Source organism: Aethalodelphis obliquidens, unplaced genomic scaffold, assembly GCF_003676395.1.
Source record: "Aethalodelphis obliquidens isolate GAN/ISIS:26980383/991018 unplaced genomic scaffold, ASM367639v1 scaffold40, whole genome shotgun sequence".
Lineage (NCBI taxonomy): Eukaryota > Metazoa > Chordata > Mammalia > Artiodactyla > Delphinidae > Aethalodelphis > Aethalodelphis obliquidens.
In genome coordinates, this window is record NW_020837984.1 from 11,616,276 (window position 1) to 11,688,364 (window position 72,089).

Consider the following 72,089-nt stretch of genomic DNA (forward strand, 5'->3'; position numbering starts at 1 on the left):
TTAAATATTGTGGCACTTTCGTTCTTTGAAAATGCTCAAACTGAAATGGATATGCAGCCACGCATATATTTACTATAAATGGTGTCTTGTCGTTAACATAAAATATTAAAGGGAAAATAAAACTTTGGGCTTTGTCAGTTGAGATAGAATTTTTTAGCATACTACTCTGATTTTCCAAAACACACAAGTGAAACGCCTTGATTTTAACCAATCAACACAAATCTTTCTCTTATTTGGTTGGGGATGTGGCATCCTGTACGTTTTCTATTTTTAATATTTACTGTTATAGCCCACGGTTAAAATAATGAAAAATTAGTTTCGTTTCAGATATTATTTATTTATGGAACGAACATGATTAAAACATAAACACACACAAACTGCAGCTGCAACAGAAAAAAAAAAACTTGACTTACGGTTATTAAATCTTTGATCGTCATGTTAATGTTTCTTTTTCTACCTTTCATTTGCATTTTAATCTATCGAATCTTTACAATTTTGCTGCTTCCTATTTCAATGATTGATTACAGGTCTGAAATAAGAAAAACCAAGTCTAGCTGTTCTTTTTCCTTTCTTCTATTCGCTTTCTTTTTTCTTCCCCCCCCCCTCCCCCTTGTTAGATTTCTGAAACTTTCTCTCAATGCTAATGTAGACGGGACAAATTAATTCTGCTCTTTTAAATGTCAAAGATATAAATAAAAAATGTTTTCTGTCCCAAATGTGAATATTTTCCCAGCCGTTTGTTTTCCAGTCGTAAAAGATCATCCCAGCAAAACGCAATTAACAGTGAAACACACACCCACGGCGGCGTGGATTTTTTAAAAAGGACGTGTTTTTTGTGAGTTAAAGAAAGGTGAGAAGTTCATCGTCCCTTCATCATCAGTAGCCTGGCGCGCGGCTTCTTTTCTCTCTTAACACACACTCAGAGATTTGGTCTCGAGTTCTATCTGTGATCTAAGTCACACAAACAAAAACAAGCCTGGTGGGGGCTTGCGGTGATTAAGTTGATTTCTTGAGACAAGCAGTATAAAGACAAAAGGGGAAGCGACGCAGGACTGTTTGTTTTCTTTCCCCAGCTTACCACTGCCCCTTTGCCCCTTTCTCCCCCCCCCCCCCCCCCCCCCCCCCTCCCCCGATTTCCCCCGCTTCGCGGATAAGATGGTCATTTGCTGACCGCTTTGCCGGTACGCGTCAGTTTTCGCGCTGGCGTGAAAGCGAGTGTGGCGGTGGTTTTGGAAGGCGCCGGCCGGGCGTAGGCTGGGCGCATCCTCCCGGCAGGGCTGCGGGGGGCGGGGGCGCGGGGGCCCTGGGACTCTGGAAGGCTCTGGCCGGGAACAGATTGCGCCTCGGGCCCGGCTGGGGTTCGGGCTCGGGGTGAGAGACGCGCACCTCGCCGTAGCAGAGGAGGCGAGCCTCAGGTGCGAGAGCCCAGGCCGGATGGGAGCGCGTGCAGCCTCTCCCGCCAGCCGCAAGTCTGGGCACCTGAGAGAAGCGCCCGCACCCCCAGCCCAACTCCGCGTCCGCGCCTCCGGGCCGAGCCCTCTCGGTGAGGTTTTAATGCCTGCGGGCGCAGAGGAGCCGGCAGAAGAGTGAGGACCGACTTCTCCGGCGGGTCCAGGCTGCTCCCGCTCTTGTCCGCGTGTGGCGCGCTGTGCCCGGGCGGAGGGCGAGCCGGGGGAAGTCGGAGGGACGGGACGCCCCCACCCCGAAATCTCTGTGTGGGCAGGCACACCAGCAAGAATCGGGGTGAGGGCCGTGAGAGGGAGAAATGGCCCAGGCAGAGTCTTTCCAGATCAGCCTCTGGGCTCCGTGCGCACCCAAGGGCGTGCCCACGGACGGGGGCGCCGACCATCTTCCCCCGGCTGGGTCCCCCGGGCTCTGCGTAGCTCCCTTTCTCCTAGAGACCCCAAGGGTGGCTGCCGCGAGGGGGTCGATCTTCATTAAAGTGGACGCACCAGGCGGTTAAAGGGGGGGGGGGAGATATTTGATCCGGGTCGACCCTTTGTCTTGAAGCAGATTAGGCAGCCTAGAAATAGGAGGAAAAACAGAAAGTCTAGACAGGAAAACTTACGGTGTTCACAAAATATAAAAATGAACTGAGCGGTCTGGTACCTCAAGGGGTGAAGATAGATCCTTGTAGACAAGAGGGAAGACGAGACTGGGAAGATTTAAAGTGAAAGAAACCGCAGATTATTGAGAAAGTAATAGTAACGTGTCCCATACACTACGGTTTTATTGTTGGGTAGTAACTACCCGATTTATTTATTGCCAGGTCTATATAATAGAGATAATGACCACAAACTCAAGATAAATTCTTAGGCGCCCAGCCGGACAATTCTTTTTTTATTTAAGAGAGCGAATCTGAAAGGTGAGACTCATCTCCCCTCCTCAAAGATCCGTCTTGCCTTCTACCATATTAAAAGCATGACATGCAAATAAATAAGTGCTGCGGGGTTTGTGTGGGTAGGCCTGCAGAATTTATTTCAGGTGAGAGAGGAACATACACTGAATATGAATTTCCACAGGCGCTGCGGAGGGATGTCTTCTCAGCGCCCCCCCTTCCTCCCAGTCTCCCTCCCTTTCTGTGGGAGCAGAGAGCGTCCCCTGATAAAAACATTAATGTGTCATGTCTCAACTCCCTATTCCTTGACATATAGGTTTGGGGAGAGGTGAGGGGCAATGAAAAATGCAAAATGCCTCCCCAAAGTAGGTTGACTTGCTGGGACTGCTTAAAGCGATTCCCGCCGACAAAGGGAAGGGTGAGTTGCAATTACGACTTCCAGTAGGGGGGCGGTATCGGAAATATGTTAATATCATTTCGAAATATGCAAAATGATGCAAAAAGTTTGCTGTCCTCGATCTGGTACGGGCCCTCACCAGCTGGACAGGTCCCAGGGGGAGCCTCCTGGCTCTTGGACCTGTCTGGACCTGTCTGCTTTTCTTGGCCCTCAGTTTCTCTCCCCTGCGCAGGGTAAACAATCCTAGAGTCAGGTGATGGAATTATAGATGACCTTGCTCGTTGACCGGCGAGGGCAGAAAGGAGAGGGCGACCTCAGGTATTGGCTCCATCTGACGCAGTGGCTGCAAGAATATTCACCCGGCTGGCCTTGAACAAGGCGGCCTCCGAACGCTTCTCACCTCTCACCTGCGCTCGGCGACAACTCAGGCGGATCGGAGCCTGACAGGTTGAAGTCAGCATTCTCTTCCGATACTTTTTTCCCTTTTTCCTCATTTTTTGGGGTGGGGAGTAATTTCAGACATAGAGTGTGTCAGTCTCACAATAACTACTTATATTCAGAACTTCCTTTGATATGTTTGGTCAGGATGAAGACACCTGACAGTGAACCGCGATGAAAAAGAGAGTCGCAGAGGAAAAGGGAGGGGCTGTCGGGTGGGGTGAAGGAGAAGGGTGTGTGTGGAGGCAGGGATGGGGTGGGGTGGAGATAGAGACCAAGAGGCAGCGGGAAGTAGAAGGGATGGGGTGGGGGCAGGTAAGGAGAGAAAGAGAGCAAGAAGCTTCTTAGAGAAGAGTCTGTTGGCAGTAATTTGGTGGTTTGTTCGAGGGATGATATTATGAGGCTGAGAACGAGGACGGTCCTCGTCAATCTTTTACAATCTCGGTGTCACTCAAGCACAACTTTATCTTTTCACCAGAATATCTGTTTCAGTGATTTCCATAAGCACATAAATTATAATCTTCAGAGCCTTCAGTATTTCTTTCGGTACTTTATAAGTGTTATTGCAGAAGCCATTTATGAAGTGAATGATTCAACTTTTAATCTTCTGAACATTAAAGTGTATTCGACTGAGTTTCCTTTTCCAAATAATCTGAAATAACAAAAAGAAACTAAGCTCATTACATGAAAAAGTGACAAGCGCTTTGCTCTCAGCCTGGCAAGTTGCCTTACTTACTTCAAAGGATGATAAACTAATTGTTTCCAGAGTTTATAAGTAATTAAGCTATTATTCAGAGAATTTATGAAACAGTTTTATTTATGATAGAATTTTCTAGTTAGAATAGCCGAAGACAAGTCTTCAAAAATACCAAGATTTTAATAGTTGAAAATTTGCCCTTATTGTTAATAATGAAAGCTATTTTTATTTTTAAAAGCATTAGAAAATGTAAATAAGTATAGTTTTTGTCCAGAGTATGTGCTAGGTGGAGGTCATTATGTATAATTAATGCTGAAAGGAAAATGAACATGTAATGACTTCCAAAGATTAAAACATCTGTAACTACCAAGTTAAGTTTTAAAAGGTTAATGTTAAAAATCATTCAGCTCGATTCATCTAAATGTGTCGGGTAGGAAAATATATATCTAGTGTCTTTTTACAATTCCATATACAAAGTTTACAAAGAAAACTTTAAAAATCTTTTCAAATGTATTAAATTCAAACAAACTTTTTTCTATATTTCAATTCACATTTGTTATTTAAAAAATTAGTTTTTCCCTAAATGAAGAAATATTCATTAAAGGAAAAAGTAAAACATTAAAATTTTTTAAAAATTATTTTTAAAATTTCAACAAAATGGATGGACCTTAGTTTAATAGACATATTATTTATATGTAACCATTTACTATTTTTATATATTTTTTTCCATCAAGGTGGCATCAGCTTGGTTTCTTATTTTTAGAAAAAGTCTTTTTCATTGCCACATGGAGCATTTGAAAACTAATGGGATCTTCATTTTAGAAGAAAACATCTTTCAAAAAGAACAAGAAATAAATGTGAAAATCCAAGTAAATGACTATAAAATCTCATAAAGTAAAATAAATTTTCTGGAAGTCTTTTGCAAAAAAATTAAATTGTGAGCTGGTTCAATACCCACTCCCTTCACTACAAAAGGTCTGAGTTAGCTATAACAATCATTAGAAGGGGTGGAATCTCAGACTAGCAAAAAATATATAAGACAGAGACACTTATTTCAAGTAAAATTCCTCTAAAGCAAAAGTCTGGGGTTTACTGGAAATTAAATACGAAATCTTCTGTGTGATTCAGACCTGTCATTGTGTCACAATGTCTGATTCGATATTTGCTGTAATACATTTCTTTTATTTTAATAGACTAGCATTACTTTATTAAAAAACGAAAACAGGGCTTCCCTGGTGGCGCAGTGGTTGAGAGTCCGCCTGCCGACGCAGGGGACGTGGGTTCGTGCCCCGATCCGGGAAGATCCCAGATGCCGTGGAGCGGCTGGGTCCGTGAGCCATGGCCGCTGAGCCTGCGCGTCCGGAGCCTGTGCTCCGCAACGGGAGAGGCCACAACAGTGAGAGGCCCGCGTACCACACACACAAAACAACAACAACAACAACAAAAGAGCAAAAACAAAAGTACCCTAGTTAGTAGCATTGCAAACCCAATTGTCTGACACCATGACATGATTGACCTTTTGGACACTAGGCACACTTGGATTCACTTTAGGACACTTTGCTGTTTCAACTGACTTCATTACAGAAAGACAATGGTGAGTTTTTTGCAGCTGGTACCTGCAGTATGTCACACACACACGGGCCATACCTTGCCAAGACAGCCACCACTGTGATTCACACCAGAGCAGGAAGTCAACTCTAGGCACATTTTATAATAGGAAATACACTGTTACGATTAAGGGGGAATGAATTCTTTTTGCACATCCCTCCACAGTCTTAAGGAGATGATTATAAACCTGTTTTCTGGTTTCCTTGCAGTAAAAATATTGCCATGTTAAGGGTGCTGCGATGACTTTAATGTTTAAGGATTTTATGGTACATTGAATTCAAGATGTCCATAAAAATACAGTCCAGATAGAGACATACTGTTGTACCACACTTACGCCCAAGTTGAAAAGGATTCTCCAGCGGAGAGTTGTGGTGGGGTGCGATGGGGATGGCGCTAAATCAGCGACCAAATTTCCAGGTACTCTGATTAATAATCCTGACTCTACAGCTAGAACATCATATCTGTTATCTTAAATGGATCTTTTGCCTGGTCTCTAAATGATATTACTGTATTTCTGCTTTGTAAATCACGTTGCATTGCAAAATGTGGTAAGGAGTTGCTTTAAATTATATTGAATATAATAATTAAGTTCCTCTCTCAAAAAGCTCCAGATTTTTTCTGGAGGAGTCCTGATTCCTAAGGGAATAGTCCTCTGTCCTCAAAGTTGTGAGGGTCTCTTAGAATCCTGAGATGCTTTCCTTTGATTTTTCCCTGCTTGGCCACCAGACAGTGCCTTATTGTTCCAAAGCAGTTGCTAGGGTAATTAATACCTGTACTGATTAAGTTGCTGCAATGAAATAAAAGGTGAATTTTCCACCAATGACAGGACTGTGATCCAGCGGACTGAAAAACAACATGCCGTACTCCAAAGAGAAGAAGGAAACCCAACTACTAGCGTGCCTTCCCCTTTCATGAAAAAATCCACAGTAAGAAAAAAAAATCCACATTTTTACTAGCTTTCACTGAAATTCTTTGTTACTCTATTCCGGGTCTTGCCTTAAATCTTTGTATATTTCTAGCATATTACATGGAATCCTTTTTTAGACCGAAAAAGCTGTGTGTGTGCATGCATGTGCACGTGTGTGTTTTAAAATCTTGAGCACCTAATGTCCCCTAAGCTGTGAGCAGGACATGGCGGGTGCTGAGATTAACAGGACATTGTCTCTGCCCTCAAGAGCTCAGCCAGGGGTGGAGCTGATAAGAAAACCACAATCCCAACACATAGCAGTATACACAGGTGCTGTGGAGACACAAAAGTTAAACCAGCAACCTGGAGGAAGAGAGCCCTTGAGAGCCTTTCTGGTGGGCTCAAGGCAGGAGGAGTAGAGATGAGGAAATGTTTTTTTGTTTTTTTTAGGAAATGTTTTTTTTGTTTTTTTTATATCCAAGTTCAACCAGGAAAAACAGAAGCCACTCTGAGTATTATATATAAGGGAAAGAATTGACCATAGTGAATTGGTTACACAGAGGACAGGAGGGGCTTCGAAGGCAATCAGAGCTGAGCAATCTCAGAAGGCTGTTGCCCCAGGTAGACCAGATGGACAGAAGAAGCAGGTATCAGACACCAGGGGTCAGTCACTTTGTAGAAGATGTAACAGGGCAACGTGTGTAGTGGAGCTGGAGCTATGGAGAAGATAAGTGAGAGAGAAGTATTCTGCAGTCCTGTCTTTCACTCTCTAATCCATCACCAGGACCCCCTTTCAGCTAAATCCAGCAAGAAACCAGCTGATGCAGAACCTGGGAAACACCAGATCAGCCCTCCTATGGTACAGAGCAGGGCAAAGAAGAGCTTTGATTGCAAACTGTGCCAGGAGCAGCACAACTTCTAGGCAGATGCGACCCTCCAGTGGTCTTTTCTTTTACCAAGTGAAAAGTGTTATTGTTAATTTCTGAATAGATTAGTTTGAGAATGTTGAAGGAGGAGAAGGGTATTCCAGGCAAGGGCACTGGGTTGGGAGGGAAAGTGGCTTACTTAGAAAATGACAAGTTTGCCACTGTGGCTGGAGCAGAGAAGCAGGAGGAGATATCGTAGGACATAAGTTGAAAATCATAACAGCTAATGGTGTGAAATGACCAGTGGCTTCTGTAACAGCTCAACTTGTTAGCAAACATTAACCCCCAGAGGCCAGGGTAAAACAGATATAGGGACTATACATGGCATTCCTACAAAGAAACACGGGCAGCCTTTTTGACTACCTTTGACTACTTTAATTTATACTGTTGTTTGAATCAGCCACAAAGCCAGTGGGGACATCGATGCAGTCATTTTTGTGAACAAATTAGAAATTGTTCACGAAGCCCAAGGAGACATCCTTGTAGCCAGTTTGGTGTTTAGAAGGCTAAATCAAAGATTTTCTATACTCCCACATAGTAGGAATAACTTGATCTGTGACCTCACAGACAAGCTCATGAAAGATAGTCTGAAGGAGGTGGGGCCTGAGAAACCAGCGAGGAGGCTGTTGTGATAACAGTGGAGTCCAGGAGTGAAAGTGATGAATAAGAGAAGGTATTTAGGAGACAGGAGGCTAGTATGGGTGTAGGGGGTGGGGAATAAAGAGAAGATGAAAGAAAGGGCATGGTTTCTGGTTTGGAAATTTGGGCAGATTGTGGTTCCATTTGCTGGCACAGTAACTTTAGAAGAAGGGGCGTGTTGGAAAGAAGAATGGTAGCTTGGTTTTAGAAATTTTGAGTTTGAGAAACTTGTGGGTTATCAAGATAAGATGTTCATTCGGAAAATGAAGACATAGCCTTTTAGTAGAGAGGAGTGGGCTGGAGATAAAAATTTGGGAGGAGCCATTGGAGTATATGAGATCATTCTGGATCTCTTTCAGGAAGTTTATGGTGAAGGAAAGGCTTGGAGTAGGGCTGTCAATAAAGGGGAACATGGTGGGGGGAGGATATCCGATTTTGAAGATGGGGAAGACTTGTGCATATTTGTATAATGAGGGGAAAGAGGAGGGAATGTTGAAATTGCAACAGAGAGGGTATGCTAGCCTCTAAGACTAAAGGCAAGTGAAGGCTACAGATGTATGTCCAGGTAGGGGTTGGTGGAGAAAAAATTTGGGGGCAGTTCACACCTGATAACCTTAATTTTCTTTTTTGAGATATGGGTAGTCATTTGATGATAAGTGAGGGGTTAGGAGGGTAAAAAGGTTTTTGCACTGAAAGTCCCATATCCTACCAGGGAACCCACTTAGTCCTGGACAAACCAGGAAGATTGGTCACCCTAAGCGTAGCAGAAAGGGAAAGACTTGAGAAGGTTAAATGTTAATATCACAACGGAAAATGGGAGAGGAAGCTGACCAGAAATGCAAAGCTTGCTTGTCAGTGTCAAGGACAAAAGAGGAATTGGAGACCAAGGGGCAGCCTTTTGTGCATGGCTGTGTGATTTTCTTCAGCAATGTTTAAGCATTTTGAGTTGTTTTATATCAGGGGAGAGTGTGTTAACTCATCCACTTGTTTGTGGAGGACTTTTTTTTTTTTTTTTTTGGCTGCATTGGGTCTTAGTTGCGGCATGTGGGATCTTTCATTGCGGTGCGTGGGCTCTTCATTGCGGCGCTGGCGGCTCTCTCTAGTTGTGGCCCGTGTGCTCAGTAGTTGCAGCGCACGGGCTGAGTTGCCCCATGGCATGTGGGCTCTTAGTTCCCCGACAAGGGATTGAACCCACATCCCCCACATTGGAAGGCAGATTCTTAACCACTGGACCACCAGGGAAGTCCCTGGAGGACTTTTTGCAACGCAAAGTCTGCAGTGTCAGAGATCTCATTCTGGGGGCAGGAAAACAGTGAAAATCAGTGGCAAGGTCACCAGAAATAGGGTCGCCTGTTAGGTGGAAGATTTTGCTGTCAGTGGTGTACAACATCACTCTTTCTTCATCATTGACATATTCATGTCATGTTATGTAATTGACAAATATTAGAGTTACAACATTCCACAATATCCTGAGGCACCTGTAAGATATAGTCAAGCCTTCATTATACATCTTCTCTCTAGAAGAGTAACTTAGAGCAGTGGCTTGAGATGAGAAGCAGGGAGCTAAAGGCCCTCACCCAGCATGAACTCTTGATGTCTAGCTGCAGGATCTCTCCACACGCCCCGCAAAAGACATGCCACAGGAATGTTTTGCCTTTGTCATTGACTAAATTATATACTTTTCTACCTGATAGTATTTTCACCTTTGTTGGTTATAGAAACAAAGATAAAGGTAACCTTGTGGTTGTCTAGCAGGTAACAGGGCAAATGGGACAATCAACTCCAATAAGTTGATTCAAGTAAATATCTGAAGTATTGCCTCTTCTTTTTAGGAAAAATGAAGTTGGATAGCTTTCAAGTAGGTAAAGAGATGTTTTCTCTAAATTTTGCTCTATTATTAGAATAAACCAGTACCTCTATACTTACAGTGGGGGGCAGACAGAGGGTACAAGGGGAACCCTGCCAACATGAGTTTGGTGAAAATCTGAAACTTGTTTTGGCTTGGGGAAGGTGTTCAAATACCAGGTGAAATTTGTTTCAGCTTGGCTCAAAGACTCTCCAATAAATGGGCTGAGGATTCAGGCAATGGGAATGTTGTGGGCCACCCAAATTCACATGCTAGAGCCTTAACTAGGCGTTGCTTAGTACCTCAAAATGTGACTGTATTTGGAGATAGGGCCTTTAAAAAGATCATTAAGGTTAAATGAGATCATATGGATGGACCTTAACCCGATATGACTGGTGTCCTAAAAATAAGAAGACATTTGTACACAAAAAGAGACACCAGGAATGCACACGCACAGAGAGAAAAGCCATGTGAAAACACAGGGAGAAGGCAGCCATCTGCAAGCCCAGAGAGGCCTCAGAAGAAATCAAAGCCAACAGTAGTTTGATTTTGGACCATCAGAACTGAGGAAATAAATTTCTGTTGTTTTTCCCCCACCCGTCTGTGGTTTTTGTTACAGCAGCCCTAGCAAACTAATACCGAGAGAAACTTAGAGTTTGGATCCCTCAACAATCTGAGAAATAGTAACCACATCAGCTGTTCTTTTTTTTCTTTTAGGTTTGGTCTTTTTTCTGTTTTTTTTTTTAATATTTATTTATTTATTTGGCTGCACCGGGTCTTTGTCGTGGCATGCAGGATCTTTAGTTGTGGCATGCGGGACCTAGTTCCCTGACCAGGAATCGACCAGGAATCGAACCCAGGCCCCCTGTAATTGGGAGTGCATCGGGACTCCCAAGTGTATTGGGACCACCAAGGAAGTCCCAGTTGTTCATTTTTAATATAAAAATGAACCCAGGATATGTCTGCTAAGAAAACCCTGAATTTACCTCCACTTTATTTCCGTATCAAATATTTATCAAATACTTTTGCAGTGCTTACTATGGGAGGAGACTTCATCACTCTTCTCTGCTCCTGGACTTTCCTGAACCTCCTTCACCTCCTGGTGCATCCAGATCTGCATAACCTCTCTTGGAATCATTTTTAAAATACAGTAGGTTTCAAATGATAATGCTGCATTTTTATGAAGTTTGGTTATGGAGTTTGCAGGCAGCGTTTTCATTATGTGTAGTAGGAATTAAACCTGCATCTGAGCACAAAGGTTAAGTCAATGATTTTACTCCCTTTATTAACTGTGAAATTTAGGCCAGTCATCCTATCTGGTTAATTCTCTTTAGTATTTCGAATATCTCAGGTTGATTCTAATGTTTGGCACTTTTAATTAAAAATGATTTTCTCAAATCCTCCCAGGCACATGATGTTGACAGGAGAATCTCCATGGCCTCAAGTTGTGTGTTTCTGTGAATAATATGTTGATATCGGATTCTACTGAAAACAGATCTGACTTTGTCTTGTGAACCTGTTTGTAGCTGTTGACTTAGAATAATCTATGCTGATTTGTAAAGTCTGCTTTAGAGAAACCATGACAGGTGAGGTACTGAAGCTGCTGTGAACAGCAGGATGTTCATTAAATGTTTGCCTACGTGAATTTTCCTGGTGTTTGTTCTCGGGAATAATACGGGTAATTGGGAGCTGGGAAATCTTATGAGAATGAATCCTAGCCTCCTCATTTCCCTATTGTATGACTTTGGTGACATCATTCATAGTGAGCGCCAGTTTATTCACCTGTAAGATAGGGATGAATTCTACCTTCCAAGCCTACCTTACAGATGTTTGTGGGAATGAAATGAAACAATGAATGTCTCTGTGGTGCTTTTTATTTATTTATCATTTTATGGTGGTACTTTTTCAAACTTGCTATACACATTTAAATTTCATCGTTATTACCGCAGTCGCTACTAAATGGTTTAACTCCATGACCCTTTTACTTTGCTTTCTCACGTTCTAAATGAAGTAGCACCTGGGCTTCTTTCAGGGATGAAAGTCATAGTAGACATGAGGATCTCCTGTTTGGTCCGGGTTCCCAGAAGGACTTAGTGTTCCATCATATTTCAGGAAGTGTCTATTGAAGCTTGATGTTGACTTTTGTTTTCAATCTTACATTAGGTAGTGATTTTTTTCTACTTATTTCCCCAAGATTTAAATTTTTATAGCCAGTCAAAGATATAAATGTTGTCTCAAATGGAAATCTTCCAGAACCTAATGTCAAGTTCATGCAATGTGTGGGAATGTGTCGTCTCAGAGGGTGGTAAGAATAGCTCCTTCCCTCTGGCTGCCTTTCTGAAAGCTTGTCCAGTTTCTAGGGTTTCTGATTCCAGCTGTGCTGTAGAACATGTTTTCTGAATAGAAGAAATGATGAACAGAAACCTCTATCACTCTGTATTAGCAAAATGCATTAAGAATGCAGCAGGTAGCTCTTACTTGCTGTATTGGGACATCAGTGAATGTCCAATAAGTGTCATTTAATTCCCATAAAATGCTGCTTTTGAACCCAAATTATAATCTGGAGATTGGGCCAAACCATCCAGAGTTTTCACCCAGACTATCAGGAATGTGGGTGAACTGGAATGCAGTATAGGGGGGAGGGTATTGAGTTAGCATCATTGTCATCACTGGAGTTGGAGGATGGGCATCAATTTAGGTGGGTTTACAATGTTAAAACCTTTTTATTATGGAAAAATTTCAAACATACACAAAAGTAGAGAGACTGGGACAACAAATCCCCATGTACCTATCACCCAAATTCAAGAATTAGAATGATCGACATTTTGTTACTTTTTTTAATCTGTTTCCCTCCTTATTTATTTATTACTTATTTATATTAGAGTATATGTTGGAGTATTGATTTACAATGTTGTGTTAGTTTCAGATGTACAACAGCAAAGTGAATCAGTTATACATATACATAGATCCACTCTTTTTTAGATTCTTTTCCCAGATAGGTTATTACAGAGAACTGAGTAGAGTTCCCTGTGCTATACAGTAGGTCCTTATTAGTTATCTATTTTATGTATAGTAGTGTGTATATGTCAATCCCAATCTCCCAATTTATCCCTCCCTGTTTCCCTCCTTTTCTCACTGTCTCTTTTATTCTGGAATATTGTACATCAAACACTAGATACCAGTTCTTCTCTCTTTCATATACTTTAGAATGTATCTTAACTAATAATGATTTTGTTCTGCTGTAGTTTTAAATTAAAAATTTTTTAAAAAATAGCTTTCATTTTGATATAATTTTAAACTTATAGAAAAGTTGCAAGAATAATACAAACAACTCCTGTAATCCTTTAATCCTTTACCCAGATATCACTAATTGTATACATTTTGACTTTTGCTTTATCATTCTCTCTTTCTCTTTCATATAACATATAATTTTTTCCTGAACCCTTTGAGATTGAGTTGGTGACATGCCCGCTTTTACTACTAAATACTTTAGTGGGTATGTTCTAAGAACAAGGACATTTTCATACATAAATACAGACAAGTTATTAAAATCAGGAAATTGAACATTGATGCAATACTGTTATCTAATCCACAGTCCATATTCAAGTTTCATCAATTGCCAAAACAATGTCCTTTATATATATTTTTTCCTGACTTAGAATCTAATCCGGGATCATACATGACATTTTACTTGTCATCTTCCTTTAGTGGCCTTAAATCTGGAGTAAACAGTTTCTCAATCTTTCTTGGTCTTTCTTGACCTTGACATTTTGAAGAATACAGACCAGTTATTTCATGGAATGTGCCTCAGTTGAGGTTTGCATGATGTTTCCTTACGATTGTACTCAGGTTATGCATGTTTGGCAAGGGCACCACAGAAGAGATGAGATGCCCTCAGTCCACGGCGTCAGCTGGCACGTGATGTCTGTTTGTTCCAGTACTGGTGACATTAACTTTGTTCAGTTGATTAAGGTGTTGTCTGCCAAGTAAGAGATTGTTTGAGATTATTGTGTAACTATCTTCTTCCTCATCAAAACTTTATTCACTGGTTTTCACATCCACTGATGGTCTTCTAACTCCAACATTTTAATATATTTATCAGTAGGTATTCTATTGTAAAAAAAAGCTTTCCCTTTTTCCTCCTTTATTTATTTATCCATTTCCTTATTTCTATCCGTATGGACTGATGGATTCTTGTTTTATTTAATGGGTTCTGCTTCAATAGTACATTATTTATTTTTATGCTATTATTTCTCAGATATGGTCAGTGGGAGCGGCTCTCACTGCCTCCTGTCTTTTTGATGGCCCCTAAAGGAAGCTTAACTTGGTACCTTCCATGCTAAAGTGGAGACTGAGGTTGGCAGTCACATTCCCTTGCACAGTATCTAGTAGCCACAGGAACAATAGACTTTCCATCCAAATCCTTCAGGTTTCCAGCACATCCCTGGAGGGAGTCGGTATGGTCAGCTGAGGAGATGTAAGTGCACCCAGGAAAAAAGCCTGTGTTAGCCTCTTATTTTGTGCCCAAATAGTGGCTTTCACAGCAAGGGTTCCCCACTAAAAAGTCAAGCAACGGGTTTCCTAATTTCTGGTTTCTGTCTAAAACAGGTTTCTTGAGCCAGTTAATTGAACATAAATTACAATTGACCTTGGAGGGATTAACTTGCATTGTGGGGTCATCTCAGCTGTATAGCTATTTGGGTGCTTTCTGACTGCCTGAGCTTTTATGTAGTTTTCAGCTAAGTTAGAGAGGAAAATGTACCACTCGGGGACATTACAGGAGTTGTTGACCTTCTCCGGTCAGTATGAGGTCAAGGAATTAATGTAGAGAATTACCAGAAGATCTATAAATACACAGGTTTCTTACATGAGAGGTATCGTTAAAAAATACTGTTCATTTTACTTAACTGTTTCAGATCCATGTGTAATATTTGAATGGCAGTCATATAAAGGAACTTTTGCTGTGGGGCAAAATAAAAATAACATTTAAATTAAAATTTTAAAAACTACACCAGCAGTAGGTTTTCTAAAGTTCCATAGTGATTGAGTCATTCTGACATTGAAAGTATATTAGATGATAGACCCTATATTGAAAAGAAGACTTATTCATGTCAGAGGCTGAACATATTCTTCTGAGGTCATTTCAGTGCTGAAAGTAATTGTATCCTGTGTTCTAAATTTTTCTCTGCCTCTTTGGTGTCTCAAGAGGTTGAATTAGAAATTGGCACACCAGCTTCTTCCTGGTGAGTGAGTGGAGAGATTATGACCTTTGGAAATACAGACCTGAGACCAAGTAATGCCACTGTCATTGATTTGTTCTCTATCTTTCACAAGTTCTTTCGTCATTCCAAGCATCAGTTTCCTCATCTGTTAAGAAAGGCTTACAACTTGTAGGATCAATGCAAGGAATAAAAGCTATAGAAAACTTTATGATAAAGTATAGCGCCTGGCATAGAGGAGGCCCCCGATGAATGTGACTTCTCTTCCATCCCACTCCTGTTTCTAACAACATTACAATCACCTTCATTCATTCATTGTTTATCATGTGCCAGGCTATGACCTCAGTGCTTTATGTGCACTACTCATGAGAGAGGAATTATTATTTCCAATTTACAGGTGAGGAAACTGAGACCTAGAAAGGTTAAGGGCTCTTGACCAAGTGTTGATTCTGGGGTTTCAAGTTTGATGCTAGAGCCCAAGGTCTTAATCATTACGCTCTTCTGTCTCTCATAACTGTGACTCTTTGAGACCACGCACTTTTCATAGAGTTGGAGTAGTAACTCATGGGTTTACACAATATTATGACATGAATACAGTTGAGAGTCCTAAGTGGTAGGAAGGGAGAATTAACCTGGGCTAGAAACAGAAATAAGAGTGCAGAAGAAAAGTAGGGAAAAGTGAGAGAGATACACACTACATATACAAGGTGAACAACGCCCTCTATGTCTCTGGAACACTGGGTTGCTTATCTTGTTCTAAATCAAAGGTTAAAAACATGCATGATCATAGTCTTAAGAGCTGCTGTTTATTGAGCATGTGTGATTTATGGAATTCCCGATTTAATGTTACAGCAACCCTTTGAGGCATGTTTATTCGCTTATTTGGAGGAAAAGAAACCAAGAATCAGGGCATGTAGAGAGTCATGCAGACAGCCCATTCCAAACCGGATCTGTGTGGAGTCCTATCCCTCCTCTCTACTGTGCTTAGCATAAATGTCAACAAATTCCCTGGGTGCCTGGCACTGCCACGGCCTAATTCTCACCTCTGTAATGTCTCCAATGAGCTGAAAGACTTGGCAACAGATGCACAATTTCTTTTTCTGCTTGGAAGTTGGTTTTTACCAGACTCTAGTGAAGTCCAGCCTCTAAGACTTAGCACTCCACCTATCACCACCCATATTCCACAGTTTGGCATTAGGGATAGCCTTCGACAGCAAACCTCTTTCCCCTTCTGAGGGAAAAAATGTGTATTCTTGGAATAGTCCTCTAAAAATATTTCACACCGTAGACATTTAAGCATTCCCATAGCAGAGGCTGATTCTTGTCTACCCCAATATCCAGTACCCTTTCCTCCTTAAGAAGAGAACTTGAATTTTAGGCAGGCCCATTGCCACCTAGAGTTAGAGATGGTTCCCAGCCTCTCTTGCAACGAAGTGTGGTCATGGGACTGGCCAAAGAGCAGAAGTGCTCTGTGCAGTTCTGGGAAGGCTGCTCAAAGAAGTCGACTCAGCTAGGAGGAAACCCTTTTGCCCTTCTGTTATTCCTACTTTGTTAGAGGAGCAACTGGGAAGTGATAGCTAAAGTTCTAGCAACTATCTGTAACCATGAAGTTGACCTTGAGGATAGAAACCTCTTGGTAGGATCATAGAGCGAAAGATAGACACTTGGGTCATTGATGATAGCTTGGAGTCACTTTACTACTTCTAAGCTGCTTATCTCTATTTTTACATGAGAAAGAAACTTTTGCCCTTCCTTCCTTCCTTCCTTCCTTCCCTTCTTTTTTGTTTGTCACTGTTATTTTGAGTTTTTCTATTACATGCAACCAAGTAATTCTAGTTACAGTTTACAAAAATATGTTTGGCTTCCTCTGGGCACATATAGATGTCTGGAAGAGCCTGCAAAGCTTTGAGCCTACTGGCTCAGTATTTAGTTGAGTGTGATTTAACTGACAAATTTTTAAGGTACCATGGAAAGAGACAAGTTGAATATTTTGGACCTTTATATACTTCAACATTTAGCAGTTAAAACATATTAACACAGTGTTTCCCCCTTCTTACTGTTTAATTCAAAGAAGGATGCCTTTGGAAGAAATTAGGGTCTTGCTCCTCCAAGACTAGCCCTATCAAGTCCATTAAAGACTGTACAACATTTGAGATCATGCCACAAACAGATTTCGAATGGGTATGATGTTTCTGTGATAAAAATTGTTGCATCAAACAAAACTCAAAATTTACTCCAGGTGGTATTTCCCCACCCCACCCCCTATTTTTATTTTAACATCAAGCACAAAAGTGACACAAAATATTTCTGCTCTCCTGATACACTGAACTTTGGGCATAAGTGGAAGGTGAATTAGAAAGGCATAGTTTTGTACTTGAGTACCTAGATTGGTGGAAATGAGTTTTCCACTTAAATTTGACTCATTTCAAGGCAGCCAAATATCATAGTCTCCTGGTTACTGTATTTTAAATTATTTTTAACTTAGCAGAGATACTGTTTTGGTGAAAATATTTTATGTATCTCCTTTGTTGACTGAAAGAGTTAAAAATAGACTAAAAAAATGAACCCCTGAACTTCACCCCCAACGCCTTATAGAGAAAAACAGAGAGAATATTTAGAGGCTCTGGCAAAAGGAAGTGGAAATTTGAACAATCACCTCAATAATTCATCCAAAAATGATTGAGAATGTTTATTCTGTTCTGAAATCTTTATTGTCTGGCCGTATCATAGGTTAGATTGACCTGGATTTTCTAGACAAAAGCCTGAAATCTTCCCTTAACTTTGTCTTTGGGAACATGGTCTGTAAGTACCAAGTCATCACTATGGGTAACTATTTGTTGAAAAGACGTCATTGCATGACATTGCGTTAGCTTTGGAGTTACAAATGTATTCTCCTGTGATTTAAAAGGGGATTGTAATGGACTCATAAGATTGTACAATTTCAATACTTGCAAGGAATTTAGATATGATCTATTTCAATCCTCTACCCCTTCCCCTGCATCATTTTAAAGACGAGGAAACTGAGACCCAAGGATTTTTTTCAGTTTCACAGCTTGTACATAAATTCCACTGTTAAAGTCACGATATTTCATACTTCTTGTTTATTTTCTAAAATGGCCCAGTGGAGGAAAAAGAAGCTTTTGCCTATCAGTTTGAATTTGGTCCTAATTATGTTTGGCATCATAATTTTCTTCCATAAAAATTTACAGAATAAGAGGATTATAACCTCAAAACCTTCCAAGAGTGAATTCACTTAACCTTGTTGAAAGGTACTGATATTATATACCTACGAGAGACATGGGCTAAGTGAAAAGACTTTATCTTAAGTGATAGCAACACCCCAAGCCATGCAGAAAAACAGATATGGAAAACTGCAAATTGATTCTAAAGCAAATCAAGTGAAGTAGCTTCTACGGACATATAGTCAGACAATAAAACTCAAAAAAATAATGTATGCTCTTTTCTGTTTTCAAAGGAACTAGGAAATCTCCTTTCAACTTTGCATGCGGTATGGAGATGCACAAAAGTCCCAAACATTTGTTAGTAATAAATTGGCTGACATATCTATAGGTTTAAATCTTTTATTGGTTACTGATTAACTTAACTGCTCTGCCTGACAAAACTTCATAATAAATAAGCCAACCAGTGAGTGCTTCGCAGTCAAACCAACTTTGTTTAAAGGACTATCACTAAAGCATGATTTACGCGCTAATGAATTTTGCAATCAGCATGTGGTGATGTACAAGTTCCAACATGAATCTAAAATGTACAAATCCGAAGACACTGAAGTTATTAAAAAATCACACCACAATGCAACTAATTTTAATTAAAAAGAAATATATCACATTCATACTTAGCAGTGACATTATGGCATATGAGGAGGATAACTCAGAGTTACTTTCTGAACACATCCTAACAAAACATGGCTGTTGTTGCTTTGAAGGTTAATGATTCCTTTTCGAGATCAAATTACTCGCAACACTGACTCAAATCAAGAAAAAAAAAACCCAAATAAGAAACTATATTTATATGTACATGTAAGCCATGTAAATAGATAAGGTGTTTGACGATGGTATGTCAGTAAGAAAAGTTGCTGCAGATCTTTTTTTTTCAACTTGACCAAATTCTTCTTAGAAAGCCTGTAAAAATCAGTTTTCTTCTGCCTCTCTTTCAATTAATTAAATTGTTGACAGTGAAATTGTAACAAAGTAGCTTTAGTATAAAAATGATTCCCAGCTCTTTCTATATGAAACTTAAAAAAAAAAATCTTGAAGAACTTAAGTTTTAAACATCTGTCTGGACAGATGTCAAAATGCACAGTGTTACACCATTATGCTGTGTAAGTTATCTGACACTGTGTTATTACTCTTCAGTTAAATATTCACAGTGAGATTTTATGATCTTTTTTAAAAAAATTTATTAATTTTATTTATTTTTTTAATTTTTGGCTGTGTTAGGTCTTCATTGCTGCGCGCAGGCTTTCTCTACTTGCGGTGAGCGGGGGCTACTCTTTGTTGCGGTGTGAGGGCTTCTCATTGCGGTGGCTTCTCTTGTTGCGGAGCACGGGCTCTAGGCACGCGGGCTTCAGTAGTTGTGGCACGTGGGCTCAATAGTTGTGTCTCGCGGGCTCTAGATCGCCGGCTCATTAGTTGTGGCGTACAGGCTTCGTTGCTCCACAGCATGTGGCATCTTCCCCGACCAGGGCTCGCACCCGTGTCCCCCGCATTGGCAGGCGGATTCTTAACCACTGCACAACCAGGGAAGCCCTGTGATCTTTTCAAAAGAAAACTTCCATGAGAGAATAAGCTCATCTTGCACAACATAATAAGCACTTTAAATGAATGAATCCCAGAGTAAACAATGAAAAATAACTTTCTGTGCTAGTTTTTACATCTTATTTCAGTTACCTAGGATTTTTCTATTGGGATTTTAAAAATCATTCAATGGCATGCAATGGGTGTGATTTTATTAAAACTTATAGTATTAATTTTGAATATTTCTCTGGAAAGAGAATTTTATTGAAAATCTTACATATAAATAGTGGAGACAATTACATCTGGAAATAAAATATGGCCCTGCTGAATCCTACTTGTTGTGGAATAAATATTATAGTACAATAAACAATATTTTTCAAGAAATGAAAGACGAAAACTATCATGATATTATAAACGTAACAGTAATTTAGTAAGTAAGACTTTACTGAAAGGAATACTTAGACCCAGACCCTGAGATGCTGGGATGTTATTTCATCCTCTGTTCTCCCCTACTCCACATCCCGCAGCTTAGATTCAGTTAGCATGCTTGATGAATATGTTCACATTAGAATTATAACTGCCTGAAAAAAAACTTTTTAATGGTTTTAAAGTGATTAAGGGAGCAAAACCACTCTTCTCTCCTTAAAATTTACTAGCCCCCTTTGCACTAAATACATCACACAAACAACCACAATTTCCTTATATGCTAGGAAGAATTCTTCAACAAAACACTGTAATTCTGTGCCAAAGAGACTAGCAATAGCATGAGCATCTCGCTGTTTACTTAATGAGATGTGAATGGAAGTGTGAAGGTGAAAAGACAGATTCTAGGTTAGAGGATGGCAAGGTGAGACCGATCCTTTAGCACAAGGGAAAAACCCTTGGAGACGCCATGTCTGAAATAAACAGAAATCTTTCTTTCTTCCTCCCTCCCTCCCTTCCTTCCTTCCTTCCTTTACTTGGGGAGTCCTCCCTGTCTGCCTTTAAAATTCTAAGGTGGATTAATTAGCTCTCAAAACCATCAGATTTGACATTGATAAACTGAAGTGGCTTAGCTTTGGAAAACATCAGCTTATGGTTTTATTTCCTTTGTAGCAAATGTTTAGTGATACCCTGGTCTCCGGGTTGCATGGCATAATCTACCCACTATCCACATCACTGCCCTTGTTTTCATCATTAAATGAAACTGAAGGAAACTGGTGCTGAGTTGTCAAGAAATCTCAGGGACAATGACATGTCATTGCCCCATTTCTCCTTCTAAATCCTTTGTACCTGTTCATGAAGGTCGAATGAGATTATGTCTATGAACCCACTAGAAACTGTAAAGCACAAACATGAGAACAGATGATGCCAATGGGGATTAGGATGCTGCCCGACAATTTATTCATTTTTAGACCAGAAATCTGGTAGCGGCCTTACATTTTCTGATTATTATATGGTCTTGAGTAATGTAATTTGCACCGATATAAACTATAGTTAGCCATTTACTGGTATTCTAAAGCATTCTCTTGTGATTCCTCTTCCACTATTGTCTAGAATCATTTAGCTAATACAAGAAAAAATGATTTTTTTAACCTTGTAAATTTTCCAATCCACACTTCCCAGATTAATTAGAAAATTGCCCCAATCTCTCTTTTCCCTTCCCTGATATGTAGCACTCGCAGAAAGAAGATGCTAATTTGATGCAGAAGCTGCTTAAAATCAGTCAAAATAAATCCTGTTCCAATCTTGTGCACATTAAATGATTGTCCCTGATCAAAATGGGAGTGGGGCTGACAAGGAGGGGAAGAGAGGAAGTTTGGAGATGGACTTCTCCCCCAACCTCATTTCCAACCAGGTAAAAATGGAGTTCGAAAGGCCCAAATTCTTAGCAGATTTGCACAGCACAGTAATAGCCTTTATGCTTGGAAATTTATGGGCCATGGACAGTTTATAAGAAACGATGTAGTTCATCACAGAGCCAGACTGATGGAGCACATGGGAGCGTTCTGCACAGGAAGTTGGGTTTTGGAATAATACTTACTTTGATAGAGTTGTTTTGTCAGCTAAGTAAAACAGTAGGGAAGCCAATGGCCACTTAGGCTTCAAACGTAAATATATATTTATAAGTCACCCAGCTGCCTAATTGAGAGCCTTAGTGTTTTCACTAAGTATATCTTCACCAGAAAGCAGTAAAAACAACAATATCATCAACAAAACCCCAGTCTCCGCATAGATTCATTTAATCAGTCTTTGATAGTTTGGAGATCATTAAATGATGTCTAAATGCTTCTGTCTTAAAGTCAATGGGTGGGAAGATGGGTAGAAAGATGCTTTTTTTCTTTTTTTTCGTGAGGGCATGTTCTTTTGTATTTAAGGTGCAAAGACATAAGTGAAGCCTTAAGTTACACTCCGGGTCGCCGAGGGCTATTATCAGAGATTTGAAATTGTGGCTCTAAGGACTCCTGATGGGGAGAGTTGGGGGGATCAGAGGAGCAAGGGTTGGGTGTACAATTGTCTGGTGCTTTCAGGTTTCACAGAAGAAGGTTAAGTAGGAGGTGGCTTGTTAAATTTGAGCAGAGAACTGGAAAATAAGATTTCACACTCCTGAGATGGGGAAAGCTGGTGAGTTTGGAGTTTGTCTGGGAGATTTGAAAAAGGTCGGGTGTGCTAAAGTGTTTCTCAAATTGTATTTCAGTGCTTCTGAAATTAGAAAAAGTAGGTGCTATAAAGGGCCCAGAGACATTCAGTCAAGTCAAGCGTCCTAGGTAAATGGGCATTTTCAAACTCAAATAATTATTTGGCACGTGGAAAGTAAATGCACAGCCTCTCTTTCTGCTTGGCTGGACCTCCTGGAATTCAGGCCACACTAACGATATTTTGCTACTGTGTCTTCTCTTCAATCTTCTCTTTCTGTTCTCAAGCCCCTTTCTCCTCTTTATGGCCATGGCTTTCATGATTTCTCTCTTTTGCTTTGAGACCTTGAGCTGCAGTTGGACTGCAAGTGGCAGCAGGGGAGTCCAAGACATGGGTGCTACTCTAAGTTCTGCTTTTTCATGTGACCTGACAACAGGACACTTGCCTTTCTTCCTGGAGGAAGCAGGGGGTGAGGTTCCTGAGGTCTCCCCTAGAGCTGACGTTAGATGAGCTTATACTTGGTCTTTTTTTCTTATGGAAGTATAGTTGATTTACAGTGTTGTGTTAGTTTCAGATGTATAGCACAGTGATTCGGTTATACATCTATATGTATATATCTATTCTTTTTCAGATTCTTTTCCCTTATAGGTTATTACAAACTATTGAGCATAGTTCCCTGTGCTATATAGTAGGTCCTTGTTAGTTATCTATTTTCTATATAGGAGTGTATATATGTTAATCCCAAACTCCTAATTTATACTCCTCCTTCCCTTTTGGTAACCATAAGTTTGCTTTCTATGTCTGTGGGTCTAGTTCTGTTTTGTAAATAAGCTCATTTGTATTTTTTTTTAGATTCCACATATAAGCGACATCATATGATATTTTAGACTTGGTCTTGTTACTTCACTTCTCCCCTGCTCTCCTAGAACAGCTGGGACTCTCTTTCTTAACTGCTTTTTAGAAAAATTATTCATTACTGTTATTTGACCAGCCCTTTATAGCTAATTCTCTTTTCCAATTGTTTTTCTAATTTTTTTTTAACTTCTAGTTTTTGTTGTATTCTGCTTGCTCTTTCGTTCCCTTTTGTGAGACTAATTTTACTTTTGTATTCTTATATAATATAATGTGCTGCCTCTTCAAGTATTTATTATTTTCTCCTTTTCCTTGAGGTTTGATCTTTTCTTGCCTAATACAGCACTAGACACATTTTAACCCTTTATAAATATTTCTTGATTGATTGGTTTAATAAGACTCCTCGTGTTTCAGACTTCCCATCTCCTTGTTTCGGCTTTGGACTCTGGGTCATGTCCCGTGTTTTTGGAACTGTAGTTAAAGCCATCCTTCACCTCCTATAATATGCACACAGTTGAAGATTGCAACTATGCAATCTCTAGTAGTAAATCCTCTATTCTTAGGGGGCTGACTTAAAGGATGACTCAGTCTCATTCCTCCTGCTTCCATCCAAAATGAACAGGAAACATAAAAGGCATTCAGGGGCTTCCCTGGTGGCGCAGTGGTTCAGAGTCCGCCTGCCGATGCAGGGGACATGGGTTCGTGCCCCGGTCCAGGAAGATCCCACATGCCGCGGAGCGGCTGGGCCCGTGAGCCATGGCTGCTGAGCCTGCGCGTCCAGAGCCTGTGCTCCGCAACAGGAGAGGCCACAACAGTGAGAGGCCCGCGTATTCTCTCTGTATGACAGACTCTAGGCCCAACCATCTCACTACAAATATCTCAATTTCGTTTCTTTTTAAGGCTGAGTAATATTCAATTGTATATATGTGCCACATCTTCTTTATCCATTCATCTGTTGATGGACACTTAGGTTGCTTCCATGTCCTGGCTATTGTAAATAGAGCTGCAATGAACATTTTGGTACATGACTCTTTTTGAATTATGGTTTTCTCAGGGTATATGCCCAGCAGTGGGATTGCTGGGTCGTATGGTATTTCTATTTTTAGTTTTATAAGGAACCTTCATACTGTTCTCCATAGTGGCTGTATCAATTTACATTCCCACCAACAGTGCAAGAGGGATCCCTTTTCTCCACACCATCTCCAGCATTTATTATTTCTAGATTTTTTGATGATGGCCATTCTGACCAGTGTGAGACGATATCTCATTGTAGTTTTGATTTGCATTTCTTTAATTATTAATGATGTTGAGCATTCTTTCATGTGTTTCTTGGCAGACTGTGTATCTTCTTTGGATAAATGTCTATTTAGGTCTTCTGCCCATTTTAGGATTGGGTTGTTTGTTTTTTTTGTTATTGAGCTGCAAGAGCTGCTTGTAAATCTTGGAGATTAATCCTTTGTCAGTTGCTTCATTAGCAAATATTTTCTCCCATTCTGAGGGTTGTCTTTTGGTCTTGTTTATGGTTTCCTTTACTGTGAAAAAGCTTTGAAGTCTCATTAGGTCCCACTTCTTTATTTTTATTTATTTATTTATTAATTTATTAGTATTTATTTTTTTATTATTTTATTTTTTTCATTTTAACATCTTTATTGGAGTATAATTGCTTTACAATGGTATGTTAGTTTCAGCTTCACAACAAAATGAATCAGTTATATATATACATATGTTCCCATATCTCTTCCCGCTTGCGTCTCCCTCCCTCCCACCCTCCCTATCCCACCCCTCCAGGCGGTCACAAAGCACCGAGCTGATCTCCCTGTGCTATGCGGCAGCTTCCCACTAGCTATCTACCTTACGTTTGGTAGTGTATATATGTCCATGCCTCTCTCTCGCTTTGTCACCGTTTACCCTTCCCCCTCCCCATAGCCTCAAGTCCATTCTCTAGTAAGTCTGTGTCTTTATTCCTGTTTCACCCCTAGGTTTTTCATGACATTTTTTTTTCTTAAATTCCATATATATGTGTTAGCATACGGTATTTGTCTCTCTCTTTCTGACTTACTTCACTCTGTATGACAGACTCTAGGTCTATCCACCTCATTACAAATAGCTCAATTTCGTTTCTTTTTATGGCTGAGTAATATTCCTTGTATATATGTGCCACATCTTCTTTATCCAGTCATCCGATGATGGACACTTAGGTTGTTTCCATCTCTGGGCTATTGTAAATAGAGCTGCAATGAACATTTTGGTACATGACTCTTTTTGAATTATGGTTTTCTCAGGGTATATGCCCAGTAGTGGGATTGCTGGGTCATATGGTAGTTCTATTTGTAGTTTTTAAAGGAACCTCCATACTGTTTTCCACAGTGGCTGTATCAATTTACATTCCCACCAACAGTGCAAGAGGGTTCCCTTTTCTCCACACCCTCTCCAGCATTTATTGTTTCTAGATTTTTTGATGATAGCCATTCTGACTGGTGTGAGATGATATCTCATTGTAGTTTTGATTTGCATTTCTCTAATGATTAGTGATGTTGAGCATTCTTTCATGTGTTTGTTGGCAGTCTGTATATCTTCTTTGGAGAAATGTCTATTTAGGTCTTCTGCCCATTTTTGGATTGGGTTGTTTGTTTTTTTGTTATTGAGCTGAATGAGCTGCTTATAAATTTTGGAGATTAATCCTTTGTCAGTTGCTTCATTTGCAAATATTTTCTCCCATTCTGAGGGTTGTCTTTTGGTCTTGTTTATGGTTTCCTTTGCTACGCAAAAGCTTTTAAGTTTCATTAGGTCCCATTTGTTTATTTTTGGTTTTATTCCAATTTCTCTAGGAGGTGGGTCAAAAAGGACCTTGCTGTGATTTATGTCATAGAGTGTTCTGCCTATGTTTTCCTCTAAGAGTTTGATAGTTTCTGGCCTTACATTTAGGTCTTTAATCCACCTTGAGCTTATCTTTGTGCATGGTGTTAGGGAGTGATCCAATCTCATACTTTTACATGTAGCTGTCCAGTTTTCCCAGCACCACTTATTGAAGAGGCTGTCCTTTCTCCACTGTACATTCCTGCCTCCTTTATCAAAGATAAGGTGACCATATGTGCGTGGGTTTATCTCTGGGCTTTCTATCCTGTTCCATTGATCTATAGTTCTGTTTTTGTGCCAGTACCATACTGTCTTGATTACTCTAGCTTTGTAGTATAGTCTGAAGTCAGGAAGCCTGATTCCTCCAGCTCCGTTTTTCGTTCTCAAGATTGCTTTGGCTATTTGGGGTCTTTTGTGTTTCCATACAATTGTGAAATTTTTTGTTCTAGTTCTGTGAAAAATGCCAGTGGTAGTTTGATAGGGATTGCATTGAATCTGTAGATTGCTTTGGGTAGTAGAGTCATTTTCACAATGCTGATTCTTCCAATCCAAGAACATGGTATATCTCTCCATCTATTTGTATCATCTTTAATTTCTTTCATCAGTGTCTTATAATTTTCTGCATACAGGTCTTTTGTCTCCTTAGGTAGGTTTATTCCTAGATATTTTATTCTTTTTGTTGCAGTGGTAAATGGGAGTGTTTTCTTGATTTCACTTTCAGATTTTTCATAGTGTATAGGAATGCCAGAGATTTCTGTGCATTAATTTTGCATCCTGCTACTTTACCAAATTCATTGATTAGCTCTAGTAGTTTTCTGGTAGCATCTTTAGGATTCTCTATGTAGAGTATCATGTCATCTGCAAAGAGTGACAGCTTTACTTCTTCTTTTCGGATTTGGATTCCTTTTATTTCCTTTTCTTCTCTGATTGCTGTGGCTAAAACTTCCAAAACTATATTGAATAAGAGTGGTGACAGTGGGCAACCTTGTCTTGTTCCTGATCTTAGTGGAATGCTTTCAGTTGTTCACCATTGAGGACGATGTTGGCTGTGGGTTTGTCATATATGGCCTTTATTATGTTGAGGAAAGTTCCCTCTATGCCTACTTTCTGCAGGGTTTTTATCATAAATGGGTGTTGAATTTTGTCAAAAGCTTTCTCTGCATCTGTTGAGATGATCATGTGGTTTTTCTCCTTCAATTTGTTAATATGGTGTATCACGTTGATTGACTTGCGTATACTGAAGAATCCTTGCATTCCTGGAATAAACCCCACTTGATCATGGTGTATGATCCGTTTAATGTGCTGTTGGATTCTGTTTGCTAGTATTTTGTTGAGGATTTTTGCATCTATGTTCATTGGTGATATTGGCCTGTAGTTTTCTTTCTTTGTGACATCCTTGTCTGGTTTTGGTATCAGGGTGATGGTGGCCTCGTAGAATGAGTTTGGGAGTGTTCCTCCCTCTGCTATATTTTGGAAGAGTTTGAGAAGGATAGGTGTTAGCTCTTCTCTAAATGTTTGATAGAATTCGCCTGTGAAGCCATCTGGTCCTGGGCTTTTGCTTGTTGGAAGATTCTTAATCACAGTTTCAATTTCAGTGCTTGTGATTGGTCTGTTCATATTTTCTATTTCTTCCTGATTCAGTCTTGGCAGGTTGTGCCTTTCTAAGAATTTGTCCATTTCTTCCAGGTTGTCCATTTTATTGGCATAGAGTTGCTTGTAGTAATCTCTCATGATCTTTGGTATTTCTGCAGTGTCAGTTGTTACTTCTCCTTTTTCATTTCTAATTTTATTGATTTCATCCTTCTCCCTTTTTTCTTGATGAGTCTGGCTAATGGTTTATCAATTTTGTTTATCCTTTCAAAGAACCATCTTTTAGTTTTATTGATCTTTGCTATCATTTCCTTCATTTCTTTTTCATTTATTTCTGATCTGATTTTTATGATTTCTTTCCTTCTGCTAACTTTGGGGTTTTTTTGTTCTTCTTTCTCTAATTGCTTTAGGTGCAAGGTTAGGTTGTTTATTTGAGATGTTTCCTGTTTCTTAAGGTAGGATTGTATTGCTATAAACTTCCCTCTTAGAACTGCTTTTGCTGCATCCCATAGATTTTGAGTCGTGTCTCCATTGTCATTTGTTTCTAGGTATTTTTTGATTTCCTCTTTGATTTCTTCAGTGATCACTTCGTTATTAAGTAGTGTATTGTTTAGCCTCCACGTGTTTGTATTTTTTACAGATCTTTTCCTGTAATTGATATCTAGTCTCATAGCGTTGTGGTCGGAAAAGATACTTGATACAATTTCAGTTTTCTTAAATTTACCAAGGCTTGATTTGTGACCCAAGATATGATCTATCCTGGAGAATGTTCCATGAGCACTTGAGAAAAATGTGTATTCTGTTGTTTTTGGATGGAATGTCCTATAAATATCAATTAAGTCCATCTTGTTTAATGTATCATTTAAAGTTTGTGTTTCCTTATTTATTTTCATTTTGGATGATCTGTCCATTGGTGAAAGTGGGGTGTTAAAGTCCCCTACTATGAATGTGTTACTGTCGATTTCCCCTTTTATGGCTGTTAGTATTTGCCTTATGTATTGAGGTGCACCTATGTTGGGTGCATAAATATTTACAATTGTTATATCTTCTTCTTGGATTGATCCCTTGATCATTATGTAGTGTCCTTCTTTGTCTCTTCTAATATTCTTTATTTTAAAGTCTATTTTGTCTGATACGAGAATTGCTACTCCAGCTTTCTTTTGGTTTCCATTGCATGAAATACCTTTTTCCATCCCCTTAGTTTCAGTCTGTATGTGTCTCTAGGTCTGAAGTGGGTCTCTTGTAGACAGCAAATATATGGGTCTTGTTTTTGTATCCATTCAGCCAATCTGTGTCTTTTGGTGGGAGCATTTAGTCCACTTACATTTAAGGTAATTATCGATATGTATGTTCCCATTCCAATTTTCTTAATTGTTTTGGGTTCGTTATTGTAGGTCTTTTCCTTCTTTTGTGTTTCTTGCCTAGAGAAGTTCCTTTAGCAGTTGTTGTAGAGCTGGTTTGGTGGTGCTGAACTCTCTCAGCTTTTGCTTGTCTGTAAAGGTTTTAATTTCTCCATCAAATCTGAATGAGATCATTGCAGGGTAGAGTAATCTTGGTTGCAGGTTTTTCTCCTTCATCACTTTCAACATGTCCTGCCACTTCCTTCTGGCTTGCAGAGTTTCTGCTGAAAGATCAGCTGTTAACCTTATGGGGATTCCCTTGTGTGTTATTTGTTGTTTTTCCCTTGCTGCTTTTAATATGCTTTCTTTGTATTTAATTTTTGACAGTTTGATTAATATGTGTCTTGGCCTATTTCTCCTTGGATTTATCCTGTATGGGACTCTCTGTGCTTCCTGGACTTCATTAACTATTTCCTTTCCCATATTAGGGAAGTTTTCAACTGTAATCTCTTCAAATATTTTCTCAGTCCCTTTCTTTTTCTCTTCTTCTGGAACCTCTATAATTCGAATGTTGGTGCGTTTAATGTTGTCCCAGAGGTCTCTGAGACTGTCCTCAGTTCTTTTCATTCCCTTTTCTTTATTCTGCTCTGCATTAGTTATTTCCACTATTTTATCTTCCAGGTCACTTACCCGTTCTTCTGCCTCAGTTATTCTGCTATTGATCCCATCTAGAGTATTTTTCATTTCATTTATTGTGTTGTTCATCGTTGTTTGTTTCATCTTTAGTTCTTCTAGGTCCTTGTTAAATGTTTCTTGCATTTTGTCTATTCTATTTCCAAGTTTTTGGATCATCTTTACTATCATTATTCTGAATTCTTTTTCAGGTAGACTGCCTATTTCCTCTTCATTTGTTAGGTCTGGTGGGTTTTTATCTTGCTCCTTCATCTGCTGTGTATTTTTCTGTGTTTTCATTTTGCTTATCTTACTGTGTTTGGGGTCTCCTTTTTGCAGGCTGAAGGTTCGTAGTTCCTGTTGTTTTTGGTGTCTGTCCCCAGTGGCTAAGGTTGGTTCAGTGGGTTGTGTAGGCTTCCTGGTGGAGGGTACTAGTGCCTGTGTTCTGGTGGATGAGGCTGGATCTTGTCTCTCTGGTGGGCAGGTCCACGTCTGGTGGTGTGTTTTGGGGTGTCTGTAGACTTATTATGATTTTGGGCAGCCTCTCTGCTAATGGGTGGGGTTGTGTTCCTGTCTTGCTGGTTGTTTGGCATAGGATGTCCAACACTGTAGCTTGCTGGTCGTTGAGTGAAACTGGGTGCTGGCGTTGAGATGGAGAGCTCTGGGAGATTTTCGCTGTTTGATATTATGTGCAGCTGGGAGGCCTCTTGTGGACCAGTGTCCTGAAGTTGGCTCTTCCACCTCAGAGGCACAGCACTAACTCCTGGCTGCAGCACCAAGAGCCTTTCATCCACACGGCTCCTTAATTTGGGATGATTCGTTGTCTATTCATGTATTCCACAGATGCAGGGTACATCAAGTTGATTGTGGAGCTTTAATCCGCTGCTTCTGAGGCTACTGGGAGAGATTTCCCTTTCTCTTCTTTGTTCTCACAGCTCCCAGGGGCTCAGCTTTGGATTTGGCCCGCCTGTGCGTGTAGGTCGCCGGACGGCGTCTGTTCTTTGCTCAAGCAGAACGGGGTTTAAAGGGGCCGCTGATTCGGAGGCTCTGGCTCACTCAGGCCGGGGGTGGGAGGGGCACGGAGTGCGGGGCGGGCCTGCGGCGGCAGAGGCCGGCGTGACGTTGCATCAGCCTGAGGCGCGCCGTGCGTTCTCCCGGAGGAGTTGACCCTGGCTCCAGTGACCAGTGGCGGGCTGCACAGGCTCCCCGGAAGGTGGGTGTGCATAGTGACCTGTGCTCGCACACAGGCTTCTGGGTGGCGGCAGCAGCAGCCTTAGCGTCTCATGCCCGTCTCTGGGGTCCGCGCTTTTAGCCGCGGCTCGCGTCCGTCTCTGGAGCTCCTTTAAGCAGCGTTCTTAATCCCCTCTCCGCGCGCACCAGGAAACAAAGAGGGAAGAAAAAGTCTCTTGCCTCTTCGGCAGGTCCAGACTTTTTCCTGGACTCCCTCCCGGCTAGCCGTGGCGCACTGCAGTCTGTGTTCACGCCGCCAACCCCGGTCCTCTCCCGCGCTCCGACTGAAGCCGGAGCCTCAGCTCCCAGCCCCGCCCGCCCCGGCGGCTGAGCAGACAAGCCTCTTGGCCTGGTGAGTGCCGGTCGGCCCTGATCCTCTGTGGTGGAATCTCTCCGCTTTGCCCTCCGCACGCCTGTTGCTGTGCTCTCCTCCGCGGCCCCGAAGCTCCCCCACTCCGCCACCCGCAGTCTCCGCCCGCGAAGGGGCTTCCTAGTGTGTGGACACTTTTCCTCCTTCACAGCTCCCTCCCGCTGGTGCAGGACCCGTCCCTATCCTTTTGTCTCTGTTTATTTTTTTTCTTTTGCCCTATCCAGGTACGTGGGGGGTTTCTTGCCTTTTGGGAGGTCAGAGGTCTTCTGCCAGCGTTCAGTAGGTGTTCTGTAGGAGTTGTTCCATGTGTAGATGTATTTCTGGTGTATCTGTGGGGAGGAAGGAGATCTCCGCGTCTTACTCTTCCGCCATCTTCCCCAGTCCCGTTACTTTAACATTACATCTTTTTTTTTTTTTTTACATCTTATTTTTGAACAAAGATACATCCCCAACTTGAACATCTACCTTACTCATTATATGTTATCTCCAGTTACTTTGGGAATGTCTCCAAAAATAAGCCAACCACCAAAGAATAACAAAGTGCCTTCCAAGAGTATAAAAACAAACAAAATACAGGAACAATAACAACAAAAGACCTATCACAGACTGGGAAATTTTTCAAAGTATGAAATCCAACCTCCTTTAAGCACTGATAGCATTGAAATTTGGCAGGAATAAATATTCATGGATATTTGGGAGTCTGTAAAAGACTGATTTTAAAGAATATATATATGTATATTTAAAATATGTATATGTGTATATTAAATATATATGTACACATATGTATACATACATGCATATGTATATTACCTACCCCCTCAAAATATACATATATTTTGACATATATATATAAAATCTACCCCCCAAAATTATATTTAGCTTGGAAATATGATTAATAACAAATCAGGTCAAAATAAAAGCAAAAGTCAGTCATCCTGATTTACTAAAGCATGAAGCAATGATACTGAGGATGAGTCTTGTATTTACCACCTTTGTGATGTATTATAGAAACTGTGCATTAAAGCAAACCAGCCAAATTTGTAATTTAGAGCTCTGGAGGTATTCAATTTTTGTGATTACATAGAGACATACTTTACCAAATGTATGGTACCCATATGCTTCCCTCTATCGAAGCCTGGACCCCACTGGAATTAAGTGCTGAGTCCAGCTCTCTGGCAGAGGTAGAAATTTTTGTTTAGGAAGAAAGTTATAAGCCACTAATATCAAAGAAGCTTTGAGACACTAACTTTTTGTTTGAGATTGATATAACCTATCCTCACAAACAACTCCACGTTTACATCATGATTCTTCAAAGAATTTTCAAAGGGTTTTCCAATTTAACCTTAAGACATTGAAGTCAAAGTCTTAAAGTACCAATAATAAGAGCACTTGTTTAATATATTCCAGGATAGCACTAATATCCACCTTTCAAATAAGAAATACTCAGTTGTGAGGGAATGAAATGTCTTACTATACAGCAGTTGGAAAACTACAACCCAGGGGCCAAATCATGCAAACCAGCTACTTTTGTAAGAAAAGCGTGATTGGAACACAGCCACGTCCATTTGTTTATGTTCTGTCTAGGACTGCTACAAAGGCAGCGGGGAGTAGTTGCAACTGAGATCCTATGACCAGCAAAACCTGAAATATTTACCATCTGGCTCTTTCCAAAAATTTGCCAATGCCTGGACTAGAACATTAATTTTGTTTTCTGATAAAATAGTTCCTATTGTCACTGTTCAATAACAGTGAATTCACAAATATTTTCCCATTCCATTGGCTAGAAAACTAAGTTAGACCCAATGGTGCAAGAAAAGCATTAATGACATCATGTTTCCCAACATAAAGACATTTGAGGCTGGTGATTTATCATCTCAGGCTAGCACTACACCTGCTTGGTCTGGATCCACGCATCTGTATCAGGAGGAACACAGTATGCAATCCACATTTTCTGCCGTTATTATAAGAACGAAGTTTCAGTGTAAAGACTTAATCACATATAGTATTTATAACGATACATCAGAATCATCAAGTGAATTACAAATAATACATGATGAACTGGGGGTTAGAATGGGAAGGACATTTCTCACCAGGTGCTAATAATTTGAGGTACATTTGACTGCAGGCTTACATAAGTTGATAAAGCACTCCCTTAATCAAAGGATAGTTGAAAAGAATATGAAATGAGCTGACACATTTTGACATGATTGCCGATTGCAGAGCAGATACACGTGCACCGCACATTGGAAATGTATTGGAAAGAGTTTCCTTAAGTTTCCTTAAGTTATGGATTTTATATCAGTTCCTGAGATGAACATTTCAAACATACACACTTACAGTTCTGAAACACTCACCCAAACCTGGAAAATGTGCATGAAAGTCTTTCCCATTCCTTCATATCCCCAATTTGCTTTGAATTACAATATAAACTATAAAAGAACCAGAAGAAAATATAACTTTTGGTGTGTAGGGTAGGGAAGAATATCTTAACATAAAAGCAAAGGAAGAAACCATAAAGGAAAGTATATAGATTTGACACAGAAAACTTTAAAATATCTGTATATCCAAAAGAGTTGTAAAAATGACAAGAGAAAAGAAAAATATATATACTACGAAAGGCTGTATCCTTAATATATTTCAAGTCTTTAACATTTATGAAAAATAAAAAAACAATATTCATTAAATTAACCATTTAACAAACTTTGAGTGAACTGCTGCCCTAATACTGCTTGGGCTCCAGTGGGTGACCTCACTGTTCCAGGACTGACATGTGGCCGGGGACTTGGGACTTGCAGGGCTAAAACCAAGATAGTTCAGGCATACTTGGAGTCAGATAGACTGGACTCAAGTTCTTCCTCCACCATTGAATGACCTTCAACATCGTACTCCACCTTCACAAGTCTGTTTCTTCATTTTAAAATGGGTGCTAACAAGGGTACTTAACTCTTAGACTTGCAAGTGAAGATTAAACAAGATGAAATGTACAAAGCTCACTGACCTGGCTTATAGCACATGCGGTAAATTTTATGATTATCACCATATTATCACTGTTTGTCAGTTGTGAAGATCTGCTAGTTTTTTCTCAATACCTATTCTCTTTTTTTTTTTAAATTGAAGTATAGTTACTTTACAGTGTTGTGTTAGTTTCAAGTGTACAGCAAGGTGATTCAGCGTATATGTATATTCTTTTTCAGATTCTTTCCATTATAGGCTGTTACAAGATATTGAATATAGTTCCCTGTGCTATACAGCAGGTCCTTGTTTACCTATTTTATATATAGTAGTGTGTATATGTTAATCTCAAACTCCTAATTTATTCCTTGCCCCCTTTCCCCTTTAGTAACCATAAATTTGTTTTCTATGTCTTTGAGTCTATTTCTGTTTTGTAAATAAGTTCATTTGTATCATTTTTTTAGATTCTGCATATATGTGATATCATATGATATTTGTCTTTCTATTCTCTTATTCCTGTCTACAGAACCCCAGATTGGGGGAACATTAAACAAATACTGCTGAATTCCTTGATAGAAGTGATCATCTGACCTAGCTCTGGCCACTGGAAAAAAAAAAAAAAAAAGAGGAAGTTTTTGGTTGAGACTTCCAAGAAGGCTCCTTAAAATATGTGGATGTGTGAGCAGGGGGTGAGAACAGTCCTAACTGGTAAATACATTTTATCCTTTGCTTTTTCACTCCTTCCTGCCTCAAACAGAGATGCTGGAAGCAAAGCAGCCATCCTGGGACCCCAAGGGTGACAAGAACATGCTAAAGATGATTGGGTGGAAAGAGACAAGGAAGCCATTTCTCCACTGGCATCATGGAGCCACTGTACCCATCCTGGATTTCTGACGTCTGGACTCTTATTGGGTAAGTCTGTGACAAAACTTATTACATCATTATTATTATATAAATATAAACAAGACACCATGTTTAACTGTCATATTGATAATAAAGAGAATAATAGTTAAAACAGCATATTTAGCCATAAACAAAATGTAACAACTATTTTTTCTTTTCTTTTTTTTTTTTTTGGTTGCATTGGGTCTTCGTTGCTGTGCGTGGGCTTTCTCTAGTTGCGGTGAGCCGGGGCTACTCTTCGTTGCGGTGCGTGGGCTTCTCATTGTGGTGGCTTCTCTTATTGCGGAGCACGGGCTCTAGAGCACAGGCTCCGTAGTTGTGGCTCACAGGCTCTAGAGCACAGGCTCCGTAGTTGTGGCTCACAGGCTCTAGAGCACAGGCTCAGTAGTTGTGGCTCACAGGCTCTAGAGCACAGGCTCAGTAGTTGTGGTGCATGGGCTTAGTTGCTCCACAGCATGTGGAATCATCCCGGACCAGGGCTCGAACCCGTGTCCCCTGCATTGGTAGGCGGACTCTCAACCACTGCGCCACCAGGGAAGCCCCCACATCATCATTTTTAATGGCTGCAAAGTATGCAATTGTTTTTATGTACCGTATGTTTCTTAATAGCTTTTTACTGGTGTACATTTAGTTTGTTTCCATTTTTTTTTTACATTTATAGATTATGCTGAAATCAACGCCCTGTACATCTCTTTCTTGTAAACTTGCCCAATTATTTCCTCAGGATAAACTTCTAAAGAAAGAGATAATATAAGCCTTTTAATTTATCTGTATTGCAAGATTAGATTCTTTGCCCAGGAATATAACAGTTTTTCATTAAAAATAGGATGAGGGTTTAGTTCAAGTGTGTACTCATAAAGGATGAACTAACGGGAGCAGAGAGGGCTATCAGAAATATGGTTTTTAAAATATTTGCAATTATTCACAAGACTAATATGCTTTTATAAAGGAGTAGTTATCAAAATGTTTTTTTTCAGTATGGAAACTGAGAGCTTCCCTCCTTAAAAAATAGAGTAAAAAAGCCAATTCCAAAAATGTTACTCTAATCAATCCCTGGTAGAGAATCAAAAAGCTTAGGAGGAACACTACCTTCTGAGTTTTAAGTGAACAAGAAGTACATTTTAAATTCAGGTGGGACTTCCCTGGTGGTCCAGTGCTAAAGAATCCGCCTCCCAATGCAGGGGACGCAGGTTCGATCCCTGGTCGGGGCACTAAAATCCCACATGCTGTGGGGCAACTAAGCCCGCACGCCTCAACTAGAGAGTCTGCGTGCCACTAACTACAGAGCACACACACTCTGGAGACGGCGCACCACAACTACAGAGCCCACGTGCTCTGGAGCCCCTGGGCCACAGCTAGAGAGAAACCCATGCGCTGCAACAAAGAGCCAGTGCGCCACAACGGAAGAGCCCGCATGCTGCAACGAAGATCTCGAGTGTCGCAACTAAGACCCGACACAGCCAAAAAATAAAAATTAAATAAATAAATAAATAAATAAAATACCTTAAAATAAAATAAAATATACTTAAAAAAATAAATTCAGGCTAAGGTAGAGAAATAGATCCCTAGTGTTTCTATAAGTGATCTGCCTCTTCTTGTTAACACTCTATCCGGTGTTTTATTAGAATTATGACTCCATGCTACCAAAGGTCCCATAAGATATTTCATTGAAGTTGACATAAACTGGGGTCTTATCCTGCTTAGAATAAAAATTTGGAAAGCAAATTTGGTCAGATTTTCTCTGAATATTGGAGTCTGCATTGAAGCTTTTGAACAACTATATACAGGGCTGAGCAAAGGCTGTTGTTTGCTTATGTGGTAGACTGAGATCAAGAATGTTAATGTTATCTCCAAGAAGACTTTTAAATTTATATCAAAATTGTATAAACAGGGTCACCAGGGCTAAATGGGATGTCAATGACCTATGAAGATCAAAAGGTAAACAAAAGATCTTAAAATAAGCCTGTAACCTGAACACCTCGAAGGTTGTTGTATATTAAAAGGCGGTTGTTTACATAAAGAAAGGGAAAATTACTTAGTGCTAATTCTGTTTGTGACAAGCTCCTTCTTCCTCAATCCATCAGCAGAACGGTGGTGGATGAGGCTTTCACCCTGCCTGTTTTGAAGGGCTGTGAATAAAAACAACTTGAGCTGTCCACTCAGAAGCCTACCCATTTCCTTTATGGGGCTGGTTGCTTCAGGCTAAGTTCTTTCTTCAGGAGAGGTTTGTGGAGATAAGGGAGTAGCTGGGGGACCTGAGTAAGATGAAAGGAGTACAATATGGTTGGCAGGAAGAGATGGGTAGATTCACTAAGGTACACGCTCAAGGATTTCTTTGAAGCCTAAACTTCCATCTTCAAAAGGAATTTCAGCCAGATGGGGAACAAACGGGAACATGTCTTTGGGTAGATAACCCACAGAGTTTGGGCTCAAGGGTGGAGGAATGATGAGTCCCCAAAAAATGTCATGAAAAAGTACAATGAATTAAGAAAAAGAAAGTCGATTTTTGTTATGGGTTAATAGACACATAATTAGGGATCTGAAAGGGAGGCAAAGTAAAAACTCACTGGAGTAAACAGTTTTCTTATAAGAAACAAAAGATGAATCAGCCCTCCAAGCCAACCAAGGTATGACTTCAGAGGCAGTAGAGTCTAGTGATTATGTACATGGCTCTGTGGTCACAATACCTAGAATTCGATCCAGGCTCTTCTAGTTACCTTGTGTGACCCAGGAGAAGTAATTTGACCTCTCTGTGCCTTTCCTTATCATTAACATGAGAGTAATAATGGGAACCCCCTGCCAGGTTTGTTGTGAAGGTTAAATGAGTTACTACATGCAAAGCATTCAAACAGTGCCTGACATGCTGTAAGCGCTCAGTGAACGTTAACCATAAATTACAACATTTGAAGATGCCCTAAGAAGGATAAGAATAGCCTAAAAGGTAATTATTCTGCTGCCTGCCATTCCACTTGAGAGCTTAATTTACGGGTTCTTAATGACTTTTTGACCTTTAAGAGTCACCTTTCAAAATGTAAATCATCCCCAGGGTCTTACCCAAAGCCATTCTCAATACTCGAGCAGGGATTCATTGACCATGGATATTGCCCGGATAGGTTAACACTCCAGGAAAGAGGACGAGGAAGAGGTGCTGGGGCGGCGAGCAAACTTCTGAGACAAACTTAACTTGACTTTTATCATTCACACCAAACTTAACCCACCAATTACAATTTTGCCAATTGTGAGAAAATTTTTAAGCCTCCGGTGTTTCAGGACAAATCACTAGAGAAAGAATGTGCCCGTATTGTTCTGTGAGAAAACATAGATGGCTAGGATACATTTTCTCACTCCTTGCCTGGACCCTAGGAAGGAAAAAAAAGTGTCTCATTCAAAAGAAATCATGGAAGGGGAGGGACTCAGGAAAGAATTGTTGAGGTTGTGACGAAGTCCAGGTGAAGGAATTCAGGAGCCTTTGCTTTGGATGAAGGCTCTGGAAGGTCAAGTTAGCCCATGGCTGAAGCTGGCTGGCTAAGCCTGTGCTTGAGGCATCGAAAGACAGGAGAGACAGGAAGGGAAGGACAGACAGACAGACAGACACACTCACACACACAATCGAAGGAGAGGCTAGTTTATAAACATACATCCTATTGAAACACCAAGTTATATTTTATGCCTTAGTTTTCTTTCCTAAGAGCCATCAATGTAATATATTCTGTTTCCACTAACTTAGTTAAATAGAACCATGTAATTAATCCTCTACAGATCCTCTAACCAAATACATTTAAATACTTACTATGTAGCCTAATGCATTTTTCTATTCCAACACAGTGGATTTCTCTTCTGATTAATGATACCCGGAGGATTCTGCACAAGTCTAGGTTTTTGAGCTTAGGCCAATAAACATGGATCAAATGATCTCTAAGGTCCTTTTCAACTCTAAACCTCTTTGATTTAAAAAAAAAATTATACAAATTTTAAAGGTTACTTTCCATTTACACTTACTACAAAACATTGGCTCTATTCCACGTGTTGTACAATACATCCATGAGCCTATCTTACACCTAATAGTTTGTACCTCCCACTCACCCCTCCCCATATTGCCCCCCCATTGGTAGCCATTAGTTTGTTCTCTATATCTGTGAGCCTGCTTCTTTTTGTTATATTCACTAGTTTGTTGTATTTTTTAGGTTCCACATATACATGATATCATAGAGTATCTCTGTCTGACTTACTTCATTTAGTGTAATGCCCTCCAAGTCCAAGTATTTTTGTTTCTGAAATACATATATCAGAGAAGGGCATTAGAATTTTCTCAGTGTTTGGTTTCTCCTGTGGTGTTGATCTGATCTGCACTGCAAGGTTTGTTCCGTGGACCAAGACATGCATCTTTCAAGTCGCACACTGCTTTTCAGAAGAGCAATGTCTTTATTTCAAAGAGAAAATGAAGATATACTTACTTGTACTCATATAAGAGAGACCAGGTCATTTTTCATTAACAAACTTCCCCCAATTTTTTAAAATAAATTTATTTATTTTATTTATTTATTTTTGGCTGTGTTGGGTCTTTGATGCTGCAGGTGGGCTTTCTCTAGTTGTGGCGAACGGGGGCTACTCTTTGTTGCAGTGCACGGGCTTCTCTTTGCAGTGGCTTCTCTAGTTGAGGAGCACAGACTCTAGGCCTGCGGGCTTCAGTAGTTGTGGTGTGAGGGCTTCAGTAGCTGTGGCACGCAGGCTCAGTAGTTGTGGCTCACGGGCTTAGTTGCTCCTCAGCATGTGAGATCTTCCTGGATCAGGGATTGAACCCATGTCCCCTGCATTGGCAGGCAGATTCTTAACCGCTGCGCCACCAGGGAAGTCCAACAAACTTCCCAAATTTTAAAGGTTTATAATAATGAGTTTATTTTTTGCTCTTATGACATGGCCATTGTGGGCTGTCTGCGGGCTCCACTCCACCCGCAACTTCTCATGTCAGGATCTGGGCTGATGGAGTAGCCACGCTCTCAAACATTGCTGGGTTTCATGGCAGAAGGAAAGCGCTCTGGCAGATCTTGCACCAGCAATTAAATGTTCCAGCCTGGAAGCGACACAAGCCATTTTTGCTTACAATTCATTAGACAGAATCAATCATGCAGTGTCACCCAATCACAAGTGGTCCTGGTGTGTGTAATTCTTCCATGGGCTCCCAAGACAAGGAACTTCAACTATGCTATGCAGAGATTAATGGGTTAGATTACTATAAAAAATTCAAATAATAGAAAAGTATGTCACTCAGTAATATCCAAGAGATAACTGCTATTAACAAGTTGTCGGTGTGTATTTTCTAGTGTCTTATAGAAATATACATATGTGCACACACATATGCACGTGATTTAATTTAAAAGTATCCCATTAGAAATACCATTTCTATAATCTGCTTCCCTTCCACCCTTAGCCATATAGCAAGGTCGTATTTCTCCATGTCAAGACATTTAAGCCTACCTCATCTCTTTTAACTGATGCATACTATTCCACTTTACAGATGGACCATGTCTTGTTTAATTAACTCCCTATAATGAACGGTTAGGTTCTTTCTAATTTTTGATATTATTAAACATTTTGCAATCAATATTCTTAAACCTACTGAATGAAGTTGACAAAAAAATGGAGAAGGATAACCAATCACCAGTGATTTAAGATTCCAAACACATGGCGAGTGAAGAAGAAAATATTCAAATCCTTTTCACCTGATTCAGAATATTTCAATGGCAATAAAGGTGTAGGAATTCCTAACTATGTTAATGTAGCAGGTCATTCACATGAGCATCTCTAGAACTCCTTTAAACTCTTGGATTCCTGTTCAAGTAAAACATTTTCTTGATTATAAAATTTAACATCCCCACTCCGAGCCTTTGGAAATAAGGTATATCACAGTATTATTGCACTGAGAAGTCTGAATCTCCTGAAAAGTGAACATGATGGTACTATGACCCCTCATTTATTTTTATCTTCAGTTCCAATTCTTTCACCTTATATATAGAATGACTAGTGATTTAAGTGAGAAACCTGAATCTAAGATAGTCAGGGTTTTAGCAGTTTAAACCAGTCACGAGGACGTTAGCTTGAAAAGCTCTGTGACTCTGACCGTGGAGGTGTTTATAGTCTTAGGAGGAGACTGGCTTTGTCAGCTCTGAGTTTTGATGGGTTAAGTAGTTTGTAGTTGATTGTCGGGGTGTGGGGGGAGGTTACTGTGGAAGATAAATGAGTTCCTCAATGTCTGAACTTGCTCCCCGGGCTACTCAACTCATCTCAGCTCTTTCTGGGGTTCTCACCATGAGACAGTGAGCATCACAACTGGAGCCCTGCAGGAAAAATAAAAACCCGAACCAGCCAAAATATGGGGGAGGGCTTAAGTAGCTTTAGCAAATTCTAATCAGGGGAAAAAGTGGAGGGGGGAGTGTTAAAGATAGGCTGGTACATCCTTCTTCATATGAGCTTTAGAAGAACTCATGAAAGACAACTGAAAGCAACCAGAAAAAATGTCTTCTTCTTCATGCTGATCTATTTCCTTTTCAATTCAAGCTGTATATCGTATGCATAGCATATTTTTAAAATCTACTTTATTTCAGCAATTTTATTTATGTAGTTGATTTCTTAGCTTCTGTGTGTGTGTGTGTTTGATATATATATATATATATATATAGAGAGAGAGAGAGAGAGAGAGAGAGAGAGGGAGATAGAATAAGGGTGAAGGTAAATGATATAATCAAGAATTATATCAAATTATTATTTCTGATTTTGGAGTATAGAGTAGGGGTGTATTAGCCCAGGATGCATAACAAAATACCATCGACTGGGTGGCTTAGACAATAGAAATTTATTTATCACAGCTCTGAAGGCTGGGAAGTCCAAGATCAAGGTGTCAGCGAGGTGAGTTTCATTCTAAGGACTCTTCTCTTGCCTTGTAGGAGGCTGCCATCTTGCTCACATGACCTTTTTTTTTGTAACAGAAAGAGAGAGAGAGGGCTCTCTCTAGTGTCACTTCTTGTAAGGCCACTAGTCCCATCATGAAGACCCCACACTCATGACCTCATCTAACCCTAATAACCTCCCAAAGGTCCCATCTCCAGATACCAGCCCATTGGGGATTAGAGTGTCAACATATGAATTTGGAAGGGACACAAACCTTCAGTTCATAATAAGGGGTGTTAAATTCTTCACTTGCTATTCAGTCCCCAAGAAGTTCCTAGAAAACTGAAGTTTTAAAAAAAATGTCTATTTGGTTCATTTCTAATCTAAAAACCACCACTCTAAAAATGATGCACACACAAACATTTATCACTGTCCCTTTTACCTCACACTGGGCAGAACTTCCTTGCCTCCATTCTTACCCTCATCCTTCACATAAAACCTTTGCAGATTTGTTGGGTTTTTTTCAATGCTGGATTCAGGTGAAGATTAAAGGAAGAAGTAATGAGAAGCAGTGAAAAGCACATTTGAGATGCTGTGCCAACCCCTAGATACCCTTCTGTTTGTCAATTCCCCTACTGCCTCTACTATCCAAATCTTTAGGTTGACTTCATTTTGTTATCTACCTGAAACCCCACAATTAAAGGACCATTTGGACTAATAAGAAGTAGCTTTTAAAATGCAAATATTTGTGTGTGTGTGTGTGTAGGAGAATGCCATGTTAACAGACTGTTAATTATTCTGACGATGGCGGGGTACTGGTCAACCCAAGTCCTTTCCTTGCTGGCAGGCGGCTGAAGCTAACTCTACTGAGACCATACTTCTATGGTTTGTTTGAATGGGAGGAGATGGAACGTGGAGTAGTAGACGTGGGGAGAGGTCAGAATATGGCGCCAATGTGTTCACCCCGGTACATGTGGCACCTTGAGAGGTGCTTGTTCCATTAATGGGCACTCTAAATATTTGTTGGATGAGTGACACAAAGAACGACTATTGAAGTATCCTTGTAGAGCCCACTAGAAGGTGGTTTTTGAGTCTTGTAAAAGTGTGCTGACATAGCATAACAACTTCCTCTCACCTTTGCCAAGATTTCCTGAGTAGGACTCCTTGTCTTCTTCCTTTTCACCTTTGTCAGTCCTTGCTGGCCTTGATCTTGGAGATTGTCTGATCTGTTGCTCTCACTGTCAGTAAACCGTTCACTCCCTGTAACCTGCACTTGCAAATGAAGAACAGCAGCCTCTTTCAGGAAAAGGATGGAATTTTAGGAATATAGGGAAGGCAACTACTGCTTGATTCCTGGAATCTTACATAGATCTCCATTCCTTAGCTCAAGGTTTCATCATATTTGGTAATACAGCAAAACAGCACTGGACACTTGGGCTCTAGCATTTGCTTTGTCCTAAATAACTAAGTGACATGGTGCCAAGTACTTCCTGTACCTTGCTTTTCTTAGAATTCTCCATTAGTCCCTTTAGAACTGAGCACAGTGCTTTCTGTACAAAGCAAATGTTCAGAACCTTGAATTATCTTTATGTAGAAAGGTTTCAAGTGATGTCATTCCACTAGATTTACTAGGAACATTAGTAACAATGTTATATTACTTATTTTGGAAGTAAGAGCTTCAAGGCAAATATGAGTAGCCTATTTCTACTGTGTCTCTCTTGAAGTTTGATGACCCATTTAATTAGAATGATTACAAGTATGCATGGAAAGGAAGTTAAGCTGGTGGAAGAACTAATGATTTTGGTCAAACAAGGAGTTGTTTGCAACCTTCCTCAACAGACAGAAGCTGGATTGGGGAGTGTTCCATTCTTACCAGCAATGTCTCCACATTCTGATGATTTTGTGATGGAGAAAGTGATTCAACCTTTCAGGGTGCCAGTGTCCTCATCAGTAAATGACAGGTTTGGACTGGATGATCTCTAAAGCCAAATAGACAGTTAATCATTTTTTCTTTCCTTGAACTTATTCATTTATTCGGAAACAATTCATTGAGGGCATACCATGTGCTCTGCATGTGGTACTGGGGATACGGCAGTGAGCAAAACGGACAAACATGCCTGCCCTGTGGAGTTTACATTCTAGATGGAGAAAGACACACAATAAACCAGTCAATTAATCAAAAATATAATTAAGTACACATATATGTATATTTCAGAGGGTGGGAAGTGCAGTAGAGGGAGAAATATGAAAAGAAGGGGAAAGGGAAATTCTAAGGCAGAGTGACCTTAAAATGATGTGGTCCGGAAAGCCATCTAGATGTGAATACTTCCAGGGGGATGGAGTTGGACTTACCTAAGGAAATCCCGTGTAACTCTCTTGGAGACCATATTTTCCGTGGAAAGTTTTTCTTAGCCAAACACATCTTTGACTTGATTTCATGTATCTATCTATCTTTCATGTATGATTTGAAAACTTGAATTATAATTTATCCACAATAAAAAATGCACAGCCTTAAAGGTCGGTTTGAGGAATACTGACAGTCACAGTTACCTGCATAATGACTAGAAAAAACAAGGTATAGAACATTCCTATCATTCCGAAAGTTCCATCATTCCTCCTTCCAGTCAACTACTCGCCCCCTCCCACCCACGTAAAGCAATTTCTGACATGTATAATCAAAGGTAGTTTTGCCTGTCCTCAGACTTCATGTAAATGGAAGCATAGAGTATGTAGTTTTGCTTTCTCTCTTCTCTGTGTCTGCATGATTTTGAAGTTCACCCGTGATGCTTTGTGTAACAGTATTTTGTACCTTTTTATTGCTGAGTAGTATTCCATTGTGTAGATTTACTTGGTTTTTAAATAGGGGCTTTGCATGAATGAGAGACTTTTTTTCCAAATATGGATCAGAATCTTGCCACCGAAAGGGAAAATGTAAAACTACAGGATGGAACGATCTGCATGGCAACCTCACAGCTGGATCACCCATCACATTTCTCTTGTTTTAACGATGTACCTTTAACTAGTATCAGTGGGTTTCTCCCTCCCTCTGAGTGTCAACAGGAGGCTCCACCCTTGTCAGTGTCTTGGTCTTACCCTCCAGGCACCTGGCTATTTCAGGCTCTCACTCTTGGGGGCCAGACCCACCAGGTCTTTCCTATCACCGCCAATCCACTTTCTTAGACGTGTGATCCACCAGCCGCTTCCTTTGCCCAGGCACCTCTACATGCTGCAGGGTGGAGCCGCAGTCCCAGGTCCTTGGCTGTAGGTACCTGGCACCAAGGAGTTTATGTTTATAGTTAACCAGGTTGAAGAGATTTCACCTGGGCGCCTCCTTTAGCTCATGGCTGTTTTCTCATCATCCCACTTGCTGCTTGGATTGTCAAGACAGGCAGAGTGGGATATCTGAGGCTAGCAGGGAGGGAAACTGCTCATCTTGGGGCTTGTCTTTGAGAAGCAGCTGATATTCCTTTTGATCAATTACTGAACACTGAACAGAGCAAGCCTGGGTGGCCTGAGGAAGTGTGTAGGATGTGAAAAAGGCATGCTCTATGGGTGTCTGGAGGATACGTAACTTCAAATGCACAATTTTAACAAAGTGATAAAATAAAAGATTTTTCTAGAGAAACATACTGCATTCTGAAGGGTGACTTGGCATGGTCAAGTCCAGTTAGCTGCTGCATGGCCTCTTGCAGCTATTACTCTGCATTCCTGAGGCAGTGAAGAAGGCCATTACCGCCAGGGAGAGGCCTGGGATTAGCCAGGTGAACTTGGCTATCACCACCTGTCTTACGCTCCGTTCATTAGTTTCTTTAACAGTTTGCCTCAGCTATTTACACAGATAGGATTCCTGTCCAGCAGGGAGGAAAGTGTCAGGGTAAGCAAGCCATGGTCTGGAGCCGGAGGGTTAGTTTTATCCGACCATTCTTTTCTTCCCCATGATACAAAGGTTCTTTCTCCTCTTTTGAAAATCAGGCTTTCAATGGATGACTCCATTGTGGTACATTCCTATAGTAAAATAATATGTGACAATGAAAAGTGAGTAAACTAGAGCATGTATCAAAGTGAATATATCCCAAGAAGTATGGAGTTAAAAAAGCCCACAAATTATACATGTACAATAGGATACTACTTATGCAAAGTGTTAAATATGCAAAATGATCCTGTATATCGTCTAGGGAAATTTACATTTGTATAAGAGTACAAAAATATGCTCTAGGATGATAACCTCCAAATTCAGAAGCCGGGTTCCCTCTGGTGGGTGTTTGGACAGGAATGCATTTGGGAGGGGTACACAAGGAACTACAACTATGCTTGTACTAGTTAATTTTTTAAGCTCGGTGGTGACCCCCATATTCTATTAAACATAGAATAGAATTCAACATATTCTATATTGTTATTCATCCTTTTTTGTGTATTGAAACATTTTATAATAAATAAACAAAAATTAGTCATTACAATAAGATTATAATTGGTTTTTATTCTCTATATCATTAAACTTCTAATATTCATTCATTTTCACCAGTTGCCAAATTACAGATTTTGGCTGAGAAATGAAGTTTAGGGGGGTGTTTTTTGATTTCAAAACTTGTAAGTGTTGATGAATTTTTCTTAGAAAGCAGGTTTACTTTCTGAAACAAATACATGGTATTATGTCAACCTAATTAATGATGGGGAACACAGGATTTTGAATAAATGCCGCTATAACCCTTTTTTTCAAAAAATTCTATAATTTATATATTAATTGATGAAGTATTTATTAAGACTACCATGTTATTGCACTGGGGTAAGTATCATGGTGGGTGGAGATGGAAAAAAATTTACGTAACAAAATGTAGAACACAAAATGAAAAGTAGAAGAATTTTAGCCAGTTTCCAAAGAGGAAATGCATCAAAGTACGATGCGCATAAACCCACTGGGAGCAGCTGTACTAGAATGAATGAATGTGGTTTGCTGAGCTATTTCAGCCCTGTCCCAGCCTGGAATGGGGTGGCAGGAGCTGGACTTGGGTCAGGGCCTCCTGTAGCTGAGATCAAACCTCTCAAACTCCATCCAGGCCCATGTGCATCCTTTCCTGGATTCCCAATGATATGAATCCAGGATTCATAAGGATCCCCTCCCCCTCTCCCCAGCCTGTTCCAGAGCTGTGGGTAATGCTGACATCTGGCACGCATGAGAATGCAAGGGGCACCTTATGAAAATGGAGATGTAAAGCCAGAGGAAGAGAAATGATGCAATTTCTTTCCCAGCTAAGGAGAAGGATAGCAGGAATGAACGAGGTCTGGGAAGAAATTTATATTAGGGGATAAACAAATGAGTTTTGTGCCCACCCCTTTCAGTCTCCTCAATGCCATGTTCATTTCTCTTTTTTGATTACCAGGTAGTGCTGTCCTCAGTCTCTTGGGACATACTTCTTTCCGGATCTGGCACAAACTACCCCTCAGGGCTTAAAGACATGCAGATGACAGATGATCAAGGTATGCATGTCTTAATCAAGCTGCCGTATTCGCCCATCTAAAGAGCTGTTTAAAAAACACATCTAGCAGGTCTCAGCCTCCAATATTCACATCTTATTTACTCCAACTTTCACTTTTGAAAAATCTAAAGACATTCTCATGCAGGCTGTGACCAAAGGAAAGGGCAAGCTAAAATTCCCTCTGCAAGGGAAGGACATTTCTTTATTTGAAATTTACTTGCTGATTTTATTAGCTGCTGTCCTGACCTTTCAGCCAACTTAAGGACTGTTTACATTAACACTGAAAATGTAAACTTGCATGGCCGGAGTGTTTTTCTAAATGATGCTCTTTAGATAGTTTTTCATTTGTTGGATGATAACGACTATTTTCTCTTTTGGCTTTAAAGCTGAAGGAAAGGACTATGGTACAGCTTCCTTCTCTGTTTACAGACCGAGCACCTGCCACATTGCCCAGCCCTGGGCTGGGTTCTTTCTACCCAATCCTATCCCTTTGCCCAGAGACCAAAGTCACATTTCAGAAATATTATTTCCACCTCGTACACTGTTGGTGGGAATGTAAATTGGTGCAGTCACTATGGAAAACCGTGTGAAGTTTTCTCAAAAAACTAAAAATAGAATTACCGTATGACTCAGCAGCTCCATCCTGGGTATATATTTGAAAAAAAACAAAAACACTAATTCAAAAAGATACATGCACCCCAATTTTCCTAGAAGCATTATTTACAATTGCAAAGCTATGGAAGCAAACTATGTGCCCATCAATAGATGAATGGATAAAGATGATGTGATTTATATATATATATATATATATATACACACACACACACACACACACACACACACACACAAAACGGAATACTACTCATAAAAAAGAATGAAAACTTGCCATTTGCAGCAACAGGGATGGACTTGGAGGGCATTATGCTAAGTGAAATAAGTCAGACAGAGAAAGACAAATACTGTATGATATGACTTAATGTAGAATCTAAAAAATACAACAAACTAGTGAATATAACAAAAAAGAAGCATACTCACAGATATAGAAAACAAACTAGTGGTTACCAGTGGGGAGGGGGGCAACATAGGGGTAAGGGAGTGGGAGTTACAAACTATTGGGTATAAGATAGCCTATAAGGATGTATTGTACAACATGAGAAATATAGCCAATATTTTGTAATAACTGTAAACGAAGTTTAAATTTTAAAAGTTGTATAAAGGTAAAAAAAAAATATTTCCACATGTCTACAGATAGAAGAGACCAGATATTAGAGAGTATCTCAGCACAAAACAAAGCAATTTTGACCCTGGTATTCTAGAAGATTCCACCTGTTTTACTTTTGCTGATTTTCCTTCAGGAAAAGTAATTTCATAGTGAAATGCTACAGATATAGGATGGGACACCACAAGTAGAAGATGAACAAAAAGGCTTACCTAGTGAATTTCTAAGTAAGCCCCTCTAGAAGCGTTCTGGGTGGGGAACACTTCATGGAATTTCTCTGCCAAATTGACCCCCTCCCCTGGAAGTCACCGTGGGGGGTCCTTTCCCACGCTGGACTCCTGAGAAATGCAAAGCAGCTGATCCTCTTAAACCAAAGTTTGGGAGCTCTCGCTTAGAAAGAGGTACATGAAACAAAATGAAGTACGTATTTGACCATTACCTGCCGTTCTTTCCAGTTGGAAAATTCGGATCTTCCTTGAGCTATGATGAGATGCCATAGTAATAAGCCAGATTTCTACCTCACTTGGTGTTGTGCATGATGTGCCTTATTAAATATTTCAAACTCACTAACACATGCACTGAACTATTCACTCAAGACCAGAGTGATCTGCTCAATGAAAAACCATTCATATCTTTGAAAAATAAAATGTACTGCTGTACTACAATTGATAATTCCCCTTTTCTGTGTACTTGATAAGTGTCAGGCCCTTCCAAGGTGTTTTTCATATAATATTCCTAATCATGATAAAAATCCAGAGAGGTGAGCATTGTCATACCTATTTCATAGGCGAAGAAACTGAAGTTGAGAAACAGTAACTGACCTGCTCAAACTTATACAGACAGAAAGTGGCAGCACTGGGGTGGAAAGTCATTTCTTATCTGATGCTGGAGTGAGCCCTTTGTTCACTTTACCAAACCTCTCCCATGTTCAAGACCATCAACATGGTCAGTGCGTGCCTGGTTAAGTAAATATGGTACCGAATCCATTTGCCTTGTTTAGAACAACCAGGAGAGAGATGAATTTCATTGACTTGACAGAGGATGAGTGTATTACAATTAGACATGTTTCATGATTCATGGGCCTTATCTTTGGAGAGCATCTTTGACAGGGAATTTGCCTTTTTGATAATGCATAGGACACGGGAGGGATTTTGCCAAAATAACATACTTTCTAGTACTTACCCTTTGCAGGGGGTTTTGATTGTTTCTCTTATCATTACATGGGATATTAACCTGGAGGGTTTACTCTCTTAGCTAATGAACGCTTGGACACAGTGAAATTTTAATTTTCAATCTTGCCAGAAATAAAAGCGTGGCAATGAGACACGTAAATATTACACTTAACACGGCAGTCCTTTCAGTGGCAGGAAAATTGCTTCTTTGTGGTACAAAAGAGACTTTCTATCTGCAACTTGTATAAAATAAGCCCTGATTTGGGGTTGTTTTTGGAGGGCAAAGGGTGATGTTGCCTATCTGATCGCACTTAGTGTTACATTTTAATCTATGATTTTTACAGCCTGACATTGACGTTCAGTTAGCTCAGATTACAAGCGAAGTAATTCCCTCCTTAATGAAGTGTCCCCTGCATGACATATTGACCACGTGAGCTGACAATCATGGCTCTAAAACAGGCCTCGATTACATTTTCTTTTGTCATTGAAAGTAGGTTGTCAGTTAATAAACTTAAAACAAGGCATGCTGACCTGCCATTCTTCCAGAAGTATTTTATTGGAGCATCAGAGAAGCACATACTAACATCAACTATTGAAATGGAGGGAAAGAGTAAAAAATGCATATATTCAGTGTTCTTCAGATGAAGAGCCTTCCCCATGAATTTATACAAGTTCCCCGCCACATTTTTTTTATTTTTTTCCGGTACGTGGGCCTCTCACTGTTGTGGCCTCTCCCGTTGCGGAGCACAGGCCCCGGACGCGCAGGCTCAGAGGCCATGGCTCACGGGCCCAGCCGCTCCACGGCATGTGGGATCTTCCCGGACCGGGGCACGAACCCGTGTCCCCTGCATCAGCAGGCGGACTCTCAACCACTGCGCCACCAGGGAAGCCCTCCCCTCCACTTTTAATTCTGAAAAAAACTTTCAAACCTATAGAAAAGAAAAGTAGAAAACAGAACACCATGAATATCTGTACACCTTTCACCTGCATTCAACTAACTGTTAACATTTTGTCACCATTGTGCGCTCTGTGTGTGTGTGTTTGTATTATTTTAGAGTAAATTCCAGACATCATGACACTTCACTCCTAAATACTTCAGCGTGTATCGCCTAATGATTAGATCATTCTCCCCTATAAGTAAATAACCATTATCACACACCTAAGAAAATGAACAATTCAATAATATAGTCTAACATATAGTTTATATTCCAGTTTCCCCAGCTGTCCCCAAAATGTATTTTAAAGCTGTCTTTTTAAAATGCAGATGTGAATCAAAATTTATACCCTATATTTGGGTGTTAAGCATTTATACAGAATTTTACCAGTAAAAATGAAGGCAGCTTTGATCCACAGTGATCTGAAAGGGCTGGTGATAAAGTATTAGGAATGTTTTGTACCAGAGTATTTCTAATAGATTCTACTTGCAAAGTATGTATCCATCTTAGTGGTCATTTTTTCCTAAAGTATTTCAATCAATTTCCCTCTTTATTATATTTAAATTGGTGGAATGGGGAAATATTATTACTGATTCATGATTTTAAAAATTTCAATCTCGGGGTTCCCTGGTGGCGCAGTGGTTGAGAGTCCGCCTGCCGATGCAGGGGACACGGGTTCGTGCCCCGGTCCGGGAAGGTCCCACATGCCGCGGAGCGGCTGGACCCGTGAGCCATGGCCGCTGAGCCTGCGCGTCCGGAGCCTGTGCTCCGCAACGGTAGAGGCCACAATAGTGACAGCCCCACATACCGCAAAAAAAAAAAAAAAAAAAAAAAAAAAAAAATTTCAATCTCATAGAGCTATTATATGTTTTAGTCTAAGGTTTCAAATAGTTGTTGGATTAAAACCCCAATCTAGAGGATTCATTCCAGCCCTACACAAAAAGGGAAAAGAATCATGAACTTTCCTGCTTAAAGCAAAGTTTTTCAGCAATATGTTTAGAATGAATTATGTTTCAGATAATTGAGTTTTCTTCTAATTTAGACTTCTGCTTCTTCTCTTGAAAGCAAAATGTGTTACAATTAAAAGTGGAAAGAAAAATTAATTTCAAAGAATATTCACTGGGGCAAATGATGGTTTTATTACTGCCATGGACATTCAAAGATCAAGTTTAAGGAAATGTGATTGAACTCAGTGTCACAAATGCACTTGTCATGGATAATTACATGTAGCTAAGGTTTTGTAAAGTGGCTGTATGATTGCTTTAGAGTTGTACTTAAAGGAAATACCGAGAAACTGCATTTTGTGAGTTCGTTTTTGTGGATCTTATGTACTCTATTTTATGTCATATTTTCATCAGCAGTGCAAAAACTATTGCAGAAAATAGAAGAGGGGAACTGTGACCTTTTAAGTTCACTTGGTAGAAGACAGTAACTTTGTTTTCCAAATAGCAAAACGATATTATCCTTTTTCATATTAACTCATAAAAAGGCTTATGTTCAATGCGGTATATTTAAAAACACACCCCCCAAAACCCTTGTCCATTGGTGATTGCTATTGAATTTTAAAATTAGCTAGAATTTTTTTCCTCCAGAGTAGAAAAAAGTTAGTAGAAAAAAGATAGTAGAAAAAAGACATATTTCATCACATCTAAGACATTTTTCAGCTTTTAATATTTGAAATAAAGCTGTATCTTAAAAGAGAAAAATTTTAAATTAGGAGTATTTTTTCCTTCCTTAGTGATATTATATAAAGTTATTGTGCTTCTTATAGTTGATGGCTTCTTACTTTCCATGGAAAATAATGCTGAACAATACAATATTATGCTATACTGTATGTACCCACCTATGAGTAATCCATAACAAACAGACATAGTTTAGTTTTTTATGAGGGTTCTAGAACTGAGTATTTGTATGGTTGAGAAATTAGACATGTGGTCCCAAAGACCTTATCACACAAAGAATGGGTCATCTTTGCATAAATCAACAAACATGAAACTAGATTTACTCAGAAATATCAGTGGCTGATTTATCAAGTGCCTCTTTTTTTTTTTTAGAAGATTAGTAATTTATTTATTTATTTTTGCCGTGTTGGGTCTTCACTTCTGTGAGAGGGCTTTCTCTAGTTGTGGCAAGCGGGGGCCACTCTTCATCGCGGTGCGCGGGCCACTCACTGTCACGGCCTCTCGTTGTGGAGCACAGGCTCCAGACGCGCAGGCTCACTAGTTGTGGCTCACGGGCCTAGTTGCTCCGCGGCATGTGGGCTCCTCCCAGACCAGGGCTCGAACCCGTGTCCCCTGCATTAGCAGGCAGATTCTCAACCACTGTGCCACCAGGGAAGCCCTATCAAGTGCCTTTGGAGGAACATAATTTAATGGTTTTAACCTAGTCAGCTCCTGCATTTCTATTTCTGGTTTTGGTCGGATTTATTTAAAGGGTTTCAACTTTCCATTCAGAGCATCAACCAGTTCTACTATCAGAAATGATGCTTTCAAAGTGCAGGTAATGTGGATGTCAGCCTGGTATCCACTCAGTCTGAGAGGAATGTTTCTATAGACAAACCATTTTGCTACTGAAAGCAATCTTAATACTGGAAGAAAGAATTCCCAGATTATTCTGAAGATACTAAATTTGTAGTTATAGTGTTTCCTTGTATTTAAGAATGTGAAAACTAGCTGAATATTTCTATTGGAAACTGTCTGGTGGCCCAAGGAAAAGAACTGTTTCAGCATTGTGGGAGATTTTGGACATTGGGATAACTTAATGCTGTTACAGAAGGATGAGCGTTGTCATGAGGGCTCCCTGTTCTGGTCCGTGGAGCCTTCCAAATACATGCACAGGTCCTGGTAACTATACACACTTTTCATGTAGTTTAAGGTTATTCTGACCTCTCAAGTAAAAATTCTGTGTTTAAGCTGCAGCTTCAAAGTGCTACATTGCTACAATCACTAACCAATGGTCAAAATTCACTCACGGCCCAAGCCAGCCTGGCTGAACAGGGCTGCAACTCTAGAATATCAACTCAGCATGTGCAAAGAACCTTAACTGATTCATGAAAAACCAGAGGCATCCACCCAATTTTCTATAATGAATCCAAGATCCTCTTAGACAAACATTTTGCCACAGACTCCTGGACACTAAGGCCTGTATGGCAGAGGCTTTTTTTTTTTTTTTTTTTTTTTGCGGTATGCGGGCCTCTCACTGTTGTGGCCTCTCCCGTTGCAGAGCACAGGCTCCGGACGCGCAGGCTCAGCGGTCATGGCTCACGGGCCCAGTCGCTCCACAGCATGTGGGACCTTCCCGGACCAGGGCTCGAACCCGCGTCCCCTGCATCGGCAGGCGGACTCTCAACCACTGCGCCACCAGGGAAGCCCAGGCTTTACTTTTTAATTTGCATTTTCAAGTACCTTTTCTTGAAATCTATCTATAAACAGAAAAATACATAAATTATAAGCCTAGTGAATTTTCACAAACGAATGTACCTGCAGGAAGTATCCAGCTCTAAAAGCAAAACATTTCCAGCTGCCCTAACTCCCCGCCCCCAGTTGCCTCCCTCGTGCCCCTTCAATTCAACTACCCCAAGGGGAATTTTTGTACCTTACGGATTTTGATCTCCATGAATGAGCTTGTTCCACATTTTGCCCAGTCGCATTAATTAAATGGACACAAACTCTTCTTTATTTTTAGTAACATCCTAAATACAGAAAGCCTGTCTCTTCAGGCCTGGATTTCTCAAAGCTGTCCTCAAGGAGTTGGTAGATATGAGGGGAAAGTGATGCCTTAGTTTTTTCACAGAAAATTCTCAAAGGATGTAGATGTGATCTTTCACCTCCATGCTTGCAGGGAAAAGGCTGCTTCATACTCTAGTTTCAGAAAGAAGCCGTCGAGAAGAAATAAAATAGGATGTCGGGGGCATCTCCCAAAAGAGTTATAATAGAGGCAGAAGGGGTGGTCTTGAGGCAAGTACACAGTCACGTTGATATAAGTACCTTAGTTATGGCAGAGGGAAAGCTGGGGTTTTCTGGGTCAGATAAGCAGAGTATCTAAATGCCTTTAAATGCTGGGGAAACCAAGGGCTAGGAGGAAATCTTGGAAAGTTAACTTTTTTGAATGTGGAAATGTAATGGGGACCACCTTCCGTATCTTCCAGTTTTATTGCCTACATGAGCTCCCAAATGTGATTAGTGCTAGGACCAGAAAAAAAAAAAACTATTTAGTGAAATAGTTCCTTGTTATTAATGGGACAGCAAGAGGAGTGGGGAGCTCAGTTAGTCTCAGCTCCCTGTGCTGGGGGCTGCTGTGGAAGGAAATGGACTGGAGCCATCAACTCCTTTCCATGATTGTCGGTACAGACTTTATGAAAAGAATTCTAGGGCTTCCCTGGTGGCGCAGTGGGTAAGATCCACCTGCCAATGCAGGGGACATGGGTTCGAGCCCTGGTCTGGGAAGATCCCCCATGCCGTGGAGCAACTGAGCCCATGAGCCACAACTACTGAGCCCATGTGCCACAACTACTGAAGCCCACGTGCCTAGAGCCCATGCTCCACAACAGGAGAAGCTACCACAATGAGAAGCCCACGCACCGCAATGAAGAGTAGCCCCTGCTCGCCACAACTAGAGAAAGCCTGCGCGCAGCAACAAAGACACAACACAGCCAAAAATAAATAAATTTAAAAAAAGAAAAAAAGAATTCTAGAGATGTTAATATTTGACTCTAAGGCTTTTAATCGTGTATGGCTTGGCAGTGGGGCAGGGTTGGACATGTCACTGAAATTTGCAAGTGATGCATGCCCACCATTCTGAGAACTATATCCCCTGCCTGTATGATTTAGCATGACAACCAGATTACATTTATACAATTAATTAATGTTTGCTTGACCACTTTTATCCAATTTCTTTCCATAGCACATAAAAGAGAACCTGACATAAATTTCTCTTTCAAAACAATTGACTTAGCAACTGCTGACCTTCTGTTCTGTCATTCTAAGGATTGATTGGATATTGTTGAATTGTTTCATTCTACAGTAATTAAACATAAAATTAATTATGCTAGTAACCCATTATTTCTCTGAACCAAGGACTAAGTCATTTGTTTTCGCTTGGTTACTCTGAGAATCTGCCATTAGAAGAGCAAGAGAAAAAAATCACACTGTTGCAAACAGAAACTAAATATTTTAAGGCACATTTTAATGGCTAAAATATAATCTGAAAGCTCCTAATTTCCATATGCATAACATATTGAATTTGTTTAATGTCATTTAGGCTATAAATTTTTTACCTTGTGATTCGGTCATTTAAATATTTTCTCAGGTGGCTAATCATTTAGAAAACATGTCAAAGAAGAATATATGTTAAGAAAGAGAGATGGATGGATAAGACCAGAAGCGACACTAAAGTCATCATGAATCTCTTAGTTCTTGATCTGGTTTGCTGCTCAGCCAAAATGAAATTTAGTTCACAAGTCATTTTCTTTGTTGGTTTTGTGTAGAAAATGCTTAAAATTACCCTGATATTATGAACATTAAGTCTGGTGCTGAGAGGCACACAAGGCTGACAGGACTAAATTGTCAAAATGTGTGTGCTGAGAGAAGCCAAAATAGGTTTTTGTGGTTTTCATTAGTGCAGGTCATATTAATATAATTAACATGATTGAAGATAATACCACTGGATGAGGCAGCAGATACCTAGCCTTGACCTATTACTCACCCGTAGGCTATAAAATGATGCACCTGACAAATGGGTATGCAATCTTACATATTTAATATTTGGAATCAGCCTTTTGCTATGGGTTTCCCTATGGCTTTGAGGTATGCTCTGAACTTCAGTAGAGGAAATTCTTGGTGCTTTTCAAAATTCACAACTATGATCAGCATTTTCAGTATTGAGCAAATTTTTGTATTATGGTTAGACTTCCTGCAATTTGGATTCTCATAGTATCTGTTGTTTCCTTTGCTGTGTACCCCATCCTTTCATCTGGCAACTGTAGCTCTTCCTTATGCTGGAATCTTCTCCTAACCTGCCTGTGGTTCTAGTTGGGGCTGTGAATTGTGATCTCCCACTATTCTGGTCATGGAGTGGGCGTGGGACCCAAGAGAGCCATTTCATGACCCTTTTCAGGATTTGTCCAGTTGGAAATAAGAGGAATGTCCTGTGGCAAACAAACTGCCTACCAATATCTATTGTCCCCTTTTTCCTGATGAACAAAGTCCCACTTTTTTTTTTGTTTTTTAGCACGGGTATGTTCCCAGTTGAAAATACCCATCTCCTCACACTGTCCTGGGACCACAGATGCTCATTTGCAGCCCATGTGGTATAAATGAAAGTCTGCTGTGTGGGGCTTCTGGAACATTATTGTCCTGATGAAACGGGTCACTCTCAGCTGGCAAGTGAATTTTGCCCTTACTTCTCTCCCCTCTGCTGGAAACTTGTGCATGATGACGTCTTCAGCCTGCTAAGAACAATGGAGTAGGGCTTGGGAGGACCTTGAGTCATTGAGAACATCTCAAGTAGCTGCATCAGCCTCAGTCTGCTCACCTTTGTAAATCTTACTATGTCAGAAAACCTCTATTTAGTTATGCTACTGTGTGTGAGTTGCTGTTACATTCAGAAGGACATGGTCCTAACGGGCATGGTCCTTTCCCTACGTTGGGACTGCATATAGAGAAGGTAAGTCTGAGAAAATGAAGACCATCTATAGAAAAAAGAGTCAAGAGACCAATAACAAGTCCAGATTTTCAAGTCTCTTGTGTCTAAATTTCTCTGCAGCCTGAGGCTGTGTTATATGAACCAATGGAATCCTGTTCTGCTGAAGTTTCTTAAAGTTTGGTTTCTGTCACTCACAAATAACAATTCCCGGAGATATGAAAATAAAAACACACTCTCCATGCAAGAAATATCCCAAACCTATTAGTACTTCCCTTAGCTCCCTAGCTGCTGGGATGAGAAGAAAGAATTTGAGTTCTTGATTTGATGGTGCTTGTTTAGGGGCTTTGGAATATCACCTCACATTTCCTCATCTTCAAAAAAACGAGAGTGAATTAGATGACCCCCTAAGATACTTTCGGTTCTAAATAATTATGATCCCATGCTAATTTTCCACAGTATGGGCTAGGAAAGTAAGTATGGAATACATAAATCAATAGAAAAGAAATGTATTTAGAGATTTTCCATAAAAACCCACTTCTACAAATTAATAAAAAAGAAAGAAGTTAGGGCACAAGTAAAATTTGCTGTGGATGTGGTCATGCAGGTCCTAAGTGTTCTTTGTCTGCGAAGGTGGTATTCACAGAGTGAAGGAATGAGACAGGCTTTCCTGAGGATTAAATGACTTCTAAGCATCAAATTTTAGATCTGAAGAGGACTTCATCACATACTTAAAACCATCATAATAACAATAATTATAGCTAACTATGTACTATGAACTCTGCTAGGTATTTTGCACCAATTATCCCATTTCATCATCATAATGATGCTTTAAGCTATATGATCATATTCCCATTTTATAGCTATTTGTTTTATTGTTTTACTTATAATCTGAATAAGTCCTGTTTTGAAAATAGTCGGAGCTTAGTATTTGGTTTTCTTAATAAAGCAAAGAAATCTGAATACCAATGTTAAATCCAAAGCTATTTCTCCATTTCCTCATTGCATATTAAAGGAAATAACGGGTTCCAATGGAAATGCTGATTTGGAGTTAATGGTATAATTTCATCCAAAACAATTTAGTTTATTAATATACTGGTGCAAGAGAGGCTTTTTCCACTACATGGTCAGCGGAAATTCAGAGGCACTCATTGAAGCAAAGTTGCACTGACCTGGGAGAAAATATGGATGAACAAAAATCTGTAGACAAAATTGACTTGGTAGGGCTTCCCTGGTGGCGAAGTGGTTAAGAATCCGCCTGCCAATTCAGGGGACATGGGTTCGAGCCCTGGTCCGGGAAGATCCCACATGCCGCGGAGCAGCTAAGCCCGCCACAACAACTGAGCCTGCGCTTTTGAGCCCGTGAGCCACAACTGCTGAAGCCCATGTGCCACAACTACTGAAGCCTGCGTGCCTAGAGCCTGTGCTCCGCAACAAGAGAAGCCACCGCAATGAGAAGCCCTCGCACCGCAACGAAGAGTAGCCCCCGCTCGCTGCATCTAGAGAAAGCCCGCGCGCAGCAACGGAAGACCCAACGCAGCCAATTAAAAAAAAAAAAATTGGCTTGGTAACAAATGTTGAATTAGACTTAAGAGCCATCAAATGGCTTCTGTCCAGACCATTTTTGCCTCTGGGACTAGGTTTCTTTTTTTTTTTTTTTTTTGGGGTACGTGGGCCTCTCACTGTTGTGGCCTCTCCCGTTGCGGAGCACAGGCTCCAGACACGCAGACTCAGCGGCCATGGCTCACGGGCCAGCCGCTCCGCGGCATGTGGGACCTTCCCGGACCCGTGTCCCCTGCATCGGCAGGCGGACTCTCAACCACTGCACCACCAGGGAAGGCCCCAGGGACTAGGTTTTGAAGGGAGACACAGCTAACATTTGTGAGGCAGGCATTGGGCTAAGATTCTCTCCACACTGCATCTCATTAAATCGCCAAGGCAGCCCAGGGAGACAGGTAGAATTGATTCCATTTTACAGAGGAGAAACGGAGAGATTAAATGACTTGCTCATGGTCACACAGGCAGGGAATGGTGGATGGGGCTCTGAATCCAGCTGTCTCACCCACCAGAGTCCAAGCTCTCATAGCCGGTGGGAATGTGGTATGTCAGTTTCCCAAGTTCCATGATGAGAAAAGTCCAGATGTCTAGTGAATGAAGGCAAGTGTCAGCTGTTGACTGTGACTGGTTTTGTACTCTGAGATAGCAAAGAGCTGAGAATGAAGAGTTTAACCTAAGGAAAATTAGTTGAGTGGGCTATATAACTGAATTTGTTTTCATTCTCCAAAGATTTTCTCTGGAAGCTCCCAGCCTATGTTGAAAGCAGCCTTTTGTAAGTTTTACTGAGTTGACGTCTGGGCTTTTTCCTCCAAGGAGATAGATGTAAACCTCTTGATCTGGTGTTTTCCCAGCACGGGAGAAAGAAAATCAGAAAAGCATCTTGTCCTGGTTGATCTGTTCTTATGTCTCAAGGAAAGGGTATAAATTGAACTGTTTCATGTTCCATGAGTCTGAAACACTCTCCTTGAAGTGAGAAAAAACAGAACATTTTTATATCGCTCGGTTTGGGGAGCGGAAGAAGAGAAAGTATTTAGTTATCCCTGTTCACCAAAAGGTAGTGGAATGGGTTTGGGTCTCCCTGAAAATAACTGGTGCCACTTAATGTCCTCTCTTTTGTCTTCCTCACCATTCAAGTAAGGTCTGTAAGTTATTAAAAACCTCTAGGGAGGCAGATAACAAACACTTCCTCTTAGTAACCCTCTGAGCCCGTCTCAGTGCTTAATAATCCGTATGGAGGGACATTTCCCCTCTAAGTAAACCTAAATTATTATCGTGCAGGTTAATTCCATTTCCTCTCTTCTCTCCAGTGTGGAGGAAGAACAGCTGTTTACCATCGTCCTCAGAGTAGAATTGAACACACCCGAACACAGAGGCATCCACTCCTCCTTAGACTTCCATCATTCAAGCAGAATAGCCTTGATATGTCAGTTGTTCTCAGTGGTTCTCTGACCAGAAGCACCAGCATCTCCTGCGAACCTGCTAGACATGCAGATTCTCAGGCTCCACCCCCAGACCTGCTTAATGAGAACCTAAGGGTGGGCCCAGCCATTGGGGTTTTGAGAAGCCTTGCAGGGGATTTTCATACCCCTTAAAACCTGAGAATGACTGATATGGTAGTTCTGATCAGATGTGGGTAATTATTACTAATAATAATCCTAACGATTCATAATTTTTTTAAGTTTGTGTGAATGTCTGCATATAACAATGCATACATTTATGCATTTATTTATGTGAAACACTGGCAGCTGTACCTAGGTTTCCGTGTAATCGGAATTTAACAGATGGAAATGGTGCTCTCTGTTCAGGCACAAACGTGCAGAGCTGACATTTCAGTTGTGGCCACCTGGGTTTTACATCATAAGTGTACAGCTCATACAAATAAGAGAAAATACAGGTGGGAAAAGAGAAAAACAGTGAGAAAGGAAAATGCTCCGAACAGATAATCATTATTCTCTTTAATTTTGTTTTCTCTCAGATTTTGCTTCCTATACACAACAGAGAAAAAATTCTCCCAAGTGAAATAATACTATGCACACGGTCTTCTTCTTCTTTGTTTTTACCCATTTTATCAACATATTTTATTTGACTCAACCTCTTCAAAATATTATTATTTCAACATATAATCAGTATAAAATTACTAATGAGATATTTTATGCATACAGTTTTCTAATCTGCATTTTAACTTAAGAATATGCCATGAGTGCCAGCAAGACAACACACACACACACACACACACACACACACACACACACACACACGGTCATTTTTAATAGTTCCATAGCCCATGGCTAATTACCTATTGATGGACCATTAGGTTATTTTCAGTTTTCCCCCTTCCTTCTCTCCCTCCCTCCCTTCCTTCCTTCTTTTTTCCTTCCTTTCCTTCATTCTTTCCGATTTTAGAAAACTAAAGTTCCATTAAGCAATGAATAAAGAGGTGAGATAAATGACGAAATCCTCAGACTTGTGTGGCTAAGACCTCACTGTTCTCTACCAGTTTTATGAAAACTAGAAAACCAGTGTTAGCTGGCTTTCTGTTTATTATACATCCTCCAGTTTTTGAGGAGTTTCAGGTATTCTTTGGGCTTATAATTAGACATGATTGGGAAGACTTTTTTGGGGAATACTAATGTGTGGTACATTCTACACGTAGCCTTGCTATTCTTAAGAAATCTATTTTGAAAGTTTGATCAATTTATATTGATGTTGATTCACTGGTACCTTTCCCCTGATTTGCTGTGACTGCAAACATATGTTTTTAGAAAGATGATTCAGGTTTAGGAGCAGTTTATACCTGTGAGATATGGTAAAATTAACTAGAGGGCCTGAGAATGGCACCCTTGGCTTTGGCTTCACGAGCTCACAATGGAGCAAGCCTTTAAGAATTCCAGTGGTAGTACATCCTGTACAGAAGAACTGTAGCCTGAGGAATGTTTTGAGTTTCTCCCAAACGTTTTAAATGATGTTGCTGTAGTCCTTATGCAATTTGTAGCATCTCTTACTTTGGACTTTATCCTTTACAGAAATTTTGTTATGATAAAACTAACTAGGCAAAAACCTTCTCCCACCATTTTATTTCTTTTCTTCCCATGCTGTCACATTAGGATGTAAAAAGTGTTTTCTTTGAATAGAGTAGAAAAAGAAAGATCTTATTTTCAAATTAACTTGGAAAGGTGTAAATTTTTTAAAAATCAAACATTCCTATAGCAGACAGTTTTGTATTTTAGAAATAGTAACTCATTTAATGTTTATGTGAGTTGGGTATGACTATTATTCTCATTTTGCAGGGGAAAATGAGGCACAGAGTAACTTTCTCAAGGCCACACAGCTAGGAAATAGAAGAACTGGGATTCAAACATAGATAGGTTGGCTAGAGTCCATGCTTTTACCCATGTATTATGTAATGTACTATGAAGCTTTTCTGGGATTATTGCTCTAGTTGAGTCATTCAAGGTCATTGCCTCTAACCTTGGGTTTAGGGTAGAAAGGTTCATGTTTGAGGATTTATGGATTAGGAGCTGCAGCAATGGTCCAGATTTTCTCTTTTCCTCCTATTCAAAGTGATGAGATTAAAAATCTGACATTTGTAAAGGACAATCATTCCTGAATTGGGAGGGGGTGTTGTTTCTACTATTTAAGTAGGGTTTTTTTTTTTGTTTTTTTTTTTTTGCGGTACAAGGGCCTCTTACTGTCGTGGCCTCTCCCGTTGCGGAGCACAGGCTCCGGACGCGCAGGCTCAGCGGCCATGGCTCACGGGCCCAGCCGCTCCGCGCGCGGCACATGGGATCTTCCCGGACCGGGGCACGAACCCGTGTCCCCTGCATCGGCAGGCGGACTCTCAACCACTGCGCCACCAGGGAAGCCCTAAGTAGGGGTTTTATAGGAATGGTTGAATTTATTGAGAAAAATGTGCTGTTTTGTATCTGGATTCCAATACTATATATTTTTTTCTAATAGAGGTTAACTTCTCAAAAGGACAGTTGGCGAAGAAAGCTTGAACTAGAACTAGGCTGTTGGCATACACCTCCCATCTTCTCCTTTTGCTCTTTCCCTTAACCCAACCTTGCAGAAAGTAAAAATGCCAGGAAGAAAAATGGAGAAAGTGATACTATTAAATATAGAACAGGTGCTATTTTCATAGATGTTTGTGGTGTTGGGAAGTTTTCGCTCTCTTATTTTTTATTTTCTCTATAAAGCTTTATTACCATTTTTCAGAGACATACATACTGCAACAGACTCCAAGATTACTAGGGAAAGGGCTTTTATTCACTTGTGTTAGGGAGGAGGATTTTGTGAAAGAGAAGGGAGAAGGTGTGAGAGCCTACTAGATCAGGATCTATCTTAACTTGGTGCTCAATTGAATAAAATGTTTGGAGTGAAGGAGTAGAGTTTTCTGATTTTATTTATCTTTTATGGTGAATCTTGTTCAACCTTCTTACAGAAAAATACAAACAAAGATAACTGCCATGAATCCCAGCTTCCCTAAAACCAGAACTTAATTTAGCAGCTGCTCCAAAAAATCCCCCCAAGAAAAAACTACCAATTCTGTTTTCAACTAAAATTGGTAAGAAAAGATAGCACAAATAAAGTGTTGAAATCATAAGGCTTTTTTTTTTTTTTAACAGAAATTAAGGTTGTATGTACTTCAACTTGCAGACTTCAACACTTTGCAAATTAAGGTGGCAAAAGGTTGGAGCCTTTCCACTCTAGTCAACAGATAAAGTCTTGATCGTTAATATTCAGTGAATGTATGCACATAATGGAAAATATTTTCTAATTGCTAATTCTTTTGCCAAGTGTTAACAAAGATTGTTTCACAGTTTCCAACCAGTCGTAGAAGTTAGTTTCACTTCCTTCTCTTACCTTAGTTAAAAATATTCTAAATTGGTATGTAAGATCCCCATATCTTTTTGACTTCTCACTGAGAGTTGACACATATTGCAAACAAGCAGTTAAGCCCTGTCATTAAAACTTATGACAATACTATTTGTGTACATATAACCTTCAAGGTTATGTGAAGGTGGTTAATTCATCTCTCTGTGATGATCTTTATTTTTTTTTTCCCTTTACTTTTGAAAATGAAGTGAATAAGGAATAAAAATGCCTAGAGCCAGCACGAAGATCTTGGACCAAGTGACCTGGGTTTCAAATGTGATAATATTCCACTGAAGAATCGCGTTTGGGGGGAGTTGAATGTACATGTGAATGGTTGTGCTGAGGAGGAGGTGGTCAGGAATGGGGAAGATGGGGGTGGGTGGACTGGAGGGTAGCACAAAAAGAGACCACAGTTTTCTACCAGGCGCTGCTGGTATTTTCAGATTAAGATGGGGGATTAAGGAATTTTACTCAGCAATTTGAGATGCTTTGTTAGGGGCTGAGGAGATTTGAGCTGCTTTGTTCTCAAACCACATGTTAGTGAAAAAGCAAACAGGCACTTAATCCTGACAGACAGCAGAACTTGACATCAATTTGCCCCTTGGGAGGTGACCAGGAGTTCTCTGTGACGGGCTAAAATGGCCAGGCCTTGTTTTCCTGAAGCCTAATGCCAACATTCCATTCTAACCTGTGTTTCTCAGCCGTGTGGCCATGACTTGGATGGTTGGACTGACCAAGAGTTTCTTGATAATGGAGATTCTTACCCTTTTTTCTAAAAACTAACAAAAAAAACCTTTTAAAGGCAAACAACCTACAAGGTGCCAGATTCTTAAATAGATTTCAAACAGGTCTAATATATTGGCCACTTAGTTTTGAAATGAAATATAGAAAAGCTGAGATTCTTTCCTTTTGAAAATAATGGATTCTTTCTTTTGGCAATAGAGTCGCAGGACAACATATCCATTTTTGAGCCTATATATGATTATGAAATAAACATCAATTCTTTTTTTTTAAGCATCTTTATTGGAGTGTAATTGCTTTACAACAGTCTGTTAGTTTCTGCCTTATAACAAAGTGAATCAGCTATACATATACATATATCCCCAATCTCCTCCCTCTTGCGGCTCTCTCCCACCCTCCCTATCCCACCCCTCTAGGTGGTCACGAAGGACCGAGCTGATCTCCTTGTGCTATGCGGCTGCTTCCCACTAGCTATCTAGCTTACTTTTGGTAGTGTATATATGTCCATGCCACTCTCTCACTTGGTCCCAGCTTCCCCGTCCCCCTTCTATGTGTCCTCAACTCCATTTTCTACGTCTGTGTCTTTATTCCTGTCCTGCCCCTAGATTCTTCAGAACCATTGTTGTTTTCTTTTTCTTTAGATTCCATATATATATGTGTCAGCAAACGGTATTTTTTTCTCTTTCTAATTTACTTCACTCTGTATGACAGACTCTAGGTCCATCCTCTTCACTACAAATAACTCAGTTTCGTTTCTTTTTATGGCTAAGGAATATTCCATTGTATATATGTGCCACATCTTCTTTATCCATTCATCTGTCGATGGACACTTAGGTTGCTTCCATGTCCTGGCTATTGTAAATAGAGCTGCAATGAACATTTTGGTACATGACTCTTTTTGAATTATGGTTTTCTCAGGGTATATGCCCAGTAGTGGGATTTCTGGGTCATATTGTAGTTCTATTTTTAGTTTTTTAAGGAACCTCCATACTGTTCTCCATAGTGGCTGTATCGATTTACATTCCCACCAACAGTGCAAGAGCGTTCCCTTTTCTCCACACCCTCGCCAGCATTTGTTGTTTATAGATTTTTTGATGATGGCCATTCTGACTGGTGTGTGGTGATACCTCATTGTAGTTTTGATTTGCATTTCTCTAATGATTAGTGATGTTGAACATTCTTTCACGTGTTTGTTGGCAATCTGTATATCTTCTTTGGAGAAATGTCTATTTAGGTCTTCTGCCCATTTTTGGATTAGGTTTTTTTTGATGTTGAGCTGCATGAGCTGCTTGTAAATTTTGGAGATAAATCCTTTGTTGTTGAGCTGCATGAGCTGCTTGTGAATTTTGGAGATAAATCCTTTGTCAGTTGCTTCATTTGCAAATATTTTCTCCCATTCTGAGGGTTGTTTTCTCATCTTGTTTATATTTTCCTTTGTTGTGCAAAAGCTTTTAAGGTTCATTAGGTCCCATTTGTTTATTTTTGTTTTTATTTCCATTTCTCTAGGAGGTGGATCAAAAAGAATCTTGCTGTGATCTAATCTCATTCTTTTACATGTAGCTGTCCACTTTTCCCACCACCACTTATTGAAGAGGATGTCTTTTCTCCATTGTATATTCCTGCCTTCTTTTTCAAAAATAAAGTGACCATATGAGTGTGGGTTTATCTCTGGGCTTTCTGTCCTGTTCCATTGTTCTATATTTCTGTTTTTATGCCAGTACCATACTGTTTTGATTTCTGTAGCTATGTAGTATAGTCCGAAGTCTGGGACTTATCTCTTATAACATTCTTTATTTTGATGTCTATTTTATCTGCTATGAGTATTGCTACTCCAGCTTCCTTTTGATTTCCATTTGCATGGAATATCTTTTTCCATCCCCTCACTTTCAGTCTGTATGTGTCCCTAGGTGTGAAGTGGGTCTCTTGTAGACAGCATATATATGGGTCTTGTTTTTGTATCCACTCAGCCAGTCTATGTCTTTTGATTGGAGCATTTAATCCATTTATATTTAAGGTAGTTATCGATATGTATGTTGCCATTTCTTTCTGTTACCATTTTCTTAATTGTTTGGGGTTTATTATTGTAGGTCTTTTCCTTCTCTTGTGTTTCCTGCCTAGAGAAGTTCCTTTAGCATTTGTTGTAAAGCTGGTTTGGTGGTGCTGAATTCTCTTAGTTTTTGCTTGTCTGTCAAGGTTTTAATTTCTCCATCAAATCTGAATGAGATCCTTGCTGGGTAGAGTAATCTTGGTTGTAGGTTTTTCCCTTTCATCACTTTAAATATGTCCTGCCACTCCCTTCTGGCTTTCAGAGTTTCTGTTGAAAGATCAGCTATTAACCTTAAGGAGGTCCCCTTGTATGTTATTTGTTGCTTTTCCCTTGCTGCTTTTAATATTTTTTCTTTGTATTTAATTTTTGATAGTGTGATTAATATGTTTCTTGGCGTGGTTCTCCTTGGATTTCTCCTTTATGGGACTCTCTGTGCTTCCTGGACTTGATTGACTATTTCCTTTCCCATATTAGGGAAGTTTTCAACTATAGTCTCATCAAATATTTTCTCAGTTCCTTTCTTTTTCTCTTCTTCTTCTGGGACCCCTATAATTCAAATGTTGGTGTGTTTAATGTTGTCCCAGAGGTCTCTGAGACTGTCCTCAATTCTTTTCATTCTGTTTTCTTTATTCTGCTCTGCAGTAGTTATTTCCACTATTTTATCTTCCAGGTGACTTATCCGTTCTTCTGCCTCAGTTATTCTGCTCTTGATTCCTTCTAGAGAACATTAAATTTCATTTATTGTGTTGTTCATCATTGTTTGTTTGCTCTTTAGTTCTTCTAGGTCCTTGTTAAATGTTTCTTGTATTTTCTCCATTCTATTTCCAAGATTTTGGATCATCTTTACTATCATTACTCTGATTTGTTTTTTGAGGTAGACTGCCTATTTCCTCTTCATTTGTTTGGTCTGGTTGGTTTTTATCTTGCTTCTTCATCTGCTGTGTGTTTCTCTGTCTTCTCACTTTGCTTAACTTACTGTGTTTGGGGTCTCCTTTTCGTAGGCTGCAGGTTTGTAGTTCCTGTTGTTTTTGGTGTCTGTCCCCAGTGGCTAAGGTTGGTTCAGTTGGTTGTGTAAGCTTCCTGGTGGAGGGAACTAGTGCCTGTGTTCTGGTGGATGAGGCTGGATCTTGTCTTTCTGGTGGGCAGGACTGCATCTGGTGCTGTGTTTTGGGGTGTCTGTGACATTATAATGATTTTAGGCAGCCTCTCTGTTAATGGGTGGGGTTGTGTTCCTTTCTTGCTAGTTGTTTGGTGTATGGTGTCCAGCACTGTAACTTGCTGGTCGTTGAGTGGAGTTGGGTCTTAGCGTTGAGATGGAGATCTCTGGGAGAGCTTTTGTCATTTGATATTACTTGGAGCTGGGAGGTCTCTGGTGGACCAGTGTCCTGAACTTGGCTCTCCCACCTCAGAGGCACAGGCCTGACACCTGGCCGGTACACCAAGACCCTGTCAGCCACATGGCTCAGAAGAAACGGGAGAAAAAAGAAATAAATAAATAAAAAAATAAAGTTATTAATAAAATTTTTTTAATTATTAAAAATTTTAAAAATTAAAAAAGAAAGAAAGAAGAGAGCAACCAAACCGAAAAGCTAATCCATCAATGATAACAAAAACTAAAAAGTATACTAAAGAAACCCACAAAAAACAGACAGACAGAACCCTAGGACAAATGGTAAAAGCAAAGCTATACAGACAAAATCACGCAAATCCACCGCCTCAATTTTGAGATGATTCATTGTCGATTCAGTATTCCACGGATGCAGATGCAGATCAAGTTGACTGTGGAGATTTAATCCGCTGCTTCTGAGGCTGCTGGGAGAAGTTTCGCTTTCTCTTCTTTGTTTGCACAGCTCCTGGGGTTCAGCTTTGGATGGGCCCTGCCTCTGCGTGTAGGTCGCCTGAGGGCATCTGTTTCTGCCCAGACAGGATGGGGTTAAAGGAGCGGCTGATTAGGGGGCTCTGGCTCACTCAGGCCAGGGGCAGGGAGGGGTACTGAGTGCGGGGCGAGCCTGCGGCAGCAGAGGCTGACATGACATTGCAACAGCCTGAGGTGTGCCGTGTTTTCTCCCGGGGAAGTTGTCCTTGGATCACGGGACCCTGGCAGTGGCGGGCTACACAGGCTCCCGGGAGGGCAGGTGTGGATATTGACCTGTGCTCGCACACAGGTTTCTTGGTGGTGCAGCAGCAGCCTTAGCGTCTCATGCCCCTCTCTGGGGTCTGTGCTGACAGCCGCAGCTCACACCCATCTCTGGAGCTCCTTTAGGCTGTGCTCTGAATCCCCTCTCGTCACGCACCCCGAAACAATGGTCTCTTGCCTCTTAGGCAGGTCCAGACTTTATCCTGGACTCCCTCCCGGCTAGCTGTGGCGCACTAGCCCCTTCAGGCTGTGTCCACGCAGCCAACCCCAGTCCTCTCCCTGGAATCTGACCTCCAAAGCTGGAGCCTCAGCTCCCAGCCCCCGCCCGCCCCGGCGGGTGAGCAGACAAGCCTCTCAGGCTGGTGAGTGCTGGTCGGCAGTGATCCTCTGTGCGGGAATCTGTCCGCTTTGCCCTCTGCACCCCTGTTGCTGTGCTCTACTCCGTGGCTCCGAAGCTTCACCCCGACCCCCCACCCCACATCTCCGCCCGTGAAGGGCTTCCTAGTGTGTGGAACCTTTTCCTCCTTCACAGCTCCCTCTCAGAGGTGCAGGTTCCGTCCCCATTCTTTCGTCTCCGTTTTTTATTTTGCCCTACCCAGGTACGTGGGGAGTTTCTTGCCTTTTGGGAAGTCTGAGGTCTTTTGCCAGCGTTCAGTAGGTGTTCTGTAGGAATTGTTCCACAGCTAGATGTATTTCTGATGTATTTGTGGGGAGGAACGTGATCTCCACGTTTTACTCCTCCACCATCTTGAAGGTCATCAATTCTTATGTAGAGCTTTGTGGGAGGTTCTACTGACTCACCAGTTACAGTAAAGTCATGTCCTTCAAAGTCACTGAAGTAGGACAAAAGCAAACAAAATGAACAGAAAAGAAACGAATGACTTCTTGAATTGGTTTGGATCCATTACTAAATTTAAATGTACAGTTATGTAGTCTGGCACATAATCTGAAATTGTGGTATAAAGGCTAATTTTTGCCAACTTGAGTTTGTGCCACCCTTAATCCATTGACCTAAAATGCACTTTTAGTAGGCTATTGATTTATGAAACTTTGGCATGGGTAGGAAAACCATTTTAAAAATCAGAATTGCAGCAGAAAAGTTATAAAGCATATTTCAAAACAAATTTTATTACATTATAAAGATTTTCTGGATGAATATTCAGCTAAGCAGTAACTCTTGTACTCGGTAGGATGTGAAAATCTGTTACATCTTAATAACTAAAAAACAAAATTTGTCACTAGTGCAAGGTTGTTACATTTTTGCAATGTTTACACACACAACTTTGAGCTCAACTTTGAGCTTTGCTCCCCTAGCTCCTTCCCCCACCCACATGAGCTCAGGAAAATATACCTCTTTATTAACTAACTGCTAACTACTACACTTCCCTCTACACTAATATTATAGGTGATTTTCTCCATTCTGCTATGAACTCAAAATTTTCTTTTAAATAACCAGAGTCATTATTCAAATAATCTTTTTTTTTTTCAGGATTGGTGGGACCCTCTTTATGTTTAAATAGCGTCAAACTCATTTTCAAATGAATGGGAGCATCTTGTGTAAGAAAATTGGTATCACTTCAGATTACCAAAAAGAGAACCACATTCAAGTTTGAAGGTTTAATTTGAAGGAAATTTACCTTTGCCTTGGCCAATGGAATAAACACATAAAGGGCTTGTATGTTTAGTTGCCAATTCTGAAGACCAGAGATTATTTCCAGTATTTTGTATGTCCTTAATTGTTTTTATAAACACCAGTGGGAGAGAAATCTGAAATTTAAAATACTTCAAAGGGACGCCCATTCATTTGCTTATTTTAAAACAGTATATGCTAGCCTTAAATGGCCATTAAGTTGTGTTGTCGTTCTCTGTTTTTGTGAAGGTTTACCAGGCATATTATAAGGATCAAATACAGGATGAACTACAATCAGAAACACAATATTCATTCATTTAACTCTGGTACAGTAGAGCAAATTCAGGGTGACTCGAGGGACACAATGTCTTGTAAAACATATGTACTTAATATAAGGGTCATAAAACTTATTAAATTAAAACCTAGGTTAAAAATAGGAAGAAAATTTATGCTGCTGTCTAAAATAGCAATAATTTCCCTTTGGCCTTTCCCTTTCCAAGTAATATGGATTCTTTTCAGGAGGAAAAAAAAAGCCAACTTATGAATTCTTCATTTTGTAGGGCCAAATGCAAATCTCTTTTAACTGTACCATGCATTTTAATGGGCAAGTGATATGATAGAAAATAGAGGAACAAGAAGATAGGATGTTAAACCTTGAAAAGTGTACCTGTGTCTAGGTTTCAAGGAGGCTTTGTTCCTGAGCCTGAACAACAAGCCCCCTTAGTGTTAGCTGGTGTCTAGGGAAAGGAGCTTAAGGGATATGAAGACAATAGAAACAATGTCTTTTAAATAGTTGATCTGGCTATGGGGCAGCAGTGCCGTGAAAAGGGGGCACAGGACATAGAATTGCTGTTCATTCAGGGCACAGCAAAATGTCTCTGGACAAAACCTATTTCTGTTCAAACAAAGTTTGGGGTGTACAAAATCCATGGAAACCAGAGAATTTGAAGTCAAGATTTTTTTAAATTGAAGTGTAGTTCATTTACAATATCATGTTAGTTTCAGGTGTACAGCAGTGGTTCAGTTATATATATATATATATATATATATATATATATATATATATATATTTATATACATAAATTCTTTTTCAGATTCTTTTCCCTTATAGGTTATTACAAAATACTGAATACAGTTCCCTGTGCTATACAGTAGGTCCTTGCTGGTTCTCTGTTTTATATATAGGAGTGTGTATATATTAATCCGAACCTCCTAATTTATCCCTCCCCTCCCCCTTTCCCCTTTGGTAACTGTAAGTTTGTTTTCTATGTCTGTGAATCTCTTTCTGTTTTGGGAGTAAGTTCATTTGTATATTTTTTTTTACATTTTTTTGATTCCACCTATAAGCGATATCATACGATATTGGTCTTTCTCTGACTTACACTTAGTATCTTAGTATGATAATCTCTAGGTCCATGCATGTTGCTGCAAATGGCATCATTTCATTCTTTTTTATGGCTGAGTAATAGTCCATTGTATATACGTACCACATCTTCTTTAACCATTCATCTGTCGATGGACATTTAGGTTGCTTGCATGTTGAAGTCAAGATTGACCTCTATTTGTGCCTCACTCTGCTGCCCATGGGCCACGCTGGGGTAGAAATTGATACATTACCCTGACAAACA

At 40.2% G+C, this 72,089-nt stretch overlaps 1 long non-coding RNA gene across 1 annotated transcript; it reads left to right on the forward strand.

Moving 5' to 3' along the window:
• Window positions 1-6,308: 6,308 nt before the first annotated feature.
• LOC113633498 (uncharacterized) lies at window positions 6,309-47,506 on the forward strand. The gene is made up of 3 exons (XR_003438215.1): window positions 6,309-6,404; window positions 35,005-35,159; window positions 47,414-47,506. It is a non-coding gene; the product is annotated as an uncharacterized LOC113633498 (long non-coding RNA).
• Window positions 47,507-72,089: the final 24,583 nt, after the last annotated feature.